The following is a 72,089-nucleotide window of genomic DNA, read 5'->3' as shown; positions in this document are numbered from 1 at the left end:
ATTCAGCTGGCCAGCCTTTGCCTTTGAGGAAGTACCCTAGTGTGGTGGGAAGGTAGGGCACAAGCTGATTTGTAGAGGCATGGTAAAATTATTTCTACCTGAGGTGAATTTGTTTCTGCCATTAAAAAACAATTCTATCCACTAGCTTATATGCAGCAAGCAATGATGAGTTGGCAAACTCTTCACCAATTAAAGGGGAGAAGTGTACAAAGCTATACCCAGGAATTTAGAAAAAGATCTTTAATTCTAGGCATTTCTCTAGGCTCACCTGAAACTTTGCTGAAGTATATAGGTGGTCTACGTAGCTATCTGAGGCACACCATTCTCATGTTTAACCCTACTAGCATAGACGAGGTATTATTTCAGGCTACACATCTGGAGGCTAGAGGCAAGAATGTGAACCCAGAGATTGGGGGATCATCAAAACCCACTACAAGCAAGAACAAGGAAAAGAGGAAGCAAAATGGAAAGAGAGGAAGGCAAACACTATACTGAAAGACAAACCTTCATGCACTCACTGCAAGAAGGATGGACATGATGATGAACATTGCTGGTCTTTACATTCGGAGCTGAAACCAAAGAAGTTCGATGGCAAGAAGAAGAAGACTGATGTTGTGATCCAGAAAGATTTGGAGTCAGACTCAGGTGATGAAACAATAGTCACAGCCACAGGTATAAAAGGTAAAAATTCTGAACGCATCTACTAGTAATTTTGCACAATCTATTGATAATGAAGAAAATGAGAGGAAAAGACATGAGCTTTTTCATATTAGAGTTATTTCTAAGCATCAAAAGATTGATACTTTATTTGCAGTGGTTCACAAGTAAACTTGAAATTTGAAGCAATTGTAAAGAAGTTGGGACTACTAACCACACCTCACAAGAAGCCATATCCATTAGGTTGGGTATGTGATAAAGCAAAGCTACAAGTGACTAGACATTGTAAACTTAGGTTTGCTTTTGGATCAACTTTTGTAGATGAGGTTGAGTTAGATATAGTTCCCCTGGATATATGTGGGATTGTTTTAGGAAGTTCGTACTTGTATGATAGAAAAGCCATTTTCTATAGAACTAAAAATGAGTATCAACTAACAAAGGATGGAATAGAATATATTGTAAGAGCTTATCAGCTCAAAAATAACTACACTCTCATTAACTCAGGGCAGATGAAAAGAATTGTAAATTCATACAAGCAATTTTTACTAATGGTTGTAAAGGAAAGGACCCTTGATAAAACCAATGCATAAGGTTTTGATGCTAAACAGAAAGCTGATTTAGAAAAAGTTGTTTCAGAATATGATATCCTATTTTAAGAACCTAAAGGTCTGCCACTCAAAAGGGAAATTGTACATGATATTCATTTGCAACAAGATGCTCCTTTGACTAACATCAGAATGTACAGGTTATCCTCTTTATAGAATGCAAAGATCAAGAAGCAGGTACAAGAGCTGCTCGACAAAGGGTTCATAAGGCCAAGAACATCAACATGTGGATCTCCAATTGTCTTGGTGAGAAAGAAAGATGGCTCATGGAGGATGTGAATTGATTACAGAGCACTGAATAAAATAACGATCAAGAAGTGTTATCCTCTTCCTGGCATAGATGATCTATTAGATCAACTGAAAGAAGTTGTTTACTTTTCCATGTTAGACTTGCACAGTGGCTACCATCAAGTCAGTGTTGCAGAACAAGATGCATGGAAGAGTTGTTTCAAAATAAAGCAAGGACTGTATGAATGGCTAATTATGCCTTTTGGCTTAACTAATGCTCCTGCCACTTTCATGAGAGTTACAAGTGATGTACTCAGACCTTTTATTGATAATTTTGTAATTGTATATTTAGATGACATTCTTGTTTTCAGTAAAACATGGGAAGAACATCTGAAGCATGTAAAGTAGAATCTAGATGTTTTGAAAAAAAAATTCTCTATGTGAAGTTATCAAAATGTGAATTTGGCAAAAAATCTTTAAATTATTTGGGTCATATTGTAGGGGGTGGTGAATTGAAGATAAATCCCTCTAAGGTTGAAGTCATTGTGAACTGGCCTAAACCCAAATATGCTACAAAAGTTAGGAGCTTCCTACGAGCAGCACAATATTGGAGAAAGTTTATTGCTAACTTTTCCTTGATTGCAACTCCCTTACATGCTTTAACAGGATTGAACAAGGTGTTTTAGTGGGGAGGCAAACAACAGAAAGACTTTGACACCTTGAAAGAAAAGATTAGTACAACACCAGTACTAGCATTGCCAGATCTTCAAAGACCATTTGAGATTGAAACAAATGCCAGTGACTATGCCATGGGAGTAGTGTTGATGCAACATGGTAAACCCATATGTTATCATTTCGAGACATTAAATTCTACAGTAGTTAATTATCCCACATATGATAGAGAATGTATGCATTAGTGCAGAGTGTGAAAAAGTGGAAACATTACCTAATGGGAAAAGAAACAATTATACATACTGATCATCAACCACTCTAATATTTGCACTCACAAACTAAGTTGCAACAATCAAGACACTATAGGTGGATGGGGTTTCTACAATAGTTTCATCTTGTCATCAGATATAAGAAAGGCATATACAATAAGGTTGAAGATATGTTATCCAGACCAATCATAAATGCATCTACTATACTTAAGCATAATTCAGTATTGTATGAAAGCTACATTGAACAATATGCTCAAGATGTAGATTTTAAAGATGTATATGCAACTTTAAGTCATGCCAAACGAGCAAAAGAATTGGATTATCATGTTAAGGACCAACTCTTGTATCATTTGGGAAAGTTATGCATTCCTCAAAGTGAAAGAGTTAACATAATCCAAGAAGCACATACTTCTCTAATATTAGGTCATTTTGGTGTAAGTAAAATAGTTGCACAGCTACAAAGGTTCTGTTATTGGCCAAGAATGCATGAAACAGTTTCTAGATATATTAAAGGGTGTACCATGTGTGTTAAAAGCAAGCCCAACAACAAAAAAATAGGCTTGTACACTCCACTTCTAGTTCCTTCTCATCCTTGGGAAAGTGTTTCCGTGGACTTTGTTGGGGGATTTCCAAAATCTAGAAAAGGTCATGACTATTTATATGTTATTGAGGACCGGGTCAACAAAATGTGTATTTTAATACCTTGTAATAAGCAGATTACAATTGAACAAAAAACAAATTTGTTCTTTCAACATGTATGGGTTCATTTTGGGTTACCCACTTCTATTGTCTTTGATCAAGATTCCTGATTTGTTGGGAAGTTTTGTTCAAGTCTATGGGAGTTAATGGACACCAGATTTAAGAAGAGCACAACATTTCATCCACAAATAGATGGCCAAATAGAGGTGGTCAACAAGACAGTGATCCAGTTGCTCAGAGGCTATTGCAGTAAGCATCCCAAGCTTTGGGATGAAAATTTATGTTATGTGCAACATACTTACAACCGTGCTAAACATTCTTCTATGCAAAGATCTCCTTTTGAGACTTGTTTTCGTTTTACACCAAGGTCTCACTTGGATTTTGTCTTTAGTAAAGAAATAGCAGTTGATGGACACAGTGATGTGGACAAAGCAACCAAGTTCATTAAATAGATCCAAGAAATTCACCAAGAAGTGTAGGAAAATCTGGAAAAGAGCCAAGCCAAGTACAAGGCAAGGCATGATAAGCATTGAATTGAGCATAGCTTCCAAGTTGGTGATCAAGTCTGGCTGTACATCAGCAAAGACAAAATGCAAGGTGAAGGTAAGAAGCTGAAGCCAATAAGGTATGGGCCATTCAAGATACTTGAGAAAATTGGTGAGAATGCTTTTTTCCTCGATTTTCCAGCTTACATGCACATCTATTCAGTAGTTAATGTAGAGAACTTGAGAGTATATGAACCTTCATTGGTTGAAGATCCCAAAGAACAAAGTCAGTTGCCTTCTATTGATGATATGTTGCCTAAATATCTCAATGAGTTGCAAGAAGATACAGTTTTGGATAGGAAGGTGAGAACTACGTGTAGAGGGGACATTGAGTACCTCAGAATCAGACTCAAAGGTTCAAAACCAAGCCGTGCAAGATGGATAGGGATTGGGCAAGTGAGGAAGCTGTATCCTCACTTGATTGATTCTTAAAATTTAACTTTTGGTGGTCCAAAAGCCTTTTCAGTGGGAAGGCATGATCCAAATGGATCCTAGAAAACTCTCTAAGTCTTCAAACATTCAAAACTATCGCAAAAGAAGAACCTGTTAAAAAGTCAGATTACACTATTGGGAGGCAAAAACATGAAGAAATCAGTGAAAAAAGGCTTATTGGAGGCTTAAAACAACTTTGTATCAAAGCCGTTAGATCTGGCCGATCAACGGTCCAGATCCGATCGAAAAATCGCAATCGGTGGTGGCAAAGGGAGGCTATCGGTGGAGACCACATGGTATATGTGACTACAATCAGCAAGGTCAATGAGGACCATCGATCAAGAGCACAGATCGATGACCCAAGTTGAATTGCAATATCGCAATTAGCGATTATAGAGGAGCGAGGCGATATAAGCATAACTTGCGATAGCCGGACCCAATAACATTATAAACGATATTTGATTTAATTTGAGATCCAGAAAACAAGGATTTCCTTTGTATTTGTGATTTTTGTTAAATAAATGAAAACAAAGAATAAAGCACCGATGCAATGAAACCAGACCTGAAATGGTTTCTTAATGCTATCGTATGTTATTTCAAGTCTGATATGAGCGGGATTTTCATATTTTTATGTATTTTCAAATATAAAGGGAAATCACAAAATAGGAATGATTTTGGGAATGCCAAAGGTGGTAAATGGTTTGGGCTGGGCTCTACCTGATCCCATACAATCGATGCCACGTGTCAAGGCTAAGGAGGGAGAAACCACCCTTATTTGGTGGTTAACCCCCATACGAAAGGGCTACCTGGAATGAACCACAGTCGTTGGATCTGGATCTCCCAGATCAATGGTGGAGATGTAATGTCGGTGTACAAGGTGACCCGATAGGAGTATAAGGCATATTTATGGATATTTGAAGTCCAATAAACATTGTTTGGTAGACTTTTCCTGTGTTTGAATGTATTTCTCTGTGTAAACAGAGAACGACGATTTCGAAGGATTTCAAAGGCTCGATGACCCATTCCGTTATAGAACAGGTGGCCACCATCCCTAAAAGCGTTTAACAATGATTGCTAATGCTCAGAGGGGGATTTGAGTAGACAAAGGTCGAGAAGCCAGAGAGCCCGAGAAGGTGAAATGAATAGATAGTGTCGATTGGCTTTAAAGCCACAGATAGAGAGAAAATAGGGACAGGCAGTGCTGAGACAGAGTAAATATAGAGACAGAGAGTGATAGAGAGTGTCTGTGTACTCAGAGAGGCTTGAGGGGCTCAAGAAAAACTATTTTTGTTGTATCTGTTGTGCGTTGAGACTCAAATTGAGCTCATACTTTTGTAAAACTCTATTTTTGAAGACATAATAGAGAGGTCACCATTGAAGGCTGGACTAGGAGACATAACCCAAGAGTTTTGCGTGAACTCCTTATTAAACTTGTGTTTATGTGTGTTGTCTATTATGTTTTTTAACTGCTTCATTATCTATGTATTTTGCAATATTATCGATCCATTGCATAAAGTAACATAGGCAAATCCATGCACATGAGTCTGTAATGCCTTAATAATTGTCTAAGATCTCATTATCAGATCAGTGAAATTATTATAAAGTTAATGTATTGATATTTAACATCAATTGATGCCTATCAAATGTCATTTAATTTAGATCAATAAGCTATTAATAATCTAATATACAATCTTTCAAAAGGATAACTTCCAAATAATTGAAATAGTTAACTTTTATTTTTAAATGAAATTTGCATGGCAAAACATAAGTGAAACATTTCTATTTACTTTTGAATTAAATTCAATAGTTTCCATTTTTTGCGATGCCAATAGTGATATCAATGTAAAGAGTGTGTCAATCACCATAAAGGAGGTCGATTTGATGAAAAGGCCACTAAGTTTGGCATGTTCGTTATAAGAATCAACGCTTTCAGAATATCCTTAAAGGAGGTTGAATTGATATAAAGCCACTGAGTTTGGTAGGTACATTTATAAGAATCAACGATTCCAAAGTGGAGTTTGGGCAGCCAACTTCAATTTTTTGATCAATTAGCCCATCACCATTTGAAACACAGTCACTGATGCTAGCACTGAATGACGTCCACGGTTCTTATCTAAAGTTGGAATTTGGATTTTGTCTCATCATGAATTGATATTTCATAAAATCTAAAAATGTATAGATGAAGTCACTAAAATAACAATTTTAAAACTTTTAATTTCCATTTGTTAACAAGTGTTTTATTAAATCTTTATCCTACCTGCCATAAACATAAGAAGCATGAAAATGACGTAGTACTCTCCAAATAGATTGTTGGTAACGACGAAACAATCATAAAATATTAATTGTTAAGCAAGCAACATTGCCCCATTTTATTTGTAGTGCTTCTATGTGGCTTCTATCAAGCCTTGAAGTTTGGCGCACCTTAACCAAAGCACGTACCAAGGATGACATCACCATCATATGGTTTATGATGAATATATCGCAAAATTGCAATGATAGTGGATGTTGGGCAGGGCATGTCAACACGTGGAGTCATGAAGGGTGCAGATGTGTGAGTAGTCGTGCGAGTCATGCAAATGCAATGTTATGCAAGAAAATTGTGAAGGATGAGTTTGCCTAAGTAGGGGAAAGACCACATGGTTATGTGATGTGTGGTCGTATGAAGGGCTCGTACGAAGTGGGTCAGCTTAGGATGATGGAGTGAAACAATTGACATGTATATGTATGAGAGTTTTTTCCAGGCAAGGAGACTAAAAAAAATGAGCGGACAATTATTTTGAGTAGGTGTATAGTGAGAACAAATGACACTTAGCAGAACTAGGTCATTCACATGAAAGGGCTGACTGAGTTGTGCTAATAGTCGTGCAAGCAATCGAGTAGGTGGGTCGAGCAGGCAGTCATGTCAGCGAGCTAGGTGGATGATGCAAACGGTTCGAGCGAGTTGTCTGAGTAGAGAGGTGGGTCTTGCAAGCAAACAGACGAAATGGTGATGTAGTAGTGTGTCCCGAACCTTGGAATGATTAGAAGTCGTGTGAATTGAAGTAAAGTTGTGCCCAGAGGCATGCGGGCAAGAGGTTCTTGTGGATATTTTCGTACCTCTATGAGAGAGTGTTGGTTATGCATTCATATCAAAATAACACATAAATATAAGAAAACATAGATCAATAATTATATAAGAAGTCATTTTGACGGGTAATTTCTTTTTACATGACATAAATAAATCATTTTGGATGAGTCAAATGACAAAACTTCCTTTGTATATATAGGGGTCTAATGGGTCAAAATATATTTAAGGCCTACAAAGAAATAATAATGTAAGAACACATCAATAACAATAGTGGGCTTCTATGGGGGCACAACAATAACAATATGGGCTAAACTAGTATTATAGGGACTTGACATGCCCCTCTCATTCAAAAAAGTGTTGTGCTCAATGCTTGAGTAGTTCTGGATGCTTCCATATATAATACTCATCCTCCCATGTGGAATCTACAACATATATGTTATTCCACTTAATGAAATATTTTGATATTGATTGATTCTGCAACTCCGATATTCTTGTTTCTGTGATTGCTTCATGCTCCAATATGTTTTTCTCTTCCTCGTCAAGTTTTGGAAATATAGTTTTAATTGGGTGTATTCTTGAAGTGTAGGCAAATCCAATTTGTATGCCATAGTACGAATAATTTGCAACACCTTGTAAGGGACATAGTATTTGGGTGAAAATTTATTATCTTTCTGTTGTAGCTGCTCCAACACCACCCAAAAATTTTGGGCATATCCAAAATGTCGGGTCCCCCTCGATTCACCTCAAACCATTAGGGTTTTGGTGAGGCTCTCGACTGTTTACTTTCTCCACGACCCTTTGTGTCAAACCTTGCTAATGTTCCCACTCACACTTCACACATTGCATCCACGCATCATGATTTATCTCAGTTATAAACCTTATGATTGCATTAGGGTTTGGGTGTGTGTTACTTCAAGGAGCATTGGGAGCCCTGTGACTTCAAAACCTATCCCCCTATAGTGTACATTACCAATTAGTGGACGCAGTTGTGTGTGGATGGGCATGCTTTAATTTGACATTCCTTATGGTTTACCATATTAGGGTTTGGGAGAAATCCTAAATTGTCAAAAGAAAGGCTCCCTCCATGTTTTAACATAATTCATATACCTTTGAGGCCGCACTCTCATCAACATTGTCTTGCAGCATGGAGGAATCATGGCATATTGTATTCCCCTAGGTCTATGATTGGTTTCCCCATCTCAGCTGGTGCGTTAGGGTGGCACTACTACTACCTTTCCCTTACATCCTTGTAACCCTAGGTTGACATGATTAACAATTCAACACTTCGAAGCACTCTCTCTACAAGTACAACAACATATGATATCAGGATTGCATGCAATCATTAGTTCAAGTATATGCCACCCGATTAATATGATTCACAACCCCTTACTTTCATTATTTGTGTGGTGTCGTGTATACACATCAAATGGATTATTTTATTAGCGTACTTATGAGCTTCTCCAATGAAATAATTATTTATTTCATTGTTTTATTATTTGCAAGTTTCCAATTGGAAAAACCATAGTTACATATTCAATGAGGACAAAGTTAAACATATGTTATTTTTTGTTGGGGTGTTGGTATTGATTGCACAAGTGATTACTTTATTATAGGGAAGGTGGTTATGCTTCTCTTTCCAACTTAGGACTGACTGCTTTGACTGACTGGACTTAAAAAATTCTTTATGAGAGTTCAGTGGTACAAGTGGAAAAATAGAATCTACACTAATAAATGGGGAAGTTGGAAATCCATCTGATGAGGATTTTTATATTGAGTGCAATCGAATTGAGAACATGGATTGCAATTTAAGAAATTTGTTTGGGAAAACATAATTCAAGAACCGACATTTGAGAAGATCATTATTGTATATAGGCCAACAACATCACATTGTGAGAAGTTGCAATATGATGATAGGAATATCCACATTAAACACCTTAAGAACATTCCCATGGTAGACATAGAGCTTGTTTCGCCAGAAAAGAAGAATCTGAGCTTGACACCCATGGATTGGGTCAAATTTCTTATTTTGACAATACTTGGTTTGGTTTCCTTTATTTCTTCTCTTGAAATGTCACAAGATGATATTTGGGTTGTATTTGAAATTTTAAGTGGACTAGTTTGCTATTGTGGAAAAAAAATAATTACTTTACTTTCGAGCAAAACATGGTGACCTACCCAATTTTAATCACAAAGTCAATGTATGATAAAAAACTTGACAGTGGCAAAGGAACTCTTCTCCATCGTTGTGATCATGTTATTCAATAAGAAGTGAAAGAAGTGATCATATCTCTTTTTATTTTGATGGAGCAAGGAAAGGCTTTTCATTTCGATGGAGCAAGGAAAGGCTTCAATACATGACCTTGATTACCATTGTGAGGAACTCCTAGAGTCAGAGTTTGGTGAGAAATGTAATTTTAATGTGGTTGATGTAGTAAGCAAGTTGGAGAGATTGGGAATTTTTTTACGGGACTCAATGGGAAGAGTCTACATCCCATCTATAAGGTGTGTAAATAAAATTATGGGTGTAACCACCGAGGATATTGTGGAAAAACACACACCTCTAAGTGATGCATGGGACATCAATGATAAAGTATCCATTCTAAGATGTGTGAAACCACCAATGGAGACACAACATGGAGATTTGTGTTGCAGGTGTATAAAGGGACACACGATCAGAAATCGTTTAAAGAGGAAGGCATTCTCCACCACCAGGCAACTATTTATGCAAAAGGGAATATAATGTGATCACCTTAATAAGATATGAGAGCATGCTAAAAATGATGTTTCAACAGCCATGGGATGAAGTGTTAAAGCGACATCAAACACATGGAAAATGCGTTGAAACAAATGTGATCAACGCCACATAGGTGAATGTCCCTGAGTCCTTAGCTATTTGTAGATCTCTTGGTATTTCACATTGCATGCATTTATCAAGGAAAGAAACATTCTTCCCTGATATTGAGCCTTGTTTGCATCATTTTGCTAGATTTCTTGGAATTTTTCTAGTGGAGAAGTTTAAGTTTTAAGACGCAAGGTCCCTAGCCATGGGAAGCTTTGTGAACCATATTTTGAAATGATTTTCGCGGATGGAATGTGTGCCCGAAGGATTTTGTACCAAGCGCTAGCCACTTGTTCACCCTCTCTCTCTTTCCATGATGGTCACTCTAGAAAGTCATTGCTCCCTTTATCTATGTGTTGGTGCCCTATTCTTGCAGAGTGAATGGTTGAAATTTGCGATTCCTCTACGTGTGAATCTTCCACTTACCAAAAATAATTGGTTCCATTCTTAGTCAAAGTCAATAGACTCATGATTTGGGACCTTCCTCTCGGCATGACCTGTGACCTCCCTCCATGTGACTTAATCACAAGGTCACAAGATCGAAACTGAGAGGGGCAACGACCCATGCCACCATCTTGGAGAACTTGGTGAGCTTCCTTGTTGTGACTTGCCTCACCATATGCCCAACCTATATCTTCTTTAAGAGAGGTCATGATTTAGTTGGCATAGCAGCAAACCCCCACCAACTTCTCAAAGCTTAACAATTCATGCAAAACGAGAATTAGTGATCGATCTAGCATGCCTCCATCCAAACCTCAACGTGACTGTGTAACTTCTATCGAGTCACGTATCATCACAAGTTGCCAGGTCGCAAGTGTGTCCAACCACTAGATTCATGATGTCTATGAAATGTGACCATGCAACTCTTGCTAGTCTCAACCTCCCTTACTGATCACATGGTCGCATTCATTTTCCTCAGATATGCATCCAATGAGTGCAACCTATTCAAATATGAAACTGTGCAACCTCCAACAAGCTACCAGGAGTGCGACTTGTTTGAGAATCGTGACGATGCAATCCACATAGGTCGCAATCCCTCCCAAGTCACAAGATCGCATCATGACACCTCAAAGAAGCACCCATAGTGCACTAGCTCCTCTAAATGGTGATAGTGTGAACTTGTGTGATTATTTTTTTGCTACCAGCTAGTGGGCTCTAATGCAGAAATTGAATCTATATTATGTTCAATTTGACGTAGCCGCAAAGAAAATTATTTTGGAGCTTCAACTATGAAGACCAATTCCAAAAGTTCATAGAGCAAAGGAAAAGTAGAGTCAAGAGAAAAGTGAATATATGACATGACAGATCTGAAACTTGTGAGAATCATTCAAAACTATTGTAGAATCATTAAATCATTACCTAACTATAATAAGTTCTATGTTTTACCTTTTATCACGAAATGGAAAAAAAAAATATTTCACACATGAGTAATGGTCACCAAACTAAAGAGATTGTGTAAGAAGAAGGAGCATAAGGTGTATGTGGAATATGGAGAGCTCAAGGCATAGTTTCTCTAACAATGGTGCACTCTGATGATGGTAGTGTGATGGTGATCGCCTCCTTAAAACAAAAGGAATTTGTAGCATAATGTGCAACGTATCTCGGTTGGCATTATGATACAAGTATGACACAAGTGTTGTCCTTGATGGCAACTCTCTCAGATGAAAGATCCTAGTATAGCAGGTAAACAACAAGAATGAAGAAAGAAAGGTATACACAGGTTCACTATATACCAAGCCGCGTATACACGTAGGTTAACTATATACAAAGGCGTGTATATCATACACATGCACTTTCATAGAAGGCAAGGTGCGTACATGTTGGAAAACTAAGTTTTGGTATGTGGTATTTGGTCCATGGTATTTTGGTATTGGTCCATGGTATTTGGTCCAAGGTATTGACCCCAGGTACTGGGTCTAAGGTATCGGTTCTACGTGGTTTTGGACCATGGTATTGAGAGAGGCCTAAACCTATATAAGGAGAATAAGATCATTAGGCCAAAGTGCAAGTGTGCAAGTAATGAATATATGATGAAGTGTGAGATCTACTATGCTGGTTATGGGTTTGTGATGCTTTGCTTGATCTGAACCAGGGATGCACCTATGCAGTTGATGATGGATCAGGGTCATAAGGCTTGGAATGTATTATCATTATGTGGTTTGATCATGGATAGACTATATCTGAATTATTGACGCATGTTTTATTGTATAAATGTTATGATCTGGGTGTAACTGATGTCTGAAATAGCTGTAAAGTTATGAGTAAATATTTGTAGATCTGTACACGGGTTCCCTTTGGTAAAAGCGCGTATACATGCTGGTTCAGCTCATTAGAGTAGCGTATACAATATGAAGTATGATATTTTAAGTTGCACTTGGATTTTGTTGTTGTTGCAGAGTTCTGGGTTCTGCTCTGTGTTCTAGTGACCGTGTTTTGTTAACAGGGTTTCAGTGTTTCAGTACTGGGTGATTCATAAATTAATGATGCAGGTGTAGTTGATGGGTGTATTGAAATGGTGATTAACTTTTTGCTTCAATGTTGTTGATGGGTCTAGAATGAAAATTGGATGAAACGTGGCCTTCAGATTATGGCATTGTGCTTCAGGAGTATCCAGTATGAAAATTTATGCAACGTGGTCCCTAGAGGAAGAGAGAAGGTCATATCCTTCTGTAGGTCAACGTCTGCATACTGGTAAACATATCAGCTAGTACAAGAGCCAGGGGGTTGGAGCTCCCTTCCATTAGCAGCTGGAAAATGAGTGAAGGTTGGAGCCTTCAGTAGGCCGGTGCCTAGTACTAGTAAACATATTGGCTAGTACAAGAGCCAGGGGGTTGTAGGTCCCTTCCAGTAGTAGCTGGAGAACGAGAGAATGTTGTAGCCTTCTACAGGTGGGTGCCTGCGTACTGGTATGAGTCCGCGCCATTACAAGATTGTAAACATGTTTTTCTTATATTAAAGGAAGAGGAAAGTAGGTGGTTTTTGTCCCGAATTGGGTTTCCACTTACATCATGGTGTTCATGTGTGTTTCTTATGTCCAATGATCTGTTCTGTTTTACTGCACCTGTTTACTATTTATATGGTTAATGAAGTTCTGATGCACTAATTAAAATGGATTAACTGAATCATAAGTTTACTGGATATACGCTAGTTGTATTAAACACAGTTGCGTGTACACACGAATTCCATTAACTAAAGTAGCGTATATGAATTTGATTATGGAAATGAAAAGTTAGTGATTTGCTAATACTGATTCATGCCCCCCCGCTCTCAATATTATTTCCAACAATCTATGTGAACTTGTGTGCTTCATCAGGCCTACATACATTTTCCTTATTGGAAATTAATGTGTTTGGGAAAGGGAAAAGCGAAATAATGTGTAGTCCAATTCATCAATTAGCAAGAAGAGATAAAGCATGTGAAATTTCAACACCAAGGTCCAATTACGAGAATAAAATTTTGATTGGAAACACACTAAAGGTCTTAACAAAATTGAGTGTGGTCTTCATAAGTAGAAACAATGATGCAGTTGGGAGAATGAAAGAAATAAGAATTTTTCACCAATCAATTTGAACAACTCATGATAGAATAATTCATGTGGGCATGATTGTCGAACTACACGTTTAACATTGGTTAAAGAAGGAATAGGTCAGAGGAATTTGGCTCATGACAATCTCCCTATAAACAATCATACAATGTGGTCATGCATACATCCCATGGTACTAGCCTGGATAAGGGATTGTGCCAAACATTTTGGAAAATGTGGCGTCTTCCAATATTTTAAAATACTGTAATACTGGTTGTGAAATCATCTTTGAATTATGGCTTGACATCATCTGATCTAGACTACGTGTCGAAACAACATTGTGTCATAAAAGAGACTATGCAGGGGTCCAAATTGGTGTTTCATTCTTAGTCATTATTTTAGAGTGGAGCTGGAGTGAGGCTAGGGTTTTGCATTTGGCAATGGTATGAGGATCCCATGTTCCATTATTATGTTTTGACTAATTGCAAGATATGTAATTGAAGTTGCAACAATATTAATAATATGTTCTTCATCTTTGACACCGATTCCCATGCTTACTCATGGTGGTTATATTGGTTGTCTGGTATTTTCACTGTATTTGTATGTGTGCTTTCATATACGCAATATGTTATGGACTGATTTGTAGTCGTTTCATGTATGTTTTGCTTTCGAATCCATGCTTACTTATTTCTTTCCATGTCAGTGATCTATTGTGAACTATTTTGTAATTAACTTTGGGCATGCTCCTATTTATTGTATGTCTGATTGGGTTTTAGCTCACTCATACCTCTTCTTATTACTGTTGAGACTTGTTTATACCTCTTTTTGCAGTTGGTCAATCTTGGGTTGATTTTTTTCACTGTTTGGGCATTTTGTTCTTCTCCCCACTCCAAACATCTTCTCGTTTGATAATAAAGACTGAAAACATTCATGGTGGCAGTCGGGCCCACATATCGGATGGGGCTCCTATCCCAAATTGTGTGAGGTCTAATTGGGACTTCACTCTTGGTAGACCCCCTAGTAGTTGGAGATACATTTTGGCCCTTCAACACCTTCTTAGCTTGCTTGAGGACCAATTTTTTGTATGATTGTAGCCCTAAAAGAATACCCAATTGCCCATGTCAAAACTTCTTTCACTATGATGTTGATATGCCTATTGCCTCGTTTGATTTGGTGATTGGAGAACTTGTTGTTGATGCTTGATGTGATGTTGTACTGCTTGAACATTAGAATTCTCTCTTAAAGACAATGTTGTGGATGGTGGATGATATCTATAAAACGACATAAATGGGATCGTTTTTGCTGCGGTATGGATGGGAGTATTATACCACCATTCTATCAGAGGTAACCACTTGAACTATTGTGTTTTATTATCAGATACAAAGCATGTTGGGTTGTGTTATATTCTTTTGATGACTAGCCCACATAGTTAACCAGGGGGTTAGAGGGGGGCGGAGCGCACCCCCCCCCCCCCCCCCCCCCCCCCCCCTCCCTTCGTTGTGCCAATTGTGTAGCGAGGGGGGGTCACAGGGGGTTTGAGGGGTACCCCTAACCCCAATTTATGGGGTCTGGGGCAGCACCCTGGAAAATTTTGGTTTTGGACCCTATGTTAGGTTGGGCAGACCCACCTATGGTTTTGTGCATGATTTTTGCACATGTTTTTGGACGTGATGGTTTTTAGTCCATGGTTTTGGATGCGATGGTTTTCGGTCCATGGTATTGGATGCTTTGGCATGTATAAATATGTATTGTAACATTGAAAGGAATATAATTAACAATCAAGTTGGTAGTCCTAGTTTTGGGATCTAGGGGAAATCTCTGTTTATATGTGTTTTATGTGTTATTCTCTCACATTGCTTATTTTCTATGTTTTAGAATTCGTATGCAGGTAATTTCTATAGGGGGTTAAAAACTACATTTGGTATCAGAACTGTTCTAGCTTCAAGGGGACACCTTTTTTGTTGAGGGGTTTTGCTCGAGCCTATGGTAGACCCTGTTTAGTGGGAGATCTGTGAGATCGATTCTAGTGGTGAAAGAAGATGGTGAGCAGTGGAAAGATAGAGATCAAGAAATTTAATGGTCAGAGTTTTGAGTTGTGGAAACTCAAGATGGAGGATCTGTTGGTGGATAAAGATCAGCGGATCGTGGTAGATCTGAGTACTAAACCAACGAGAGTGTTAAATGAAGAACAAAAGAAGTTGGATCGAAAGGAAAAGAGCACAATACGATTGTGTGTCTTAGATTCAATATTGTTGAATGTATCATGGGAAGCTACGGTGAAGGCTTTGTGGGACAAGTTAGGGACTTTGTACCAATCTAAGTCTCTGGTGAATAAACTATTCCTGCGAAAAAAGCAGTATAATCTGAGGATGAAAGATGGGGACATGGTGACAGAGCATTTGAATGCATTTGATACTATGGTAAGTCAGTTAGCATCTATTGATATTAAAATTTCAGATGTTGTGTTCTCTACCAAATTCATGGGATAGTCTAGTTATTGCAATAGGTAGCAATGCAACTGCCTTGCATTTTGATGAAATAGTCTCATCCTTGCTGACGGAGGAGATGAGACGGAAAAATATGGAGAGCCAAAATGGTGATGCCTTGTCTATACGAGGGCGGTCCCAGAACAAAAACAGAAATAAATCATCGATTGGGAGATCTAAATCTAGAGGGAGATCTAAATCTCCAGGAAAACCTGTAAAGGTGGTGTGCTGGAAATGTGAAAAGGAAGGGCACTACAAAAGGGACTGTAAATCTAAAGCTCCTGACAAAGGAAAGGGATCTGATCATGCTCCTTCTGTAGAGGCGAAAACCACCTCAGATGAAGGTGGCGATGTGTACTTGGCTTCTTCAAGTACACATGTAGATCATGAGGCATGGTTGATTGACTCAGGTGCAACCTTTCACTTCACTCCCCACAGAGAGTGGTTCTGCGAGTATGAGAAATACGATGGTGGTGATGTCTTCTTAGGGGATGATAGGAAGGCTAAAAATCGTTGGTCGCGGAAAGGTAAAGTTGAAGTTGCAAGGTGGAAGGGTTAGAACACTTTCGGGTGTTCTACATATTCCTGAATTGGCTAGAAATTTGATTTCTGTAAGCAAGTTGGATCATGCAGGTGTAAAAGCAGTATTTGAGAAGGATACCTACAAGATGGTTTGGGGAGCACTGGTATTGATGTGGGGAGTTCGGATTGGAACTCTGTACAAGCTACAAGGTAGCACTGTTGTTTATGGGTGCAACAGTTCTATGGCTCCTGAAAGTGGAGTAGAAAATCTAGTGGTCTCTGGAGAGAAGACCATGTTATGGCATCAAAGGCTTGGAAATATTAGAAAGAAGGGGCTTCGAATACTTCATGGTAAAGGTATGGTGGAAGGTATGAGTAATAGCTCTCTGGATTTTGATTTTTGTGAAAATTATGTATATGGGAAGCATAATCGAGTGAGTTTCCCCTTGGGTGGTAAGAGGGCGAAACATATATTAGAGCATGTGCACAATGATGTGTTTAGACCTGTGAAGGTTCCATCACTAGGTAAGTCTATGTACTATGTATCATTTATAGATGACTTCTCAAGGAATAAATGGATATATTTCCTTAAGAAGAAATATGAAGTCTTTGACAGGTTTAAAGAATTTAAGGCTTGGTGGAAAACCAAACAGAGAAGAAGATAAAGGTGCCAAGGACTGATAACGGAGGAGAGTTTTGTAATAAAGAATTTGAAGAATTCTGTAAGAAGTGTGGTATAGCACGGCAGAAGACTACTCCATATACACCTCAGAAAAATGGAGTAGTAGAAAGAATGAACAAGATGTTGATGGAAAGGGAAAGAAGCATGCTCAGTGGTGCCGGGTTAGGACAGGAATTCTGGGCAGAAGCGGTGGATACTGCATGTTACCTGGTCAACATGTTACCTTCATCAGTGTTGGAGGATAAGACTCCACAAGAGGTATGGACTGGTAAGAAACCCTCTCTTTCACATCTAAGGGTATTTAGATGTGATGCATATGTACATGTTCCAAAGGAGAAAAAAACCAAGTTGGATAGTAAATCTGAAAAGCGCATCTTTATTGGGTATAAGGATGATTTAAAGGGTTATAAGCTTTGGAACCCAATAACAAGGAAGGTTGTGTACAACCAAGATGTGGTGTTCAGAGAGGTGAAAGATGTTATTAAACATGAAGTCCAACCAAAGGAACCTGAGAAGATAGAGTTTGAGCTAAAGGAGGAAGAAGTAGACTCTACAGCAGAGGAGGAATCAAAAGATGAAGAGCCACAAACTCCAGCTGTGAGAAGATCAGTTCGAGAAATAAGGCAGCCAGAAAGGTATAGTCCATCTGCTTCTATTCAAACATTGCTTTGTCTATTACTGATGATGATCCCAGAATTGTGAAGGAAGCAGTGGATTCAGAGGATGGAAAACTATGGAAAGAGGCCATGGTTGATGAAATGGCATCTTTGCACAGAAATGAGGCTTGGGATCTGGTGGAGTTATCGGCTAGAAGGAAACAAATTGGTAGAAAATTGTTGTTCAAAAAGAAGACAAATGTAGAAGGAAAAGTGGAGAAATACAAAGCTCGATTGGTAGCAAAAGGTTATTCCCAAGTGCCGGGAATTGATTTTGGTGATATTTTTTCTCCTGTTGCCCAGGTAACTTCTATTAGATTACTTCTATCTGTTGTTGCTGCTTTTGATTTTGAGGTAGAACAGATGGATGTGAAGACAACATTTCTTCACGGGGATTTGGAAGAGGAGATCTACATGAAGCAAACTGAAGGCTTTATAGTGAAGGGTAAGAAAGAACTAGTATGCAAGTTAAAGAAGTCTCTGTATGGGTTAAAACAGTCACCAAGGATGTGGTATCAGAAATTTGATACATTTATACGGGGACATGGCTTCACAAGAATCAAAGCAGATCACTATGTATATTTTAAATTAATTGGTGACCGTGTTATTTATCTAGTCTTGTATGTGGATGATATGTTGCTAGTTGGAAATGACAAAGAAATTATCCAGGATTTGAGGACCAAATTGTCCTCCAAATTTGACATGAAAGATCTTGGTGCTGCAAACTATATTTTGGACATGAAAATTAAAAGAGATCGGAAAAAGAGGAAGTTTTGGTTAAACTAGAGGAAGTATGTCAAGAAAATACTACAGAGGTTTAATATGCAGGATAGTAAACTGGTGAAGGTTCCTATTCCTGTAGGTGTGAGGTTATTTGCTGAACAGTGTCCCAAGACATAAGAAGACGAAGAGGACATGTCCTGTGCTCCATATGCAAATGTAGTCGGTAGCCTGATGTATGCAATGGTTTGTACTAGATCAGACATTGCACATGCAGTGGGAGTATTGAGCAGGTTTATATCAAAACCAGGGAAGGAGCATTGGACAACAGTGAAGTGGGTTTTCAGGTATTTGTGTGGCACTAGTGATTATGGTTTGTGCTACCAAGGAAGACGAAGATTGGACAGAATGTTGGATATTCATGGCTTCGTTGATGCAGACTAGGTTGGAGATCTGGATCAGAGAAGATCTACAAGTAGGTATGTGTTTAACCAATTTGGAGGTGCAGTCAGTTGGATGAGTAAGAAACAATTTGTAGTGGCACTATCAATTACAGAGGCATAATACATGGTAGCCACTCATGCAAGAAAGGAAGCAGTTTGGTTGCAAAGATTATGTTCAAGTATGGGGTTAGTACAGGGAGCTATAGGGATAGACTGTGACAACCAAAGTGCAATTTTCTTGGCAAAGAACCCCACATATCATTCAAAGACAAAGCACATTGATGTTCAATATCACTTTGTGAGGGATATTTATAGAAGACAAAAAGGTGTTGCTGGTAAAGGTGGACACTTTGAAGAATACTGCAGATGCATTGATAAAATCTGTGAGCTCTGAGAAGTTATCTTGGTGTAGAGAGACAATGGGCGTTTCAGGGTTGGAAAAATGACTAAGCTCTCTTGTGGCCCCGTGTGGAAAGAAAACAACAAGTGGGAGAATGTTGGGTTGTGTTATATTCTTTCCACGACTAGCCCACGTAGTTAACCAGGGGGTTAGAAGGGGGGGGGGCGGAGACACCCCCCTTCGTTGCGTCAATTATGTAGTGAGGGGGGGTCACAGGGGGTTCGAGGGGTACCCGTAACCCCACTTTATGGGGTCCAGGGCAGCGCCCCAGAAAATTTTGGTTTTGGACCCTATGTTAGGTTGGGCAGACCCACCGATGGTTTTGTGCATGATTTTCACACATGTTTTTGGACGCGATAGTTTTCGGTCCATGGTATTGGATGTTTTGGCATGTATAAATATGTATTGTAACATTGAAAGGAATATAATAAGAAAAAAAGATGGTAATCTCGGTTTTGGGATCCAGGGGATTTAAATGTTATGTGTTTTATGTGTTATTCTTTTGCATTGTTTATTTTCTATGTTTTAGAATTCGTATGCAGGTAATTTCTGTATGGGGTTACAACCTACAAAGCAACAACGATATATTTCAAAACATTTGTTCACTATCTCAGCTTTCCCATCAGATTGAGGATGATAAGATGAGTTATAAGCTAATTGAGTACCAAGACAAGAAAATAATTTTATCCAAAAATTTCCAGTGAAAATAAGATCTCTATTAGTTACAATAATGTTTGGGTTTCCATGTAGGCTTTGAATCGTTTCCATATATGCATTAATAATCGTAATTGCTTTGAAATAATGATATAATGCAAAAAAGTGTGCATACATAGTAAGTCTATCAACTACCACCATAATGGCACTCTTTCCCTTAGACTTATGTAGATCTGTGATAAAATCCATCGATACCTCCTCCCAACACTGACTTGGAATGACTAATGGTTGTAAAAGACGTGGGGTCTTATTTGTCTCAACTTTATTTTGTTGGCAAACAAACATTGTTCCACAAACTTTTGAATATTCGATTTAAGGCCATCCCAAAAAAATTCCTTGTTGACCTTGTGGTAAGTTTTTAAAAATATTGGGTGCCCTACTATAGGAGGTGTGCAATTTCAAAAAAACCTTTTATTTGAGTTGGGAGTTATTACATAAATATAATTGATCTTTGTACCATAGTGAATCATTTTTTCAGATAAATATATTAGATGAAATTAGATATTGTTACACCTTTCGAATTAGTGTCCAAAATTATTTGACTTTCTTCCATTCCTCCATTGTTTCAATTATCCAGTTAGGTTAGATAATAGAAATGGTAGAGAGAAATGACTCCACATGCTCATCCCTTCTTGAGAGTGCATATGCAATAACATTTTTCTTCTCTATTTTATAGATGATATAAAAGAAATAACCCAACATCTTTGTGACTCATTTTTATTGCTCTTCTAAATACAATCTTTGTTCCAAGAAATATTTAAGACTGTCATGATTTGTTTTTATGTTGAAATGTCTTCCCATTATGTAAGGGTGTCATTGCTTAAGGGCATGTGGTATTGTCAATATTCCCTTCTCATAAATGGGTTTTCTTAAATACCTTCCCTTGATTAGATGACTTTCAAAATAAATTGGTCTTCCTTCTTTCATTAAAACAATACCAAGCCATTTCATGAGGAATCACATTTCAAAATAAAGATTTTTGTGAATTCTGGTGTAACTAAGACAAGAGCTCAACACATTATCTCTTTAAGATGTTAAAATTACTTTATTTATTCTAGAGTCCAAAAAAATGCATATTCCTTTAGTAATGTTGTTAGAGGTGCTATTACTTTCCCATAATTTTTAACAAACGTCCTATAATAGTCTATCAACCCAAGAAAGCCTCAAAGGTGCTTTAAGGTTGTCATGATTTTCCATTCCTTTATGGCTTTACTTTTGTTAGGGTATACCTTAACACCCTCATGAGATACAATATGACCCAAATATTCCACTTCTTTTACACCAAAGAAGCATTTGAATGTTTTTTCATACAATTGTTTCTTCTTCAATAGTTTGAGAACATTGTCAACATGTTGAACATGATTTTTCCAATATTTGTTGTAGATTAGTATATCATCAAAAAATACTAAAGCAAATTTTCAAAGGAAGCATTTGAAAGTTAAATAAATCAAACCTTAAAATGTGGAAGGTGCATTAGTAAGCCCAAAAGGCTGACCAAAAATTCATAATGAACTTCATAAGTTCTAAATTCCATTATCAAAACATCTTCTATCTTCATTCTAATTTGATGGTATCTTTAATGAATATCCATCTTGGTGAGGTAAATTTCTCAGTGTAGTTCATCCAATAATTCATCAAATATAGGAATAGGAAATTTACCTTTAATAGAAAGCTTGTTGATCTCTCTATAGTCTGACACATACACCATGATCCATCCTTCTTATGCACCAATAATACTAAAGAAGATTTTTTTTTTTGGCTAGGTTGAATTATAGTTGCCTCTAGCATTACTACAACCATACATTAAATTTCACTATTTTGGGCATAGGGGTATTTGTAAGGTCTTATGTTTGTAGGAAAGCTCCGTAGAATCAAGTGAATAACTTATCATGATCGCAAATAGGTGGGAGGAATTTTGGAGTCTCAAATACCTTGGAATGATTGTCAAGGATTATTTGGAGATTTTGAGAAATAGATCGCTTGGATGTTGGAACATATAGTTAACATAATTGTGAAACTACCCCATATTTTTCATTCTTCAAAAGTTTTTTCATGCAATTCTAGTTGATTATCTTCCCAAGTTTCCCTATGATACCCTTTAATTCAATTTCATTTCCTTCCCCAAAAAAAAAGTAAAGTTCTTGAAAATTAAAAGTTATCATCCCCAAACATTATAACCATTGGACTCTTAATACAATGTCAACACCACCAATACTAGAAAATTTCCATCAATGCCACACAAATTGATTGGGTTCTAAATATAAATATGAAGTACATACCTTTTTTGTGTGTTTCACATTGTGTAGATCAAGGAATTGCTCCATCTATAATATTCATGCTATCAGATCTTTGCTATCAAAATTTGGAATATTGATATTTGGAATATGGTTGGTCTTCAACCCAAATTTAGAGTCTCTAAAATAATGATTTGAATTCCTTTTTTTTCATCATGATTTTTAGGTAATACCTTATCGCCATTAGGAAGCATTTCTTATAGAAACTTTGGTAAACCTTCCTTCAAACATTGAATTTCTGATTTTAAACCATCCATCAAACCTTCCATGGATGCTTTTAAAATGTCAAAGTCACCTTCTATTTTTGATTCTAAACCATCCATATTAACATTCATCTCTCCTAATTCATTTTTGGTTTCTCTTTGTGATAGTGAAAATTGTTGCAGTTGGTCTTGTAATTTTTGATATTTCTTGTTGCATTTCTTCTTCTTCATGCTCCACATTAGATCTTTCTAAGGGCTTAATGGGTGCAATTTGTTTTTGTTTAAGAGGCATTTTAGAATCAATTAATGATACCTATGCCTTATTATCCCCTTTGAGTCACTACAAACATTTTTCAAACAAATGTTAATGAAATTTAGAAATACACACCTTTTAAGAGCTCAATTTAGAGTTTGTTGATTAGACTACCCTTAGAACTATTATATCTATGTTATTTCAATATCCCAAGGTACATAATTGAGTCTTGTGGTATCTATTTGTGTCATCTTTCAAAATGCACATGTTAGACACATATTGGATTCTTTAAGATGAATTTATGCCAAATCTCTTATAATGACCTGATTATGGAGTAATTCAATAGAGGAAACTTGTATAGTATGCCACATGTGAATATCATAATTTTTTACCTTGAAATTCATATAAAAAAATAAATTTCATTCAATTTTCAGTGACTTTACAAAATTCAACTCCATTGTTTTAAGAGAAAGCTATGACAATTCCCCCCTGGACACATGTTTGATACTAAATTCTAGAGCATGAAGAATATCTGCATTCCTTAGACCATATCTTAGAAAATATAGCGAACCAAGGTCTGAAATTCCAAACGAATGCTCATCAAGGTTTCTCCTTCAAGTGGTATCAATTCCATGTTTTGAAGTTTTGTTGAAAAATGTTATAACAAAAAATTCCACGATGACCCATTTGAAGGAGCAAAACTCTAGGATAAACAGATCTCATTCCAAATATTATGTATCTAGATGAAAATAATATAGAAACATAAGAAAAGAGATATAAATGATTATATAATAAGCCACTTCGAGGGGGAAACCTCCCTTTACATCACATAAATGAATAATTCTTGGGTGATTCAAATTACAAAATTTCTTAGTGTATATAGAGTCTAAATTGTTAAAATATAATTACTGCCTACATAAAAATAATAATGTAAGGGCACAAAAATAACAATAGTGGGATTTTATGGGGCACACAAATAACAATATGGGGATAAAATAGTATTTAAGGACTTAACAAGGTTAGGACTTGTCATATCATAGAGAGAGATCATATCAAGGGCATGTAGCATCATAATTTGGGAAAATTGGACAAAACTTTGAACTTTGGTTTGGTGGGTAAATTTTTTTGTATCTTAACCAAATTTGGGATTTACACTGCATTAAAACCTCAGTTTCGGTAGTGAGTAGTAGTTCCATATGGAGGTGTTTATTTAGTTAATGATTGTAATAGAGGGGATTGAGGCTTGTAATTAGAAGGGCCTTGAAACAACATGTGATTGAGACATTACACAAGTTAAGGCTATGAAAAAACTTCTACATGAATGCAAGTTGAGTTTTTGTAATTGGAAAAGTGAAAGAAATTATAATTTGTATATTGTATTGTTCTTATATGAGGACATTTTGTGGGTGCTAAGCTAGGTGTTTGCCACACTAACATGTTTTAAATGTCTTGATCATGATTTTTCATGTTTATACTTATATTTCCCATTATTAAAGAAGAAAATTGATTAATTTAATATTTCTCTAACATAATTAAGAAAAGAAGTAGAGGCATAGTCCGGGTGAAATAACATTATGCTACACCCAGTTTTGAAACATGATGACACTGCATGCTTTAGGGATCATGGTGTGCACAACTCTCCTTGTAATCGTGTGGGACGCTTGGGGTCATGACGGTTGGTATCATAGTTGAAGAGTCACATAAGTGAGGATAGGTTAAATCTCTTCACCACAATGTCTTTGAAGAGATAGTTGACATGATAGTATGACACCACCAAGAAGTAGTCGTAGATCTCTTCACTAATGAATTTGGTATCTGAGATGAACTAGAAGCAATGTTGTGCTCTTCACCAACTTAAAGTTGTATAAAAGAAAGATACCACCAAGCAGTAGTAGTGAATATATTCACCATTGGAGCTGGTATCAAATTCAAAGAAAAATTAGTGGTTTATGCCTCACCACACAAAGGAGAGACGAGAGGAGAAATATAAGGAAGATTCATGTAACTATGGAAGAGCAAAGTTGGGTATGTAGACTCAACTATTTTGGTGATGAGACAAAATGGGTGTTATGGTGAGTTACCATAGATCCCAACATGCTATAGTTGTTTCTAATTAAGAGGCTTTGTTGCACTAGGATGAGTGTAGCATGGATATTATATGATAGACAAGAACATGAACTGCTCTTAAAATTTGGATGATATGACAGTTAGGGTGATGGTTGTGAGAGTTAGTGTGTAACAAACCCTTTTCATAACAACCCATGTATCTAAACAAGACTACATGAACTATAAGTGTATGTAAATCCATGTGAAAATGTGTTGATGACTAGTCTGAATGGAGAGACATACAGATCCAAATATTGAGGGGGAAGACCTATGATAGGTCGTTGCATGCCTATTGAGGGTTTCTTGCTTTCTTGATGTTTTTCCTATGGCATGTCGATATCAGGTCATACCAACCTTATTTAACTATCATAACTGTCACTTGACCATGAATTGACATGCGTTGATACCTAATGAATTTGTGGAGTGGGTAGCCTAGGTGCAGGAAGGTGCCATACTACCCAGTTCCTCATGGAATGTGGTAGGGAAAGAGAGAGAGAAAGATAAAGGAGGTTGTGAGCCAAAAGTATGGAGGTGTGAATAAGATTTTATTCCAAGGAGGAGGGATTCTTCTAGAGGTCGATTGGGAGGAGTAGTTTAAGTGAAAAAGAGACAGAACAATTGGCATAGAAGCTTGCTGCATAGAGAGCATAAAAAGTGCCAAAAATCATAGAAGAACAGAGCTTTGGGGAAGGACACTAGAGAGGAATTCAATGTAAATTTGTTGGTGAGACGGTAACATGTGTAAATATGTGCGTGACTAAACCCCGTGCTCTGTGAATTGGGAAGGTATTCCCTATATTACATGAAGGACACATAAATATGTGTTTAAGCCTAGAGGAATAGTGGGAACTTAATGGAGTTATTGGATCACTATGGTGATTTCCATGAGGCTAATAAACCACTTGGTGCTTGTGGCTTGGATTATAGATCACTAAGACAGGGAAATAAGAGCAGGTGGCATTTTAAGGATGGAAATTCATCTTAAAGTTTAGAAGCCTTAGCAAATATTACTAGTCACTAATATACAAACTATAAAATGTTTGCTGATATTTTTATAAAAATATTCAAATTTATAATGATTTTATATATTCTTTATAAATTATTAGTTAATTTTAAGGTAAAATAATTTTATACTATAAAATTTGGGTGAATAAGTTTTAGAAAAAACCGAAATTTGTGAATCTTTCTTTTTGAAATAATATGGAAAATTAGCCCACCTGCAAATATTAGACCATAAAATTTTCCCTACATATGAGGCACTATGGTGATTATCGTGATGTTGATAAGCTACCTAGATAGTGGGCCCTTGTAGTGCTTTCCATGGATAGGTAATTGATAAACCACCAAAAGCAGTGGATCTCACTTCTTGGAACTGAGATATCAACCACTTGATCTTAGGTAGAGCCTTGTGCTTTATCCTAGAGAAAAAGTGGGTCATTTTGGTGTTTACTGTTAGAAAGTAGTTGATAAACCACCTGGCTGATGGACCCTTATCCAATAATTATGTGATTAAACATTGTGTGTGAAATTCCCTAAATATGCATCCCCTGAGAATTTGGATCTTGTTCTAGGGTGGTCGACTACAAAAAAGATTGTAGTATGGCTAGCCTATATTTGGGCAGAGAGTGAAGTCCCTCATTCAATTTCAAACATCTTTGAATACACATATAAGTGTAAATTTCTTAGGAATACTATCTTATTGGAAGTGATGAATTTCTTCTATGTATCAATGATATTGTATCTCGTGTGTTATGAACCTGAATGATTATTTGACCTGCAAATCTCAATGATATGTACATGATTATAAAGTAGCTTAGTTTATTCCTAAACAATGATTTTTATCATGACATCCATTAATAGTGTGTAGCTATGTGTTTATGGTTATTTCAATGTACTATGATAACATCTAAACATAGTTGAAAATACTCCCATTTTTGTTATTTTTCTTAAATTTAGAAGTTAATACCTCAATCTTGGTCAACATCTCCTAGGAGTATACTTGCTTTAATACTGTAACCTGTGAGGAATATGCAAAGAGTTCATCCTTCGATTTACACACTTTACCTTAGGATTTTTATTTCCAGTAATCAATGATACAACATTGGCACTAATGGGAAATGAAGATATCATGAGCATGCTACCGATTTGATGTTAAGTGGGAATACATGGAACCAAAACTTAGTGAAACCATGCTATTTGAGAAAACACTGATCATCAACCACTAGTTGTAGTGATCAAGTTTATGGAATATGCAGGGGGTGATACACTCAGCCAAGAATTGTTGATTATGGGTAAGAAGCATAAGGGTTGAGGGTGGGGTCTAGATGGAACTGGGGGTGTTGGGAACATTGTGTGCAACCACTACTTGTTGAACACCACTAAAATACTTTCACACTATGACATATGTCAGTGCATTGACAGAAGTTGTTCGGCCATAGTTGTGTTTTAACTATGGAACCTTACCAGCGGTCACCACCCAGTACTAGCTTCATTGTAAATGATTCTGAACACAACGAATATTGATAATTGTAGTGATATGACATGCAACTGATGGCATGAATCACATAGATGTCCTATCAAAACTAAATGGAGGCCACATGGGCATTATGTGCTTAGGATGTTGACATGGCCTCTTGTGATAGGAATAACTTTAATTGAGTGTAACTTTTGATTTGGGAATTAGATTTCGGTAAAATTGGTACCATCAAAAGTTCTCAACGTGTTGAACACAGTGATGATATCAAGAGTTAATTCTATAGACTTGCAAGAGAAAGGGTTTTGCTAACCCCGCCTTCATAACATACCCTAGGAATTGAATTAATGATAGGTAACACCTCGTATAGGATGAAACAATACAAGGGAGTGGGAGGGAGGTGGTTATAGAATGGTATCAAAGTAAAGGTTCAATATTGTACCTTTGGGGATATACTTAGAATCTTTGATACATAGTGGTACCATAACAAAGGCTTAATACTGAACCTTTGGGTATAAAGTTAGAAGCTCTAATATAGAGTGGTATTAGAGCATTGGTTCAAACATTGGGCATGGAGGGATAGAAACAAACCATATGAAACCTTGGCTCGACACTTGAACTAGATGAGCCTTGAAAGATAACATTAGAAGCTTCATTAATCATTACATAGTGAATCATAATGGAGAAAGGGATTTATCATTGAACTTGAATATGCTTACACATACATACAAGGTAGAATGTTTGATCTTATGGTTAAATTTCTACATATAAACATGTTTTGTAATGATGAACTTAAAATTTCTATCATTGTTGGTTTGATAGGTTGATGATATGTTGCTTCAATTTCTAACCTGCGTACTAACATGAGACTCGAAATTTCAATTAGTTTCAAATCGAATTACATAATGTAGATATGCTAAGATGATGAGTGAATTTAGTTGATTTGTGTTCTATTAGCTAACAATCATGGGTATGTAATAGCATAGAGAGAGAGAGAAGGGGAGAGATAAGAAGACAAAAAATACAACTAGGATAAAGAAATTGGCAAGGTGATAATAGAGTACGACATGCCCAATCCTATCATCATAAAGAAGAGGACTCCATGGGAAAGGGATCATAGAAAAATTCCCGTGATTGGATAGAGACCCTGAGGAGTTTGAGAGTTGAATTAAGAAGTTGAAAAGTAGACAATGAGAATATTTTTGGAGTGCAAGAAAGAAAAGTAGAGGTGAATGTAGTGATCTTACACAACCCGTTGGATCTACAAAGGCAGAAGAAACATGATCTTGATGCTAGTTTTCTAGCTTGGCACAAATCCAAGAAAATTCTCTTTGAAATATATAAGGACAATGAGCCAACAAAGCAGAAGGTAGTATGTTGAAGAAGAGGTATAGAAAATCCAATGAAAATACAATGAGGGGGAAACCTCACTCGGTAAACTAGAAAGAGAATCAAACAATTGTAGCCAAATTTTTAGTGTAGCAACCAAGAAACACCATTATCAAAAAAGGAAAAAAAAGAACTCAATTTTGGAAGAGTTCAAGAAAGCCAAACCTCCTACCTTTAACGGAGAAAATAAAATAGCTGAAAAACAAGTTTTGGATGTTAAGGATGAAGAATTATTTCCAAATCCATATCTTCTCTAATAATATGAAGTCATATATACTTTATTCATATAATTATATTTTTTTCCAATATCATTTCTACAACCATTTTAGAATCTTCAAAGCTATAAATGTGAGCGGATCTTTTCTATTATAATATTTCAGTATTGTTCTTGTTTTAATTTTTCCGTATAATAATTAACTAACATTATCTCTATTTTTATTTTTTGTGTAAAGGTAAAAAATTAAAAAGCGTTGTAAATAAAAAAAAAATTTGGTAAGTATTTTGGTTCGGTTTAAATATATGATTTGCTTAGTACCAAATGTACGTTTTATTAAAGAATATTTTAAAATTTATGTTAAGGATTTAGGAAATGTCACTAATAATTTCCTCAATGAAGAGTAAAAAGATTTGAGAATTTATAAATTGAATATTGGTAACGTGCTATTTGGAACATGTTTAGTCAACTCGTTTGCTAATTTTATAGTTATTAGTCACTGCCTGGGACTCTTAGTGATCGATTGTGCATTGACGATGTATTAATCTCCTGTTTGACCAAAAATATTGCTATGCATCACAACTTTAACCAAAGTTTTCATATTAGAAAATAATATAAAATTTATTATGTAATTTTTTATTGGACAACAAAGTTGAGGGTCTTATTGCGGGCTTCGCAGCTTTCAAGACATTATGTTCGGGGTAAAAATAAGATATCCAAAGTTTTTAGAGATGAAAAGTTTTTGTTATCCAAAGTTTCCTCATATTGCCGAGTTGAACATTTTATCAAAAGCACAACTTAGTTTGTCCTAAGTTTTTGGTACCTGTTCTCCGTGTCCTGCATGCAGTGTCTTGCATCCTGCAAGTGCCATCTGTTTGCATATGAATAGGCGTCCACGGTGGTCTACAAATGCCTTGTCCGGAGTCTGGAGTAAGTTCAGAGCAGAGAGTGTCGAGCAGCTAATTCTCCGGAGTAAGCTCAGAGTAGAGAGTGTGGAGCAGCTAGTTTGAGGAGCATATGAGCAAAGAGCGTTGAGTGGAGCTTCACCTTTACAACTTGTAAGTTCCATTTTACAATGACTTAATATTACTTTCCACGATTACAACAGTTCCACCATTACAGTAGTTGTTTTTGTTCATGCCATTTCTTTGGTTTGGCTTCGGCTCACAATACTACCCTTCCATTACAGATGGACAACCTCTTTGCCTATGAACAGAAGCTCAAATTCTTACAGCTTCGGTCCTATGCTCTGCAACTCTTTCAACATTTACTGCTTTCTTTCGACCTTCATGTTTCTGCTGCCCTCTGATCGGTGTCATGGTGCGCACAAGCTTCTTTTTCGGCCGGGCTTTTGATTGGTGAGGTATTTTTGACGTACTATCCTTGAATTGTTAACCCTATCTGTTTTCACTGTGACGTCAATATGATGTTTAGGGTTTATGTTACAGGAATGGAAACTTGTGGCCGCTCCCATTCCAAAATGTGTACATGCGTCTCGCTTGGCTCTTCCTTTCTTTACATTGCTCAGGTTCTGCACACAGTGAAAGGTACATTCAAATTTCAACAATTTAATGATCTAGAATAAAAATAGAGCAAAAAAATATATTTATAGTTTTTATTTCCTGTATACCTGCAAAAGATTGACACGGGATAAACTACTTTGTTATCGAAGAAGTGTTACAGAGTACGCTGAGAAATGTTTCTTGTTTTACCTCGGATGCAGGTCAGCTGGGAAAGAGCAGATCATGAGCTTTGAGAAACTGTTGTGGTAGCCAATACCCATATTTTGTGCAAATTCTCTTTTAAGTCTAGCATAATCCCACCATTTTCTTAGCCTTGTCGTTTGTTGCCAGGCGTAGTAGAACCACACCTCATTGCCAAACACCTGTGTTTCCAATGACAGGAGTCTTTGCCGCTACTCGATCCAAGTAGGTGTGGATGGGCCCCTCTCGTGCTATAGGTGCTGACCAAGAGTTCCGTTGGGCATGTACTCGTAGACGAGTATGGGCTCTCCATTCTCAAGATAGTAGCCCATCAAACACACCAAGTTTGGATGTTCCACAGATGACAGAAGCTTTATTTCATTCATCATTTGTTCGATTCCATGGGTGTTGATATGTCTGATCATTTTTACGGCCACGGGACAGTCACCTTTGAGTTTCCCGGCATAGACTGTTCCAAACGCGCCATTTCCCAATCTTTCTTCTTCGTAGAAGCCCTTTGTGGCCTTCTCCAGCTCCTTGTATGTGAAAATTGGGATTCTGAAGGATCCACCGTTGGCCGAGAGGAGTTTCTTTCGGCTTCTCCTCCTTTCGTTTGCTAGAACCTTCTTCTTGAAGAAACAGTATAGCAGGACTATCACCACCACCAATGTCGCCCTGCAATTAACCATAGCTCCGTGGAACGGTAAAAAAAATGAGACTTGCATGCAAGAGGCTAACAAATATAATTAAGATCGAAGCTCTGTAATGGATATTTTCCTTACCTTCGAGGTAATCAAGCTCAAAATCGAGAGACTCCAAGTAGTCACGTAGTCACGTGGCATCCTCCATGTCTTGCATGGTTGTTTTGGGGAACTGAATAGTAAGGCGTGTGGCCTTCATGTGGGGTCCACATTACTTTTGTCACTTACAATCTCTACATGGCTTACAAGTGCCTCACCGTGAATCCAAGGGTGATTACCCAGGCTTATGGAACAAAATTCAAGCCAAGAAGGCAACATTAACATAAAACACTGCATTCCCTTAAATTAGTTGTGGTGCAGCTATAATGGTTAGTAAATGTAAACAACAATAAAATGTTACTATAAAAATGGTTAAATGGTAAATCAAGAAAGGGCTTATTATTACTACTTGGTAAAATATCTATGACCTTTAGAGCGGATCAAAAGACGAGAAAGCCTTATTATAAATTGAGTCGTAATGCCATGAAGTATTGTATTTTTATGTGGTTGTTCTTTCTTTATGGTGTGCAATCCCAAATGATACCAAGATCCTTGTCAACAGTGACGTTGATCTTCAAGTAGGCACTGTTGATTCAAGCCCACCAGGAACAGAACAAGCATAGACATGCAAAAGATTGACACGGGATAAACTACTTACTCTATTAACGAATCGAGTTATTCTCTTCTTCAGATAGCTGGGATCTCCCAATGAATCTCTTTGCCTCTAAAGCACGCCGCTCTCCACTTCAATCTGAAATGAGACCCCTCGTGCATGCCTGAAACACGAAACTTACTCACCCACCAACAACCCTAGTTTCACATCACCACCTAGCGGGATCAAGGGTTCGATGGAGAAAGCCAGGTTCTAGCTAGGTGTGGTCTGCTTCCTGGTCTATTGGTTGTCATCTTTCATCTGCTAGTTGTCTGCCCAACACCCAAGCAATCGTGGTTAAGCTTATACTCCTAATTTTGCATGGCCAAAATGCAGTCAGAGGAAATATCTATGGCTAAAATACAACCTGAGCACCTCTAGAAATAAGGAAAAAAACCAAATCAATATGCAAATGGTTTCGCAGTTGATTCTGTCATGCGAATTAAAGCCAAATGCCACGTACAAATGCGAGGTCTGGAAATATGCAAATGGTTTGACAGTTTGATTCAATCATGGGAATTAGAGTCAATTACCACTTTCAAATGCGAGCTCTTGAGGATGCCACCCGGTTTCTGGTCAGAACAACTTGTAAAAATTACATGGAAAATAGAAAATAGTGAATAGTGGTGCCAACACGTCAAAAATTTCGTGCAAATGCCATTTACATTTGCCTTTTTTATTATATTATCCTGATGGCTACAAGAGCATCCAGAACAGAGAATCAAGATGCCATTGATGCGATAATTGTTGGGATGCTTGCGGATCCTAAGGAGGCAAGTATTTTTTTTATGTCATCATATTAAATTTTAGTTGATAAGCAGGCCTATGCTTATTTTACTGATTTGTATCTTTTGTTGTGGGTTTTAATATCGATGGATGTAAAAGGCGCCAGTAGGCATTCAAGAGGTCCATTTTATTCCTTTTAATCCAACTGACAAGAGGACAACTCTCACTTATATTGACAATGAAGGGAAAATGCATCGAGTTAGTAAAGGTGCTCCAGAGCAGGTATTGTTCTTTAGATGTTTGACCTTCTTCATTAGGCTTGGTAATGGGCTGTATTGTTTAGAAAGTGCTTCAAAACTTATTTGTACACATTCTATTAAAACTGAAATGACCAAATACTTTCTGCTAGATTCTTAACCTCGCACATAATAAGCCAGAAATTGAGCGGCGAGTTCATACAGTTATTGACAAGTTTGCTGAACGAGGACTTCGCTCTCTTGCAGTTGCATATCAGGTTAATAATATGGCTTCTTTTGCTTTATCCGTGGGCTGAATCTTCCCAGTAAGTTCTTCTTGTTGATTATGTATATCTTTATAGCTATCTCAAAATGTTTGCAGGAAGTTCCAGAGGGCAGGAAGGAGAGTCCAGGAGGGCCCTGGCGTTTTATTGGATTGATGCCTCTTTTTGATCCCCCCCGCCATGACAGTGCTGAAACAATCAGAAGGGCTCTTAATCTTGGTGTAAATGTCAAAATGATCACAGGTATGGTGAGGTTATGGTGTCATCAGTTTCACTACTATTTTTGTAATGTAGCGAGCCGACATTTAACTATTTACTTGCAAATGTTCATCAGGAGATCAATTAGCTATTGCCAAGGAGACAGGTCGCCGACTGGGCATGGGTACAAACATGTATCCATCATCCTCTTTACTAGGTGAGGACAAAGATGAATCAATTGCAGCTTTGCCAGTTGATGAACTGATAGAGAAGGCTGATGGTTTTGCTGGTGTTTTCCCTGGTGAGCAACAATTATCTTCTACTTCTGTGTTTTTTCTTGGGAGTCCCACTCAATTCTTTATATTTCCAACTCCCTTCTCTCTTGGTTATGGAACTTTATGCTTCATGGTTTATATTATAACTATTATTTTGTAGGTGGAAATGTTTATCTCAGATACTTTTATTTTTTCATTTCCTTAATTAGTGTTTGATTCCATATCCTTCCTGATTTTGACTGGTCATTGCAGAGCATAAGTACGAGATTGTTAAACGATTGCAGGCTAGAAAGCACATATGTGGAATGACTGGCGATAGTGTTAATGATGTGCCTGCACTAAAGAAGGCAGACATAGGAATTGCTGTTGATGATGCAACTGATGCAGCAAGAAGTGCTTTTGACATAGTCCAGTCAAGAAACTGGCCCCATAGCTATTTTGTTACTATGTAATATTTGCATCCACTGTGAAATGATTTATGACTGAGAGTACCTGCCTGCCTTGAGCGACTTATATGAATTACTGGTTTTAAGGTTTAAAGATTGAGAATGTTTATTTGTGGTTGAGCATTATTTGAAAGGGCTGAATTCGATCACTTTGTATCTCCAAACCTTGTTCTTAGCCCTCCAGGCCATTGATCCAATAACAACTTCCAACTTGTAGAATCCAACTTCCAGCTTGTAGAATGTAGCCCAACTCGACGTTTCAAATTTAAGTTTCTAAGGCAAGAGCTGTCTTTCCAATTTCCACTTTCTCCTTGGTGTTTGAAGACGTTTGAAGTTATGGTCACCGCGTATTCCTAGGAGTTCGCCCTCGACTCTCTTGCGGCTGCGTCCATCGTTGCCTCTGACGCCATGCGCTTCAAGATCCCTCTTCCAAGAATCCGTTCAAACCTTTGTTTTTCCGAGGATGGTATATTTCTGGTCTTTCCTTTTATTAAACGGAATGCGTCAAATATGTCTCATTATAATATGAATTACATTAAAATTGACAAGGTTCATAATTCCCCTTTACAAAAACATTTCTATCAAATGTAATCCGATATATATGTAATGCTTAAATTTTTAAAATAACAATAATAAAATAAAATCAATGTTTTTAACCTATTAAATTTCTAAGTCGATATGGAATTAAATTTCTAAGTCCCCACACACATATGGAGATGTTTTTATGTAAGTGAATGCTTAAACATAAATCTTAGTACTCCAGCAAGTCAAGAACACACATAAGCATTGGTTATACATTGAAAAGTATTCGCTTTGTTGTTTCAACTACAATCAACCCTTTCACCATTCATTTGTTACCTTGGCTTATGTCGTAGACCTAATGCAAATGGTTGGAGGGCATGAGATATGAGGTATTACAATCATGTTTGATTTTATTGTTATTTAAGCATCGTTGAAAAAGTTATTGTAGTGCAGAATTTAACAAGGGTTGCAAGCACCCAGAAGTCCTTGCCGGTGCATAATACTGTTCTTACATGTTTTAAGCAAATAAATGCTAAATTTGATCTGAATATGAAGAGCAGGAGAACCACAAATTACTTACTAAGTTTGATGGATAGGGGCATATGGAATGCACTTATTGATATGAATCACGGTATATGGTGCACACATTAAAACGAATTGTAGAGGCCAATGGATTTCGAAGTGCACCTCATTGGGAGCGAAGGCAGTGAAGCGACACCATGAGATCTAGAAAAATCACATACATGTCGGCTCCATGGGCCACGTTTAGATTCTCTATTCGAATCGGAGCCCATGATGGGTGTTTTATTCTTGGTAATCCACTAGAATTTCCAGTTAAAAACTTTGGCAATCTTTGATAGTCAAGACTCTTTAAGATATCCAAATTTAGCATTCATTAAATCTAAGAGCCGTGCAGTTTATGCATTGTGATTTAGTAATATTATATGTCAATCCAATTGCATTACGTGCAGACATTTCAATAAACCAAATCGTAAACCAATTAAATGTTTTATATTATGCAGTTGTTGTTATCCGTTGTGGGAAATATATCTCTGAACAAGCCATTGTAACATTTGTTGGTGACTTCTGTTGGTGTTGTCGTTTGTATCTTCTACTGGTGAGAAAATATCATTCATAATTGAAGAGAAATACATTTTCACATTTCAATTTCGTTAATTTTAAACGGAAACTAATTTATTTTAGTATAGTATTTAATATAACATGTTTATGGAAGAAAGATTAGTTGATAAACTTGATGCATTATAATATTAAAAAAACGACAAATGTAAACAACATTTAGACAGAAGCCGTGACATATGTTGCCAACTTTATTCTTTATTTTCTATTTTCCATGTAATTAAAAATGACAAACGTAAACTACATTTCAACCGAAGTCGTGACATATGTGGCCACCTCTATTCTTTATTTTACGTTTTCCAAGTAATTTTTACAAGGTTTTCTGACCAGATATCCTAGTGGCATCCTCAAGTGGGGATTAGAGCTTGCCTTTGTACACAGAAGTCGAATTCAATTCCCAGGACGGAATTGAATGACCATTTGCAAATTGATTTGGCTTTATTCTGGAAATGAGGTGCTCAGGCTGTGTTTATGCCATGGAAATGAAGTGCTCAAGTTGTGCTTCAACCATGGAGATTTCATCAGACTCCATGTTGGCCATGAAAAATTAAGAGTATACTATTAATTAGCCACAATTTCTTGCGGGTTGATGGTACTATGTGATGGCCTCCACTCGTATGCGCAGCAAAAAACCCAGCAAATTTATGAATTACCGTTATCAGATCGCCTATCAAATTTTGGGCCATTTCCGAGAACAAATTACGGTCATCGCTGGCCTTAGTGGCACCATAGAGTCGTGTGTTACTAGGGCTCGTGGCTTGGGCATAGGCATGGTTAAATGAAAGGATTACACTTTAGGATATGGGGAGTTCCGGTTGTTAGCTACATTGGCTCGGACAATAGCAGATGTGCTTGTATCAATCAATGCTTGGGCTCTGCGCATAAGGAAAGGAAACATAAGCATTCTCGTAAATAAACGTTCTACCCATTCTCCTGGCGGACAAGAACTCCCAAGTTGGGAGCCTCTGACTCATCTCATTCTTTTCCGAAGCAGCATTGACAAGTATTTTTTTGGTTTCCTGATTTTGCCAGCTATTATTTCAACTTCCCTTTACTGCAACTAAACCAGTTTGAACGTTGTTGGACAGGTCCATGAGGTAAGTACATAACTGCTGGACGAGACCAAGAGGTAAGTACAAAACACCAAACCCTACCTTGCAAATCTATTTGGAAGACTCAATAATAGTCAGCGTAATCGATCAATTTGATCTAATTAGGCTACTCACATTCGGACCTGGTAGCCTCCTTGCGCATTGTCAGAATATCGATGGTAGCCTCCTTGCGCATCGTCAGAATATCAATGTTCTTCCCTAAGGCGCTATGAGTGACCAGAAGAATATGGGTGAGCCGAAGGCGCTACAAGCGATATGTCGTTTATGGCGTTATAGCTACTTTAGTGGATTACCAGGTAACAAAGCTACCAAGCACCTTTTCTTTTTGTAATGGGAGCATAATGCGAGCAAAAAGACAATAGAGCAATATAGTCCAAATTTGATGCAAAAGTGTGATGCAAGTTTTCCATAGTGCAGTCTGGAGAAAATTGTGATGTAGGCTTGCAATACTCGCTAACCACCATTTCTTAGATGCAGCTTGCAATACTCGCTAACTACCATTTCTTAGATGCAGCTTGCAATACTCGCTAACAAACAGTGCTTCTTAGTATGATATACTAGTCACCAAGGAAGTCTGGTGGACTACGGTGACAATGTGCATGCACACCAAGTGGCAGGCTTCTTGGTCAAAAATCATGAAATGACTGATGCTTACTAATGTTTTTAAGGTTAGGAGTTTCATTTGAGTAGCGTAGTACCCAGGAAATTCATATCCTAATTTTCAGTGATAGTAGCACCACTCTGGGCCATAACAACAAGTGGCAAGAGTTTCCAATGGGGAAAGGGAGAATAGAGGATCTTTGAGGACCTAAAAAGGAATATTACTCAAGCACGAGTTCTGAGTGGGTATGCTATGGGAGTGGTCTTGATCCAAGTAGGAAGGCTTGTATGCTACCATTCTAAAGTATTTCATAAGGCAATGCTTAGCTACATTGCCTGTGATAAGGATCTCTATTCTCTAGTTCAAGCTATGAAGAAGCGGAATTACTATCTAATGGGAAAAGAGATAATAATCCACACAAATCACCAACCACTAGAGTACCTAAGGCCTAGAGTAATCTATAGTAAATCAAGCATTACAAGTGGATGGGGCTCGTACAAAAGTTTAATGTAGGGATAAATTACAAAAAGTGAAGTAAAAAAAAGTTGGTCGACATGCTTTCAGGGCCACCTACATCAAATATCATAGTTTTGGAACTATTATGCACATGGAGCCATTCACCCATGATCTATATAGAGATGCATATTCAGAAAATGATGAAATGACATGTTTCATCAATTGTAAGTCTTTATTCATGTTGATGATGGTTTTAACATCATTCACTACTATCTCTAGAGTGGGTTATTCTATCGGTTGGATAAGTTATCTATTCCTATAGGTAAGTTAATGCAGTTGATCGGAAAGGCCTACACCACTAAGTTTGCAGGGAATATCAGTGTAGGAAAAACAATGACCACGTTGCAAAAAAAGATGGACACTAACTTTATTATTTCGATCCCAACCAGCATATGTTTGCGTCAGGTTTTTGCTAACATATAGGCGTTGTGTAAACTTTTTGGACTTGTAGGTTGGAATCTAGTAATCTATAAAATGGTGATTGATTTTTTTTCATGTTTTGTTTTTTTTAAAACATATTTTTGACTTATATGGGGTATTTGAAAATTTTGGTACATTTTAATTGCGGATAGTTTATAACTTAAAGATTTGATTTCAATAAATCTAATAAGATTCTGAATTAATTTAAGACAAAAATAAAGTGGATAGTTTATAATTCAAAGGTTTGATTTCAATAAATCTAATAAGATTCTGAATCAATTTAAGACAAAAATAAATACAAAGAAAATATAAAATAATACCATTTACTAATTAAACAAAGTTGACATATATTTTATAAATAATTTTTAAGTATTATGAAATTAGATTAATGATTTACACCTAACAACACTAAAGACTTTACAGTAACCAGGTTAATACGTTATTTAAAGAAGGCTAAAAGCATGGATATGGAAGAGGACATAGAGGGTAAGAAGAAAACTTGGATGAAGTAAAACAAAAAGTGGTTGAGTAAGTGGGATATCAAGGTGCATGAATGACCTACCACCAACTAAAAAAAATTGTGATGGAAAATTTTAGGACTGCTATATGGACTCATCGCAATGGATATAAAAAAGCATAGCATACTACATCAAAAAGTTGTTGAGGACAGGACATCACCTTAGATGTGACACTGGTAGATGTGAGACTTGTAGGTTTTACATTAGGTAGGTGGAAGATTCCTAAGAAAATTTTGCAAAAGTGAACTTGCATTTTCTGCGATAAAGATTGACAACATTCACCATCTATTTGTTGAAATGTATTTGTCAAAAATAAACCTTCAGTCACATCTCATAACAGAAAATCTGACATCGAAAAAAATATGAAAATAAGTTAAAATTGTTATTCTCTTAGTCTTAAGTTGTTAAGCCTCATCTACCTCATTAAAATCTTTCATGTGTCAATCTTTGAAACCATCTATCTAAAAAATAAAACATTTAATTTTAAACAATAAATTTTAAAAATGACATAATTATACTCACACACAAGTCTCCCATTTTTTCCAGGTTGGTTCTAAAACTTGTATTGAGTAGTGGGTGGTAGTTATGTATTTACCCATGCAGGGTGATTGTTAGTAAGGAGGAAATCCACGTCTGTCCAGCAGGTTTCGTCAATGCACTGATTCTGCACATCTGACTTGTTTATGGAAGCCGTGCACGCAGACGATGTGACCACAACGCGCTTTACAGTTTTGGCTTTTGAGCATGCTACAGTCAACCACGTACGTGCTTGCATATACAAAGCGAATATCCTTAATATACAAAGAATCAACTTTAGACTAATTTGAGATTTCCTATTAAACAAAGTCTATACTAATTGCCATCCATACATATATATATATATATATATATCCGCTTTGAAGGACCTACCCTGTACTCCGTCAACAGGATGGATTGTTTTCTTCCTCCATTTCAACCTTCTCAAGTTGCAGCAGTGCCATTGTAGTTGGCGCCGGCAATTCAGATATAATTATTAGATATTTTGGAAATTTTGGTTGAGTGAATTATTTTGTTAATTTTTTTTGTTATTTACATTAAGTTTTTAATTGTATATCTGAATTTAGTATTTTGAATAATCGTAGTATTCAGAGTAGAAAAAATAATTCAAATTTGTGATTTTATTATATTTTTACTAAATTTTGAACAATTTTAATTAGAAAATTACCAAAAAAAAACTCTTACTATAACATATAGGCTATCCTTTTAGTGAACTAGTGTCTATTGTTTATTTCAGCTTGCTTTTGTGTAAGCTAGGCTGTAGGGATAGCTGCAGAGAAGCATTCTGATTATGGCGAGATTTCATATTTTCAATTTATAATTTTAACAAATTTTATTTAATTTCGAATAAATTTGATAAATTAATGATATTAAATTTTCTCAAGTTTAATTGTCACTAAAACCAATATGCCATAATTTATTGACTATATGTCTTTGAAGTTTTTTTTTCGGCAACTCTACACCATTTTTTGAAGCTTGATAAATTAATGATATTAAATTTTCTCAAGTTTAATTGTCACTAGAACCAATATGCCATAATTTATTCACTATATGTCTTTGAAGCCTTTTTTTCGGCAACTCTCCACAACTTTTTGAAGCCTTTTTTGGGCAACTGTTCGCAATTCTAGTACTTAAAAGTTTCGTTAAAAAAAAATTAGTATTCTAAATTTACATATATAAAGTAGAAAGCTACTTTTAAATCGCAAAATTCAAAAATTCACTCGAAAATTTTTCACTGAATTCCTACCAAAAACTTCACCACTTCACCAGATATAATGTTTAAATAAACGTCGTACAATATACACCAATGTTGTGGCTGACTTATAGAAGTTTCGTCGTGGCCCTCATTATTACAGTTGGCGTGCTATGTATACGTACGTGCTTGCCAATCTATCCGTTTTCTGTTTAAACTTCACAGGAGAACATACTAGCGCGAAATTCAATGGGTATGCACATGGTGGTTATCTTTCAGGTATGTCAGTCCCAACCTTTTTCCCTTAATCTCATAGGATATGTTGGTTTCTGTAAGCATCTCTCAATAATATTTCCATACAGTACCAAAACATAAAATATGGATTTTTGTATATACACATGCATATCATCATGTATATATATTTATGTATATACACCAACTTTGTAACTTGATGAAAAAAAAATTTTATTGAACAGTTTGGAAGCTTAACGAATAATATTTTCATACAGGAGCAAAACATAAAATACGGAATTATGTATATACAAATGCATATCATCATGCATATATATTTATCTATATACGCACCAACTTTGTAACTTGATGAAAATTATTTTTTATTGAACCATTTGGAAGCTTAACGAATAATATTCCCATCTAGTAGCACAACATAAAATATAGATTTATGTATATACACATGCATATCATCATGTATATATATTTATGTATATACACCAACTTTGTAACTCGATGAAAATTAATTTTATTGAACAGTTTGGAAGCTTGGTATTTATATCTTCTAATACTTCTTGCTGGGTATTTGAAACATCCAAAAATTGCAGTAGATGCAATCTCTATATGGTATGTACTCCATTTTCAATGAATATTTTGATGCAATGTTTGTATATTTTTATGTTGTGTATATACTAATAGTGAGCTTTAAATATATTTTGCAGCATGAATTTAATGGGATGGGATTTTGTGATAGCTATTGGATTTAACATTGCAACAAGGTTTAGTATTTTCTCAAGATGGATATATCAACATCTTTTATATTTGAAAAGTTGCAAATTTACAAATGTGTATATATTCACCTTGCACAAACATATAACACCTTGTTAGGCATCTATCATTTGTTATTGTTGTTCACAGTGTGAGAGTCTCAAATGAACTTGGAGCCGGGCTTCCAAGAGCTGCAAAATTTGCAGTGATAGTTGTGGTTGGTACAACCTTCTTAGTGGGTGCTATTTTGATGGCTATAATCTTTATTACAAAGAATGAATTTGCAGTGGCCTTCACTGATAGTAAAGTAGTTATGAGAGCTGTAGCTCATCTTGCACCTCTACTAGCATTAACAATGCTTTTAAATAGCGTGCAAACTGTGTTGTCAAGTTTGTACCAACTACTCTTAAAATAGATTCTTCAGGTCTTTGATCTAATTCTAAATCAAAAGTTAATAATACTTTAGTTTTCAAGTGTCGCTGTGGGCGCAGGTTGGCAAGCTCTTGTGGCATATATAAATTACCTGGACAGATGGATGCAAATGGTCGCTACTCTGCAGCATGTAGGCCAGTCAAGAAACTCGCCCCATAGCTATTTTGTTACTATTTAATATTTGCATCCATTATGAAATGATTTACGGCTGAGAGTACCTGCCTGCCTTGAGCGACTTATATGAATTACTAGTTTTAAGGTTTAAAGATCGATTTATATGAATTATTGGTTTTAAGATTTAAATATATTTTTCAGTCTAGGCAATTAATTTTTCAGTCAAGATTGAACAGAATGTTTATTTGTGGTTGAGCATTATTGAAGGGGCTGAATTCGATCACTTTGTATCTCCAAACCCTGTTCCTAAATGATTATGATTATGTGCATTTGTGTTTAGCATCTTCATTCAAATAAAGCTTCTTTAAGTTCATAATGGTTTCATTTATGTTGTTTGAAAATGGCAGGAGCCCCCCGACCTCCAACATAGGCGAAAAAAGCATACATATAGCCCTTTCAATCTTGCTTGGTATCACGGGCATTGAATGCCCAAGCCTTAGGAAGCAAAGTGAAGTAATAAAAGGATTGAATGAAAGTCCATTTATTCCTTGACCTCTGCCTCCCATCCTCTCCAGATTTGGGACAATTTCCGCCAGGCCAACTTTTCCAAGTTCTGCAATTCAGTCCAGCTCCTACTTGATGCAATCCATTTACTGTTAGCTAACTTGCAATGTACCTGCAGACCCCGACAGTGACTACCGCCACGGCAATGGCTCCTTGTTATTCTAAATGATTAGTCTTATGTTTTTTTTTCCAGTAAATAAACTATCGAGGATATAATTCTTTTGAATTGCGTAGTGACGTGAATTTCCATTAAGATTAAAATAACAAAAAATTGAAAGTTATAACATTTTTAATTTTCATTATAAATTAAATGTTTTTAAAAATTACTTAAATGATTCATTAATGATTCTAAATTTTTTCAAGGTCATAGACCATATAATAAAAGTGTTAATGAGTAATATTTACTGGAGTTTGAGATAGTTGATTTCTGTAACCTATTTCCCAAATATTATATTAATTGATTTGTTATAACATGTAAAAAGGGATATATATATATATATAAGAGAACGAACACAGAAAATAACTATAATATTATTTCTACCATTTGAAAGAAATTAAGAAAATAAATAATCATTGAATTTTGTTTACGAGAGTAAACCATCAGGTTCATTCATCGATGAATTTATGATATTTAAAGTCAACTAAATCAATCATATTTATTCATTAGTTATTTAAAATAATTTATTTAAAATAAAATGATTAATATTTTTATAAAATATTTTATTTTAAAAAATAGAGACTAATCAATTGATAATTTTTTATTTTTATTTCTTCAACATTTTCATAGAAAATAAGTATAATATTATTATTACATTTTAAAAAATTAAGAATATAAAAGATTCATCTTAATTCTAGACCTATTAAGAGGGACCTCATCTTAATTCTAGATCTACCAAGAGAGACTAAATTTCATGATATGCAAACATCATTTAGAATGAAAATAGATTTCAACCATCTCCGCACTTGGTAGATCTAGAATTAAAATGAATCTAAGTTGGTATTATATATATATGACATTGAAATATTTTATTTATAATTTAAGTCCTCCACATTAAAATGCTAAAACATGTTCCCTTTTTGGTATGCATATATTGATTATTTTAATATTGTTATTTTCTAAAATATTTGATATCCAATCCATATTAAGTATGGAAAGAATTACAAATATCCCTAATACATTGAATTAGAAAACAACTCTTAACACATCATGCAATATCAATAATAGTGAATAAATTACATTTCTTCCTAATTGTAAAAAGTATTTCTTTTTTTAATTATTATTATCTACATATTAAATAACTAAGAAATTACATTTGTTCCTCATACTAAAAGGTTTTTTTGTAAAGTTATAAAATTAAAGTGCAAATTACAATATTTTAATTATGGTTGACAATATCTTTTGTTATTACTGTTTTTAATTTGTCAATTTAAATTGTTATTTTATTATTTTTAAAATTAAAGTGCAAATTGAAGTATTTTAATTATCGCTGATATTAATATCTTTTGTTGTTATGTCAATTTAAGTTGTTATTTTATTAATTTTACGTGATATCTCTCCCACAGTGAGCTATAGAGCATGTTTCCATGCAATAATTATTGATGAATTTTGAAGAAAATAAACCATGAAAAATTAATAAATGGCTGAATTTACAATATTGAATATAATTTAAAACTCATTAAAACCAATATTATTTATTTATTATAATAAAATAAAATGGAAAAAAAACAAATGATTATCTAATAATTTTTTTGTAATATCTCTATAAATTGCATTTACATTGGCATTCACAATAGAAAATGTTATTTTTACCATGTTTAACTAAATGGTTGAAAACAAGAATCATTATGATTTAGTTGGAAACTAATTTGAATCAAATAAAGAAAATGATAACTTATAAAGATAAAGAAAAAACAACTTTCATCTTCATCCACCCCAGTTCTCATCATGTGAAGGCTGTAGGCATTAGTCAACACAACTTTGGCCGGGAATGTTATGCTCCAACCAAAGGTATTTCTTAACATGACGTATGGACATGGGACTTTATGGTTATTGCACACAAAAGATAAGTAGCCATCATTTTATTTGGAAAGAAATTCCATATGTGTTTTGTGAAATGCATGAGAACTTTACATATTAAAAATAAAAAACCATGTGGTTTTATTAAAAAAATATATTGCAGAGATGTTTTTTCTTTTGAAAAGAGAATGCACGAAATATTGCACACAAAAAGATTTAAGAAGTCATACTACTTTTCATAAAGAATGCATCTGAAATTTTCATGGTACAGATAAAAAAATCATATTACTTTACTGAAAGAAAAATTACATCGACACAAAAGGATTTAAGAAGTCATACTACTTTTCATAAAGAATGCATGTGAAATTTGCATAGTAAAGATAAATAAATCATACTACTTTACTGAAAGAAAAATTACACGATTAAAGATAAGTTAGGGAAGTTGTTTTCTTTCCAAGAAAGCAGACATGAAACTTACACACAAAAAGATTTAAGAAATCATGATTTAAGAAGTCATATTACTTCTCATAAAGAATGCATGTGAAATTTTCATGGTAAAGATAAATAAATCATATAACTTTAGGGAAAGAAAAATCTCAAGGAAAAAGATAAATTAGGGATGCTATTCTCTTGGAAAGAAAAATACATGAAAATTACACACAAAAAGATTAAATAAATCATGATATTTTTCATTGGAAAAATGTATGTAAACTTTTCTTATAAAAAGAGAAAGAAAGTGTAACACTCAAGGCAATCATAATTTTTTTTTTTTTTTTTTAGTATTATTAGATTAATGCATTTCGTTGTAAATTTATCATATATATTATTACATTAATGCAATTCGCTGTATATTTATCATATTCCATATAAATTCAATAATCCATTTAATGTATTACGCATAGCATTCAAAGGTTAAAGATTTAAGCTGGAAAGGTTAATTAAGTTCTGAGCTACGAATGTTCGAAGAATCTTTAAGAGCCTTTGTATGTATTTGCCCCACATGGCGCTAGCACTACTACCGTAGAATTATACTGCTGAGAAGGTAGGCTGTGGGTGGCTACTGAGAAGGTAGGTTGTGGGTGGTGCGACCACCGTAGGATTTTGGGTGGATTGATCCAATGACTCTTGTGCTTTCCGCTAAACCTATGCACTACCTCCATCTCCCTATTCTACAGATTTCTCATTTAGGCATGATGTTTATTGTATAATGCGCATTTCTCATTTAGGCATGATGTTTATTGTATAATGCGACTCTGATCTATTTACCTTTGATGCAGACATGTTATCCAACTACTATGGAAAGATCCAACTACTATGGAAAGAGGATGAACCTCCCACAGAGGTAAGGGTTTTAAGAGTTTCTAATTGGGGATTCCTTTGTTTCTCCCTACCTACGTAGAGGTACATGTAATAAATTCTGAATGGTTCTTCCAGGTATTCAATTCTCTCTTACCTAATGTGGCTTCTTCACAGGTAAGAAAAGGACTTGTAGTATCCGGTTTTACTTATGCTTTAATAATGTCTACGAATTTCAAATGGTTTTTAACCTCTGGCTTGCCATTGCAGGTAAAACCCTCTGTCATGCGTATTTCATGAAGTGCAGATTTAGGAGGCTTCTTAAATAAAAACTCGTCTTCTGTCCTTAGGTTGGTTCTGCCATGAAACCCTCCAGCGCTTGCAAATTGAGGAATTTCCTTCGGTGTTGTTTGATGTCGAAAGTAATTTATTGTTTTGGTAGCTTAGTTGTTTGGGTTGGTTGCCAGCTTTATACCGAAGCTCGACCAGTCCTTTAGTTCTTAGACTGTAATACTACTGCATAATTAGTTTCAGTTTCCATAAGAGGGTTGCATCGACACTCTATTTGGCTATTTTCTTTTCTGGTTATTAAGGTTTTTTAACTCAACTGCACGATATCCACACTATGTTATTGTAATTATAATTCGAACTGTTTTGTAAATTTTAATGTTTTGTTTGGTATTACTGTCCTCTGTTTACTTGAAGATTATTATTCTTAATTTGTTAATTTAGAGTCCACTGCTGCATGGTCGGTTGACTCTCGGTCCTTTCTTTTGGACTCGACTTAGAGCCAAGATGGACCCTGTCTATTCTATCATGGTTTCATATGTTTTTGGAAGCTTGATTAATGACTAAAAGAAAGAAGAGTTTGACCGCTCAAGATTGTATGTCACACTTTGTATTTGAATGAATTTGAATGATGTTCAATTTTTAACGATATGGGTTCAATCTCTGTAAGCTCCATGCGTTAGTTTAATACGATTTATGGTTCCACTATCATATAGCTTTTGTCTCTTGTAATTCTTAAACCATTTTGTTGCTATATTCTCAGAGTTGCTCGTAAAAGAACTATCTTACGGGGGTTTTTGAAATCATTCATCCTGTCATCGCTTGGAACTGTTTCGTGCTATGTTTCTTACTGAACTTATGAGTAATCAGATCAATGCTAGTAATGAAATTAATAACATATATTTTGGGTCATTTGTTTAATAAGATCATATCATTGCTTTGCCTTAATCATGAAAACTTAATCATAATAAATGACAGAATCTACTTAGTACATATCTATTCTTCAAACAAAAGAATATACTTAGCGATTTAGTCATAATGATAATCATCTATTCCTGGTTAAAAGTAATACTTTTCTAGGAATGAATAATAAGCACAGAGTTTGTCACTTATATTTTTATGCTTGTTTAGAACCCTATAGATACTTTCTATTTTCTGGAAGGTCTCAACACCCAACCACAAACCTGGAAATTACGTCTAGGGTCCTCCTCTAGGCACTTCCTGCTCCTGATAGTTACTAGGTGAATATAGTCTGGTATCTTGGGCTTTAGGACTATAGTCTAACCTCAAGTTGCATAACAATTCAACTATTAGCCATAGTTTTCTTTCCCACTGGTTACTTGTGCCCAGCTCAAGGAAAAATTTGAGTAGCCTCTCCTACCTTTATGCATCCCCCTCTTTCCTATTCTTTTCCCTTTTGGGGAGGAAAGATGGGAAACTGTCTCTAACTGTCTAAGGAGTTATGTAACTGTTTCATTCAGTTCTTTTAACAAACTGTTTAAATTCCTTAATAAAAAAATAACAAAATGTTCTGGCTTTCCAACCTTAATCCTTTAACAAACTGTGTTAAGAAAAGTAAAAGTTTTTGAAGTAATACGTAAAACTTGGTAAGAAAAATAAATGTTTGTGCAACATAGGGTGTTACAAATTCCCCCCTTATGAGGAACACTGTCTCTAGTGTTCTTTTAAAAAAATAATGTCAGATAGGCTTTCTGCATAGTCTCCTCTTCTTCCCAAGTAGCCTCTTCTAGGCCAAAGTGCTTCCATTGCACTTTAACCTGGGTGATGGCTTGCTTCCGCAAGGTGGTTTCTCTTTGATCGAGAATATGAAAAGGTTCTGCCAAAAAATCTCTAGCTCGTTTGACCTGCACAATTTACAATTTGATGTCAGAATTGTACCAAAACAACAATTCAATTTTACCTATTCAATTGTTTTATTACCTATATATTTTCCCTGTTAATTATATGCTGAGGATTCTACACATATTTTTTTAGCAAGGAGATGTGGAAGAAATTGTGGACTCGGATGTGGTTGAGGAGTGCTAATTTGTATGCCACTAGTCCAATTCGTTCCAATATTTTGAACGGTCCACAGTATCGAAGTGCTAGCTTGGCGCAACCCTTCCATTGCAAAGTAATTTTCCGGGGTTTATCTTTCAAATACACATGATCCCCCAACTAGAATTCTTTCCGAGTCCTTTTCTTATCTGCATAAACCTTTTTGCTATCCTGAGCAACTTTTAAGTTTTGACAGACCTTTTTAATTGTGGCCTCCATTTCAGCTAACATATCAAGACCTAATGCTAACTTATTAACTGGACTATTCCAATCTGTGGGTACCCGACACTTTCTTCCATACAACACCTCAAAAGGGCTCATGCCCAATGATTCGTGATGTCCATTATTATTGGCGAACTCTACCAGGTGGAGGTAGTCCTCCCACTTGTGTAGTTGTTGCATTACGAACATCCTCAACATGTCTTCCAGGACTTGATTCACTTGCTTTGTTTGGCCATCCGTCTGTGGATGGTAGGCAATACTGAATTGAATCTGAGTACCTAACCCAGTAAAGAGGGTTTTCCAAAATGTGGATGTAAATTTTACATCTCTGTCAGAAATTACTACCCTGGGTATTCCATGTAACCGAAAAATTTCCCTCATGAATATATTTGCGATTTCTACAGTCTTGTAGGTGGATTTCACATGTATAAAATGGCTGATTTTGCTTAAATTTTCCAATACCACCATAATTGAGTCATGTTATTTCTTAGTGTGAGGTAATCCTATGATGAAGTCTAGAGTGATCGTCTTGCATTTCCAGTCGGGAATGGGTAACAACTGTAATAGATCGGCGAGGTGCTAAAGCTCTGCCTTCACTAGTTGACACCATAAACACTTTGATAAGTATTCCATAACATCCCTCCTTAATCCTGGCTAGAAATAATTTTTCCTAATGGCCGACAATAGTTTCTGGTATCCTAGGTGAGCAGCATAAGGCTTCCTATGAAATTCATCCACTAACAATTGTTTGACAAAATTTTGGTTGGGGACATATATCTTGTTTTTTAATGTCAACAATTTGTCAGGGTTTATAACATAATTACACTGTTTCCCTCTCTCTCGAATTTCCAATGCTTGATGCTAAAGGAATGCATATTCTAGGTCTTTGAGGGATGCATCTCTGATGATCTCAGGAGTTAGATTGTATTTGACTGAATTGTATTTCGTAGACATAATGCATTTTCCTTCTCAATGCGTTGGCCACTCGATTCTCTTTTCCCTTAAGGTGCTTCATTTCGAAGTCAAATTTGCTCAGGAATGCGGTCCACCTGGCCTGCTGAGCATTTAAACTAGACTAGTTAAAGAAATTTGTAAGGATGCTATGATCATTTAATAACATAAATTTGTTTCCTAGGAGGTAGTGTCGCCACATTTTGAGCCCGTGTACTACTACGTTAACTCTAGATCATATGTAGAGTTTCACTTCTCATAGTCCTCCAGTTTGCACTATTCATAGGCACCTTCCCTTCTTATGTTAATACATCACTGACACCCTCCTTACTTGCATCTTTGCATACCACAAATTATTTTTCTGGATCTGCTACCTTTAGCACCAGTGTAGTAGTAACTAATTTCTTTAACTACTCAAAAATTTGCTGACATTCTGTTGTCTAGTGGAAGGCATGCCCCTTTTTCTGTAGCGAGGTCATAGGAAAAGCTATTTTTGAAAAGCCTTTAATGAATTGGCAGTAATAACTCGCCAAGCCCAAAAATGATCTAATGTCAGCAACATTTTTCAAAGTTTCCCATTTCATAATAGTTTTGATCTTTTCTGGATCTACTTCTATTCCCTCAGCTGATATAACATGGCCTAGGTACTGAATTTGACTTTTGTAAAAATCCCACTTGCTATATTTAGTGTACAATTGATTCTCTTGCAAAATATGCAATACTATTCTCAGGTGCTTCTCATGCTCCTCTTGGTTTTTGGAATAAATTAGTATATCATCAATAAAATTAGTACAAATTTATCTATAAATGGTTGAAAAATGTTGTGCATCATGCTCATGAAAGTGGATGGAGCTTTGGTAAGGTCGAAAGGTAGTACCATGAACTCGTAATGGCCATAACGATTTTGGAATGTGGTTTTGCAAATGTATTCATCCTTTATTCTGATTTGGTGGTAGCCGGACCTTAAGTCAAGTTTTGAGAATACGCTAGCCCCCTGCACTTGATCAGATAAATCGTCAATAAGGGGTAAAGGGTGATTATTTTTTACGGTTGATTTATTTAGCTGACAATAATAAATGCATAGTCTTAAGGTTCCGACCTTCTTTCGCACAAACAACACAGGGGCTCCCCAAGGAGATACACTAGGGCAAATGTACCCTTTATCCAAAAGTTACTAAAGCTGCATATTGAGTTTTGTTAACTTAGGGATGCTCATGTGGTAAGGAGCTTTCAAAATAGGAGCTGCTCCAAGTATTAATTCAATGGTAAAATCAATATCACGCCTAGATGGCAATCTAGGGATGGATTTAGGGAACACATCCATGAAATCCTGAATTACAGGAATGTTCTCCAATGAAGCCATCTTGTTTTGGTCATTAGTGTTTCCTACTTGGACAACATAAATCTAACATCCCTTTCCAATGCATCTTCCTAGTTGGTTAGCTGTAATAGGATGTAATTTAATCTTTTTGTTGATCCCTTGAATTTCCTTTCTCTACCTCGACTCTGTGAGGTAGCTTATAGATTTCTCTTTACAATCCACTAGGGACCAACGCCCTTCCAACCACTCTATCCCTATTAGTACATCATATGAACCTAAGGGGAGTATATTTAGATAAACATGGATGGGCTGCCCTAAAACTATTATAGGGCAATTTTCTGTTTTCGTAGATACCCTTCTCTTAGTTTCGGTGGCTAGTTGAACTAACCAAGATTTATTAAATATACTGATTTGTAGCTGACATTTCTCTACCACTTTAGGACTAATGTATCTTAAGCTAACACTTGGATCAAATAAAATGGAAAAAGGTTGATCAACAATAATACCTTCGCACTTGATCATGGTGGGTTGGTATTCTGCTTCATGATCGTCCAAAGAAACATTAATTATGGGCATACTCCTTGCTATATATCCAACTGTGGAGGCTTCTTGCATATTTGAAAGCTGTTCCGTTCAAGCTTTGTGTGGGAAATTCTTGTAGTAATGAGATTCCCCACAACCCCAACATTACAGAGGTTGTTTTTACGGTTGATCAATAGCAAGTTTACTAATTCCCTCTGTCTATCTATTTTTGTTGTAAGCTGGGACATTGGATGGGTTCCTTGCAAATTTTCTGAAATTTCTTTGCTAATTACTCCTTCCATTTATGACTTTCGGTTGTCTATTTGGGGGTAAATTCCTCATTCTCCTGCCTAAGGCTCCTTTGGGCCCTTCACTTTTCTGTTTCATTTGCTGATAACAGATACAGGCTTTTCACACTGCATCATCCATTGTTCTAGGATAATCAAATTCTAACTTCTCCTTCATAAAGTTGGGTAGACTGCTAATAAACCGCTGAATTTTGGCTTTTTCCTCCTGCATGTATGGGACATATTGTAACAGGGAAGTAAATCATTTCACATATTTGTCCATGGTCAAGGTTCCCAACCTTAACTCATGGAACTCCTTTTCTTTTTCATCATAGTAACGTTCAATTAAATATTTGTCCTTAAAATGTTTCTCAAATTCTTTCGACGTCACTTGTTCTTCGTCAATTTTTCTCATAGTTTTAATTTCTTTCCACTAGAGGGTGGCCTTTCCCCTTAATTGGTAAACTACCAACCGTGATTTAAGTTTATTAGTATATTCATAAATATGAAAATATTTACCCATGTTGATGAGCCATGTTTCAACTGCCTCTTCAGATTCTCCTTCGAAAAGTGACGGTTTTATTTTTTTGAACTTGCCTTGTAATTCCATTTTCTGTCTTTTGGTCTTTCTTTGGTCAGAAACATTATTCGAACACCCCTCTTCACCCTCCTTATGGCCCTATGATGACTCTGCATTTTCTTCACCATGATGGGCTATTGGGGTCTTCTCCCTATCCTCCATACTGGGGTCTGGTCCTCGTTGATTCTATCGGTTGGAAAATGTTTTGAAGATATTTTCCTGTTCCTGCCTTAGTCATTCATTGTCCATCCTCAAGTTCATCATTTCTGCATGTAGTTGCTGTATAATTTCAAACAAGGCAGCGTTGGCTAGTCGAGTTCATTCTCCCAGCTGTATCCATATATTCGGGTTGGCCTCTACATAAGACACTTCCAGCTGGTTTGGTAATCTGGGGCTCCTCTGCATTTCTATTCTTTGGTGTTGACCTCTGTCTTTGTGTTCACATTCACCATACTTAGTTGTTTGTTGCATAGATATATGTATATTGTAACTTAATTAAATGTGTATTTATATATCCCAGAAGTCTGAGTGTGCGAGCCTAGGCTCTGATATAATTTTTAACACTCAACACTATCATAGTAAAAAAAATTCCTTTTTTTTGTATTATTACATTAATGAATTTCGTTATAAATTTATCATATATATTATAACATTAATGCAATTCGTTGTATATTTATCATATTCCATATAAATACAATAATCCATTTAATGGATTACACATAGCATTCAAAGATTAAAGATTTAAGTTGGAAAGGATAATTAAGTTATGAGCTACGGCTGTCTGGAAAATCTTTAAGAGTCTTTGTATGGATTTTCCCAACATGGCACTAACACTACTACCATGGCATTATACTACCAAGAAGGTAGGCTGTGGGTGGCACTAACACCGTCGGCTCTACTGAAATGTTGACACTTTGTCCTGCTACCAAAAAGGCCAAGGTATTAATTGTTGAATGCTCTCCATCATAGTATGACGGGTGGATGGATCCAACAGCGCCTGTGCTTCCCACTAAACCTATGCACTACCTCCATCTCCCTGTCCTACGCATTTCTCATTTGGGCGTGATGTTTACTGTGTAATGCGGCTCTGATCTATTTACCTTTGATGCAGACATGTTCCCCAACTTCTACTTTGTTTCCTCTAGCCGAGTCACAATGGAAAGAGGATGACCCTCTCACAAAGGTAAGGGTTTTTAGAGTTTCGAATTGGGGATTACTTTGTTTCTCCCTACCTGTCTAGAGGCACAGATACTAACTTATGAATGGTTCGTCAAGTTATTAGATTCTCTCTTACCCAGTGTGGCTCCTTCTCAGGTAAGAAAAGGACTTGTAGTATCCGATTTTACTTACGGTTTAATAATTTTTACGAATTTCAAATGGTTTAACGTCTGGCTTGCCATTGCAAGTAAAACCCTCTGTCATGTGTATTTCACAAGGTGTGGATTCGAGAGGCTTTGTAATAGTAAAACTCGTCTTCTGACCTCAAGTTGGTTCTGCCATGAAACCCTCTAGCGCTTGCAAATTGAGGAATTTCCTTTGGTCTTGTTTAATGTCGAAAGTAATTTATTGTTTTGGTAGCTTAGCTGTTCGGGTTGGTTGTTGGCTTGATGCCGAAGCTCGACCAGTCCTTCAGTTCTTAGAATGTAATACTACCAGATAATTAGTTTCAGTTTCCATAAGAGTGTTACATCAACACTTTGTTTGGCTATTTTCGTTTTTGGTTATTAAGGGTTTAACCCGGCTGGACGATATCCACACTGTGTTATTGTAACTATAATTAAAACAGTTTTGTAAATTTTAATTTTTTTTTGGTATTGCTATTCTCAGTTTACTTGAAGATTATTATTCTCAATTTGTTAATTTAGAGACCACTGTTGCGTGGCCAGTTGGCTCTCTGTCCTTTCTTCTAGACTCGACTAGGAGTCGAGACGGACCCTGTATATTTTTACATGGTTTCATATGTTTCCAAAAGTTTGATTAATGATTAATAGAAAGAAGAGTATGACCACTCCATACTGTATGTCACACTTTGTATTTGAATGAATGTCAATGATGTTCAATTTTTAGCGATATGGGTTCAATCTCTGTATGGTCCATACATTAGTTTAATACGATTTATGGTTCTATTATCAGATAGATTTTCTCTCTTGTAATTCTTAAACTATTTATGTTGCTATATTCTAAGAGTTGTTGGTAAAAGAACTATCTTACAAGGGTATTTGAAATCACTCTTCCTGTCATCGCTTGGAACTGTTTTGTGGTATGTATCTTACTGAACTTATGAGTAAGCAGATCAAAGCTAGTAATTAAATTAACAATATATATTTCTGGTCATTTGTTTAATAAGATCGTATCATTACTTTGCCTTAATCATGAAAACTTAATCATAATAAATGATAGAATCTACTTACTACATATCTATTCTTCAAACAACAGAATATACTTAGTGATTTAGTCATAATGATAATGATCCATTCCTAGTTAAAGGTAATGCTTTTATAGGAATGAATAATAAGCATAGAGTTTGTCACTTATCTATTTATGCCTGTTTAGAACTGTATAGATACTTTCTGTTTTCTGGAAGGTCTCACCACCCAGCCACAGACCTGGAAATTACATCCAGAGTCCCCCTACAAGCACTTCCTGCTCCTAACAGTTACTAAGCGTATACAGTTTGGCATCTTGGGCTTCAGGACTTAGTCTAGCCTCAAGTCAAATACTAGTTCAACTGTTAGCCATAGTTTTCTTTCCGACTAGTTACTTGTGCCCATCTCAAAGAAAGATCTGAGTAGCCTCCCTTGCCTTTCTGTGTCCCCCTCTTTCCTATTATTTTCCCTTTTGGGGAGGAAAGATGGGCAACTGTTTCTAACATTCTAACGAGTTATGTATCTGTTTCATTAAGTTCTTTTAACAAACTATTTAAATTCCTTAATAAAAAAAAATAACAAAATGTTCTTGCTTCCCAGCCTTAATCCTTTAATGAACTGCGTTATGAAAAATAAAAGTTTTTTATGTAATACATAAAATTTGGTAAAAAAATAAAAATGTTTGTGCAACATAGGGTGTTACAGAAAGTAAGTAATTTCATTAAAGAAAATATTTCCACGAAATTATGAGGAAAATTAGATTATTAATTTCCTTGGAGATATTAGCATGATTCTTGTAGACTCTTAATAAGAATATGTGCCAATAATAATATCCATTACATTGGAATTATTGAAATAAATTTATGAATATGTGCACAGTAATAATATCAATTATATTGGAATTGTTGAAATAAATTTCTATGTTAATTTTTGAAAAGAAAATATTAATTACATGCATCTTTGTATTAGATTTCGAAGTGAAATGTCTTTGCATACATTATAAAATTCTTGGAAAAGAGTAACGTTAATTAGATTATTTTTCTTGGAATGGTTTTCATGAATCTGTATGCATATATTACCCATGTTTTTTATTTAAAGACTACAAGGCTTTGAGTGCATAAAGACTCACATAGGATTTTTGTGCATGAATTGATGGAAAATAAAAATTGTTTTCTTAAAATATGCATATGAACCTTGTTCATACAAGAACAAGAATGCATGCTTGTTTCTTGAAAAGATTATATGCATTGAAGTAAGGGTCATTGTGTTAGACAAAAAACACATGTTGCATGCACAAAAGGGTAGTCATTGTGATATAGATTTTTTTATTTTTTTTTTGTGTGTAGATAAAGAAAGTTATCATGTTAATTTTCTTGAAAGAAAAATCTCTTGAAAATATTTCCCGACTATATAAATTCTGTTAATTTCTTGATTTAGGTGCATAAAAGGTTAAGCTAACCTCGTTATTGTTAGTTGGCTAGATAAATTGTGTTAATTTCTTGATTTAGGTTCATAAAAGGTTAAGATAACCTTGTTATTGTTGCTTCTTGATTTAGGTGCATAAAAGGTTAAGGAAACCTAGTTATTGTTGGCTGGCTAGATAAATTGTGTTAATTTCTTGATTTAGGTGCATAAAAGATTAAGATAACCTTGTTATTATTACTTCTTGATTTAGGTGCATAAAAGGTTAAGCTAACCTCATTATTGTTGGCTAGCTAGATAAATTGTGTTAATTTCTTGATTTAGGTGCATAAAAGGTTAAGTTAACCTTGTTATTTTTGCCTTGCTAGATAAATTGTGTTAATTTCTTGATTTAAGTGTGTAAAAGGTTAAGTTAACCTTGTTATTGTTGCTTGGATTTTATGCATAAAAGATGGTTATCTATGGTAATTTCTTGAAAATAGAAGCATGAGAAACTTGCATGTAGAAAGAGAGAAAAATGAGGTTATATTAACTTCCATTTGAAAAAGAAGTATGTATTTATTTACATGAAAATAGTAATTAATAATGGTAGAATTCTATATAAGGAAATATGTTGTGCGTACATTAAAGAAGAGAAATTATGATAAACTCTTGCATGCGAAGTACTGAGCTATATTTCTTTAGAAAAAAGTATATGCGATTACTTTTATGCCATCATAACTATTATGTTAGTTTCTTTTGGAATATGATCATGTATATGCATGCAATATTTGCATTAGATTTCATTGGAAAGAATATACATTTGTATGTAGGAAATCATAGCATGTTTTGTTAGTCTACATTGGAAAATATTCCTTGGGAAAGAAGATGAATTACATGCACAAAAAACATAGTAATGCGTTGGTTTCCTTGGAAGATATATATGGGTAATGTTAGTATAATCTTTGGGAAAGAAGACATGTACTTGTATATTTTATTGCATTAGTTTTATGGAAAAGAAAACATGTTTTTGCATGCCCTATTATGCTATATTTCCTCAAAAAAGAAGCATGTGTTTGTATGCTCTATTGTGTTGAGAATTATTTTGGCATAATTCTTTTGGAAAGTATATCCATTTGTATGCATAGGAATAACATTCATTGCGTTAGTTTTCTTTATGTATTTGCATGCACCAAAAGTAATCGCTGAAGGGGTAGTTCTTTTGATAAAGTTTATGCAATTCATATGCACTATGATCATAACTGATGTGTTAGTTTCCTTTAAAGAATTGTCTAGAAAGTTGTAGTGATTTGCCTTACAAAAATGTGTGCTTATGCGAGAGGAATATTAGTTAATGTAGTATTTGTTTATATTAATGAATTGATGATTATACGCTTATGAAAATATCCATAGGCAATGGTGAACCTGCACCATTGCCAATATGGTGTTAAGGGAGGATACCTTAATTTATTGCTACGACCATTGATCCGGGCACTCCACCTATCAAATGTTTAATCCAACGGTTGGGCTTTACACCGAGTTAGGTTTTGGAAAGTAACTCTTCATGGGGAATAACTCGATTTCTTTCCTTATTATTGTTTTGAAAGGGTTAATGAAGGAGCTCTATTGTCAGTGGTTAATTGGATGTTCTTGCCCACTTTGGCTCACAATTTGCCACAAGCTTAGGCTTATTATGAATTTCAATGGTTAGCGTAATCGCTTGAACCAACTGCTATATGGTTTCGTCAGGTAAATGTTTTCCAATTTTATTTTTTAAACAAAGGTCTTTTCATTCAAATTCACTGCATGAGATTTTTATTTCCTCCATGGTATTGTTTTTACTCAGTTTGTTTTCACAAAGTTGCGAGGAAGGAAAATTATGTTGTGATATTTATTTCTTGTTCCTCTGGTTGATGCCACTACCACTAAAGGGTTTGGACTGCTAAGTTTTCTAATACAATACCTTCATCTGCAAATTTGTTTTGCATTCTTTCCCAGGTATATAATTTTTTCCCACTATGCCCAAGTTTCCTTTGCACCCAGGTCCCTACCGGTTATAATCTACCATCTAGAGTTTTCTTGAAATCATGTCACAGAAACTGAGCCTTTCTACATATTATCTTCTTCCCAAACTAGGGTTTTTGTAATTTACCTTACATTACCCGTGCTTCAATTTGGGGTTTTTATCAATCTATTTTTTTTTCCTTTTTACGACTTGTGTTACAGGTTCCTTGGAGAGAAGGTAAAGCTGATATGTAGTCTCGATAGTGAACCTTTCTTTGTTTCTAAGTCTTTCGGTTCATTTCTAGGTGCCATCAATTTTCTTACTACTCTTTGAACATAATGATGCAAGTTACTTATGTATTGTTGGATCGAAGCTTTGTATTTGCATAGTATGAGTATTGTTTATTTACAGCCCTTGGGCTTAATTCGAGATACTACATTGTAGGGTTATACTTTCACTATATAAAGAAGAAGATTTCAAATCAGGTTTATAGTTTCTCGAGCTTCTATGCTAGTTTTAATTTATTTAGTTATTACTAATAAGGGGAGAGACCTGGTTCAAGGCATTATCCTATAGAGGCAACTTGAAGGAAAATCAACTGTATTATACCTCTATATTTTATTTATTGACAATTGAAATAGTTCTACTGTGAATTTGACACTTTGCTTGAACTATTGTCATTATATATTTTACATTTATGTTCTTCTCTATAAATGTTTTCACTTAATGTTCCTTGAATCTATTTGGTGTAAACCTTAAAGTATTTGTCTGTGTATATCTTCTTCATTTACATAGTTCCCTTTTTGCATAACATGTAATGTAATCGTGTTTTATATATATATATATATATATATATATATATATAGATAGATACACGTTTCAGTTTGTTCCAGGTTACAAGATTGGTAAACCTAACTACATAAAACCACATCAGTTATTCTTGTTTTCGGATAAGGGTCATTTTTTATTATCTATTCCCATGACCCTGGTGACTTAGCTAAGAAGTTAGGTTAGACAATTTAACTTGATAGTTTGGTTCAACCGTTATGGGTCCCATGCATTTTTCCTATAATTTTTATTATATTATATTATATTATATTAATTTATTAATTTATTTATTTTTTAATTTTTAATTTTTAATTTTTAATTTTTTAATTTTTAATTTTTTAATTTTTAATTTTTTTTCCGTTTTAATGAAAACTGGTAAGAGTTACCAACTCCTTGAATTAGCATATCTTGTGGAGGTTTCACTCTTCTCTGTCTCTTTTTTATGGTTAGCTATACTAGGGTTTAATATACAAAATAGTGGCAATTACATAACAATGTCAAGCAATTTTTGTTTTCCTTTTATTATTCAACAACAAAGGAAACCATTACTCTAGTATCACAAACTATTTCTTTTTATTTTATTTTTTTATAGGAAGTAAATAAATAAGTGTTTTTCTTTTGAAATAAAACACAATTGAACTTATCTCAATTCCAGAGATCTATCTACAAATCGAACTTGGTCCTCCCAATCATAAGCCTAACAATCTATTGCCTACACCCAAGCTACTGCTCCTTCAGTCAGAGTAGAATATAAGTTAGTATTTTTATTTTCCTTGAGTAGTCACTGCTCTCCTTAGGGTCTCACCAGTATTTTTCTCCCACTCCCAGTGGTAACAAGCCATTTACTATATTTCTCTCCCACAATAACTCACCTTCAAGAGTTTTAGGATAAATGTTTTTATCTCCAACTGTTTCTTAGTCCTACTCTCTCAATCAAATTCTTCTTTCTCCACCTTAATGGCATTTTTCTCCCGCCTTTATTTTGGAGTCTCTCCCTCCTCGGACAATTTCTTGTTCTTTTGTTAACCCTTTCCTTGGGCCTAACTACCTTTAACTACCTTTTTAAGTACTTCTGACGGATGGAGATTTTAACTCACCAAGTGGGTCTCATTAAAAACAAAAGAAAACATAAATTTTCATTATCAATGAAATTTGTAATAGTTAGTGGATATCTCGAGTGAAAAACAAGAAATGTAACATATAGATAGGTAAATTCTCACATCCATGAAAGAGGATATTTATTATAATAGACGAACAAAATTCATTAGTAATATAATTTAGAAGTTGTTGGTTTTAGATTACATACTGGCATCTTTAAGGTTGACAAATGACCCTATTTTTGTGAGTTGGCTAGGTTAAATCTGGAGTAAATAACATTTCACTATGTGTGTACTTATTCACTTTAATTTAGAGATTCCTTATTTCTGTTAACGGTAAAAGCATCAATCGAGAACTATGATGTTTCCAGATAGTCTAGAAAAGAGAAGAAGAAAAAAAGCAACAAAACATCTATCTTGAATATTCGATCTCGTATTAAAAAGACTATTTGCATATGAATATTCGATCTCGTATTAAAAAGACTATTTGCATAGGAATTATTAAAATATATGGAAGGAAATAATTTATAGTTTCTATTATTCCATAGCAAATAAACTATCCAGGATGACTCTCTAGTTACTTAGTTGATCATGACTAGCCAAATCTATTGAACATGCCTAGCCAGACATAGAGGCTTATTTTAAAGAAAAAGAAAAAGAAATGCATGCAAAATAGTTGTCATAAAACAAATTACGCTAGCACTAAAGCCAAATACACCAAACTTTTACATTTCATTTAGAGGGTGTTTAACCATTTTTTAGCACAAGGTTATCTGTGCATTTATATATTTTAGTGAGTACAAGGCAATCTGCGATCATGTGAGTTATATTAGGTTTTAGTTAAGGACAAATAAAATTATTTCTAAACTGAGATAATCGAACCTGGAGAAATGGAACTTCGACAGAACCAAAGTCTTAAAAAAAAACTAATTCAAATATAATTCTATTTTCCATGAAAGTATCATCATAAAGAAATTAATTTATAAGTATTCCTCTTGGTTTCATGTCAGGTAGGAGAAAAATAATCAAAGATGAATTTATTTGAATAATGACAGAAAAAACTACCATTTGAAGCCATGGTGACTAGAACAAGAATCATAGGGAAAATCGTCACCGGAAGGATAAGGGTACAAAGATCGTCAAAAGGGGAAAACTCCTCAGATATGTTTAAGGCATAACCTTAACGATAGTTTCTAAGAAATTGGAATAAGACTCCTTGCATTCATTTGTTCGACGGAACTACGAATTCAGTTAAAGTATTTAGATAAAAATAAATAAATTAAACTAATGTCGCTTATACCCTCAACAGTGCCATACTATATTTGAAGTCAGAAAAAATACATGTAATTATATCAACTACAAGAAAATGCAACGCACAGTTACAATTATATACTGGAAATTGGGAAACTAAGTATTAAAGTGAGGAGAAATTGTTCCAGATATAGATTTTGTATTAACCATAAACAAAATATAGAATGTGCTAAGAGGAATCGAAGATAAGAATTCCATTTAGATTTACAAAATCCACAGACAACAATAATAAACTATGGGAGGCGAGTACATTCCATAATTATAGGGGATAACTTTGATTCCTTCTCTGAATTTATACAACCCTAAACAAATAATACATTCAACAATAATATCAAACCCAATTCCTACTTCGATGGCTAGATGAGCCAACAGTGTAATTGAGTTTAACAGTGAACAAATTCAAATTGAAAATATTCTTCCTACATTTGCATGACCTCTTCAAGAAGTAGGAGTATGCAGAACTGACCTGAGCAAACCGTAGGAAGTTAGTAGGTCAAAGGAAACTTTGGTATTTGTTGAATCTTGTATAAAATAGCATATGCATAAAAATGTCAATATTACCTGCCCTAGCATAATTGGTAGTTATAACTTTTACATGGGAAAAAAGGGAACATAAATTATATAGAAAACAAAATGAACCTATAGAAAATGTACAAATTACCTATTGAAGGCATATTGTTGATTAACAACTCTGTCTCCCCTTGAAAATAACTTCCACAAACAATCTGGGGTTTTGGCGGTTGTGTTGTAGTTTTGGGTGTAACCAAAATTCACACAAAAACGATTTAGAATAATAATTCTCAGGGATACCTTTACATGCACTGGGCCTAGTCTAGGTTCCACAAACATTTCCCAAACTACAAAGTGAACCTAGACCAAAAAAGTCAAAAATGTGAATCAAAGCAAAAAACTAGATTAATATTTCCAACACATTACAAAATATTTGTTCCAGGAAAGGGACAGAATACAGGGTTTTACCTATAAGGATACAAAAGGGAGACTTGGTCAAAAAACCCCAAATGGAACTCCAACTGGCCATATCAACATGAATGGGTATGACTTCAGTCATTTGGAAACAAAGAAGAAAGATAAACATAATTCCCTAAGACAAGAAAATCCATATAAGAAGGTAAGAAAATGTACGGGTGTCGAAGACATATTCTTACCAGTGATACCCAGGGTTGCAAATGTGCTGAATGTTGGTTCAGGTGCACAGCAAAATTAACTAAACACAGAATTAACACAGCAGAACAATCAAGCACATAGGAGACAATTTTTAACGTGGTTCACCCAACCAATCTGGGCTACGTCCACCAAACATAGGCATCAGGAATTTATTAATCAAATTGGAGATTACATCAAGAAATCCTCACACTCTCTTAGCAAACATCCGAATGGTTGCCTGTTATATAGCCTAGAGAATCTAACAGCCTCATTAATTCCCTCACATCAAATATAGGAGGCATTAACTCTCTCCCAACAACCTGGAGTTAATCTAGGACCTGAATTCCTATTGTTGTCACCAGCTGAGATTTTTTCCTATTTCATTACAAACAGAAAATCTCAACAATCTCCACCTTGACAACAATTCGCCTGTTGCCCTGTTATTATTATTTTATCTTTTTTGCAAACCAAGAGAAGCCAAACACCAGCGTAGCTTCTCCAACAAAACTGGTTTCGTGAACATGTCTGCACAGTTCTCCTTTATATGCACCTTTTCAAGAGAAACTCCCCTTTCAGTGATAACCTGTCTTACAAAATGATATTTGATTGGAATATGCTTTGATTTACTATGATAGGCCAGATTCTTAGCCAAATGTATTGCACTTTGACTGTCACAAAGTAACCTGATGTTGTCCTGTAACCTACCAAACTCACCAAGCAAACCTTTCAACCAAACCGCCTCTTTGCAAGCATGCAAAGCAGCAATGTATTCTGCTTCAGTAGTGGACAAAGCAACAATATTCTGTAACTTTGACATCCAGCTGATAGCTCCACCTGCAAGAGTAAAGACATACCCTGAAGTTGACCTTCTCTTATCCAAATCACCTGCAAAATCGGAATCAACATATCTGCAAACAAATTCACTACTCTTATTGTAAGAAATACAATAACTACTTGTGCCTCTCAAGTACCGAAGCACCCATTTCACTGTTGACCAGTGCTCTTTACCCGGATTTGCCATGTACTTTCTGACAACCCCAACTGCATGAGAAATATCTGGTCGCGTACACACCATCGCATACATCAAACATCCTACTACATTGGCATACGGAATTCGAGACATATAATCCTTTTCTTCATCTGTATTAGGACATAAACTTGAAGAAAGCTTAAAATGGGAAGCTAAAGGGACTGAAACAAGCTTCACATTATTCATACCAAACCTCAAAAGTATTTTCTCAACATACTTTTGTTGTGATAGCCACAGCTTACCATTACTCCTGTCTCTGAAAATCTCCATGCCCAAAATCTGTCTTGCCGCTCCTAGATCTTTCATATCAAACGTCCTTGCCATCTGAGTCTTCAACCTGTTGATTTCTTCAATGCTTTTGCTTGCTAAAAGCATATCATCAACATATAACACTAAGATAATGAACATGCCATTATTCAACTGTTTAAAATAAACACAATGATCACATTCACTTCTTACATATTTCTGACTCAACATGAAAGAATCAAACTTCTTATACCACTGCCGAGGCGACTGCTTCAGACCATATAATGACTTCTTGAGCCTGCAGACAAATTTCTCATTGCGATGCTGAACAAACCCTTCCGGTTGTTCCATATATATTTCCTCATCTAAATCACCATGTAGAAATGCAGTCTTAACATCTAACTGCTGCAACTCCAAATCAAACAAAGCCACTAATGCTAACACAATTCTAATTGAAACAATTTTAACCACTGGTGAAAATATCTCATGAAAGTCTATGCCAGCTTTCTGAGAAAACCCTTTTGCAACCAGTCTCGCTTTGTACCTGTCTTCCGTATCATTCACACCCCGTTTCAGCTTGTACACCCACTTACATCCCACAGTCTTCCTGCCTTTGAGAAGTTCAACCAGATCCCACGTGCCATTCTTACCTAAGGCCATCATTTCTTCCTTCATGGCTGCTTTCCATTTGTCACTATTTGAACCTTCTACAGCTTCCTGATAACACAAAGGTTCATCATCATTAGCGATCAAAGCAACTGAAGTAACATGATCATCATACCTTCTCGGAGGGCGTTTGATCCTTGTAGACCTCCTTAAGAATGTTTCTGGTGCTTCCACAATTGTCTGTCTATCAACTGTATGAATTTCTTCATGATCGCCATCTGAGACCTGTTCATGTCCTCCATCTGAACCCTGTTCATAATCTGATTCTGAAACCTGTTCATGACTAGATTCTGAACTATGGTCGTTATGACTATCATTAGAAATGCTGTCAAACTGAATATGCTGGAAATTAGATACATCATCCTGTTTCAATCTTCTATCTACATCTAACTGTACAAGAGAGGATTCATTAAACTTTAGATCTCTGTTGATGATGATTTTGCGGGTAGTAGGATCCCACAATCTAAATCCCTTTGTTCCATCACCATACCCAACAAAGATATACCTTTTCGATTTCGGATCTAATTTAGTTCGCTGATGTTTAGGCACTAGACCATATGCATCACAACCAAATACTCTGAGTTTAGAATAGTCACAAGGGTGTCCTGTCCATACCTCTTGTGGAACCTTGCAGCCTATCGTCGTTGATGGAGATCGATTTATCACATAACAAGCTGTTGCCACTGCTTCCGTCCACAACTCCTTTTGCAACCCGGCGTTACTCAGCATACACCTTGCTCTCTCTAGAAGAGTCCTGTTCATGCGTTCAGCAACTCCATTCTGCTGAGGAGTATAAACCGTGGTCTTATGTCTTTCGATCCCTGCATCCTTGCAATAGCTGTCAAACTCCTTGGAGGAAAACTCACCACCATTGTCAGTTCTTAAACATTTTATAGTTCTACCAGTGCTGTTTTCTACCAATGCTCTAAACTGCTTGAAAACTGTAAAAACATCAGACTTCCGTTTCAACATGTAGACCCACACTTTTCTAGAAAAGTCATCAATGAATGATACAAAATAAGACGAACCACCATATGACGCTGTAGGGGCTGGACCCCAGACATCTGAATGGATATAATCAAGTATGTCTTTACTAGTATGTTTGCCTGTTTTAAACTTTTGTTTACTTTGTTTACCAAACAGACAATGTTTACAGAAATCCAATTTTCCAGATCTTAGATTAGGAAGTAACTTTCGGTCAGCTAAAATTTTCAATCCTCTTTCACTCATATGCCCCAATCTTTGATGCCATAAGTGAATGGAACTGCTGTCATGTTCAGACACAGACACATGATCTGACCCAGTTCTACCTTCTAACTGAAATAGATTTCCTACTTTCTTAGCTTTCATCACTAGTAAGATACCTTTATAGATTTTCATAACTCCACCTTGAATTACAGTTTTATATCCATTTGAATCAAGTGCTCCTAATGAAATCAAATTTTTCCTTAAATCTGGTACATGCCTCACATCAGTTAATATTTTTGTTGTCCCATCAAACATTTGCAGTTGTATGCTCCCAATTCCCACAATATTACATGTTACATCATTACCCATGTACACAACACCATCATCAATTGATCTATATGTTTTAAACCAATCTTTATGTATACACATGTGGTTAGATGCCCCGGAATCTAACAACCAATGTTGATCATGTTTTGAAATATTGACTGACAATACCTCATCACTCATACCTGAACCTGATACTGAACCTGTATCCGTGGTGTTGGCTTCCTTCTTTTCTGTCGAAGAGCCTTCTTTAGCAGCCTGCTTTCACTTCCAGCAATCCTTTTTCAGATGTCCAGCCTTGCCACAATGCCAACACTTCACCTTGGGCTTCTTTCCTTTGGACTTCGAACGAGAGTCGCTATGCTTTCCCCCGGAGTGTCTCTCTCGTGAGAGACCTTTGGCCATCATTACCTCTGATGTAGAGGTGTCTGCATTCGACCTCTTCCTTGTCTCCTCAGCCAACAAGGCTCCAACAACATCGTCAAACTCAAGGATATCTGATGTACTAAAGCTTATGGAAGTAACAAAGTGATCCCAGGATTCGGGCAATGAACATAAGAGAGTTATTACCTTATCCTCTGAATCAAATTTCACATCTAGACTGTCTAATTGCACCAATAAGGTATTAAAAACATTCAGGTGATCAGCAATTGAGGTACCTTCTTTCATTCGCAAACCGTAAAGCTGCCGTTTCAGGAGAATCCGATTTGTCAAAGATTTCGTCATATAGAGCTTTTCAAGCTTCGTCCACAGGCCTGCGGCGGTTTTCTCTGACACAATGTTGAACAGAACATCGTCCGCCAGACATAACCGAATTGCGCTCAGAGCTCTATCGTCCATCTCATCCCAATCATCCTCCGTCATGGAAGGAGGCCTTTTGTTTTTCCCCAACAGTGCTTTCGCCACACCTTGTTGAACCAGCAGATCGTGCATCTTCACCTTCCAGATCTCAAAATTATTCTTGCCATTAAATTTCTCAATTTCAAACTGGGCACTTTGTGTTTTGGCCATCCTGTATCATAAAAAAAACACAATAATCTCCAAAACTAACGTTTAAATACCAGCAATTAAAAAACCAAACTGCCTATGCCTCAAAAAATATCTTCCGTTTGCACTTCACACAAAAAAATTTATGCCTATGCCTTTGTTTTGACACAACAAAAAAACTGCCTGCCTTATTACAGTAGACCTCCGCCAAAAACAGAAAAATATTTGTTTTATTAACTTTTGTTTCAAGTATTTTGATGGATGTCCTGGAAATGTCGTGGGAGTACTATATTGAACAAACCTGGTTCCCAAAATATATACCCCAATATATTTTAACACCCCACCATTTAACATGCGTTCACCCACTTTAAATTAATCCACCATTTACACTTTCCATTATGTTAACATGGTATATATCACATGCGTTTCAACCTTTTTTCTTTTAAAACATATATATGTAAAACTACGCCGTGTTTCAATGGATATTCACGCTGTTTTTCAAATCCATACCCACGCTGTTGATCACATATATCCGTGTTGTTTTGAAACAACATATATCCATGCTTTTCCAATACATATACACGCTGTTTTAAAAAAAAACATACATCCGCACCGTTTTAACTATGAATCAACGCTTGTTTGAAATATATATACCCACGCATGGTTATATATCCACGCTGTTTGAACACATAGCCACGCAGATTGCTATCCACACCGATTGTAAATATATATATCCACGCCGTTTTACAAAACCATATACACGCAGCAATCTATATTTCACAAGTAAGTTACCTGATTTGGTTTACAAATCCACCACGCACCAGCACGGCTTTAATGTAGCCAGCGCTCCGGTCAACACAAGTCCGCGCTCCCAACAGCAAAGGTCTGCTCCCTTGCTACGCTCTCCACGCACCAGCAGCAAAAACAAAAAACAGTGCGCACCAGCGATTGCTTCACGCCCGCACCAGCACAGGGTATACTCAGCAGTCACGCACGCAGCGCCTCCAGTCAGCTCCTCCAGGCAGCACCTCCAACATGCTCTGATACCAATTGTTGGTTCAGGTGCACAGCAAAATTAACTAAACACAGAATTAACACAGCAGAACAATCAAGCACATAGGAGACAATTTTTAACGTGGTTCACCCAACCAATCTGGGCTACGTCCACCGAACATAGGCATCAGGAATTTATTAATCAAATTGGAGATTACATGAAGAAATCCTCACACTCTCTTAGCAAACATCCGAATGGTTGCCTGTTATATAGCCTAGAGAATCTAACAGCCTCATTAATTCCCTCACATCAAATATAGGAGGCATTAACTCTCTCCCAACAACCTGGAGTTAATCTAGGACCTGAATTCCTATTGTTGTCACCAGCTGAGTTTTTTTCCTATTTCATTACAAACAGAAAATCTCAACACTGAAGAGGTGGCCACGACGAACTTGAGAGAAAAACCAACTACTACTTGTATCCTCGTTCTCATGGCGGTGTGATTAAGGTTTCACTGAGGAAGTAAAGAAAATGCCAAATGCAATAACCTAAAGCCTCCACGCTAGAGTATGTGGTATGGTTCATGTCAACCCAACAACTGTGTGAATTCCCTTATATTTGTTGAGAAATTTTTAGAGGATAGGCAAACACAAAAATGGAAAAAGGGAAGCTAGACAAGAAGGTTAGGGTATGAGAAATCACACGAAGAGTTGTTGGATGATCACAACCCATCTTGGCCATCCACAGAAACCTAGATATGAACGTCCATGTGAAGTGCATATGGTGATCGATGCGTTGGCTTGACTAGATTGGCCATTCAAACTTCTAGGAAACCAAACTTCTATCCCGTTTAATTTTCATGCAAAGTACTTCTCAACCCAACAATTATGTGAATTCCCCTCTATTCGCTAAAAAATGTTTAGAGGATAGGTAAACACACAAATGGAAAAAGGGAAGCAAGACAGGAAGGTTAGAGTTTCAGAAATCACATGGAGAGTTGTTGGATCATCACAACCCATCTTGGCCATCCACAAAAAACTAGGTATGAACCTCCACGTAAAGTGCACATGGTGTTCGATGTGCTGGCTTGAGGAGATTGGTCATTCAAACTTCCAGGAAACGAACATTCTATCCCATTTAAATTTTCATGCAGAGTATGCGATATAGTTCATCTCAACCCAACAACTATGTGAATTTCCCTATATTTGCTGAGTAAAAGGGAAGTCAAACAAGAATGTTAGGTTTTGATAAATCACATGGAGAGTTGTTGGATCATCACAACCCATCTTGGCCCAAAAAAAACCTAGGACTGAACCTCCATGTGAAGTGAACATGGTGTTACATGTGCTAGCTTGAGGAGATTTGCCATTAAAAATTCTTGGCAACCAACCTTCCATCCTGTTTAAATTTTTGTGCAGTGGAACATTTATTTTATGCACCACAATAATCAATAACTTAGGGATGTTATGTAAGTATTACGCATACAAGCATTAATTAACTCGACCTTATATTATGCAGAGGATGAATGATCCATGTAAATCTTGGAAGCGCTCAACAATTTTTGTAATAACCCAACAACTATAATACCCAAAGGTTCGGTAACTAAATAAAAGAAATGGATAATAAATAGACCGAAAAATCATATCATTACCATTTAGTATTAGGGTTGTAGAATAAGGCATAACATGATTCAACTCTTATATTAATTAACCTCTATGTTACTATAGTGAACACCTATATTATGGGTAAGGTATAAGGTCTAGGTGAAACCCTAGATAAGGTAGTTCGGAAGGGAAGAATTATATCATAAATTATGATGTTATAATTCTTCTCTCACACACACACACACACACACACACATATATATATATATATTAATATATTATTTTGGAGGAAAAAGCTATGATTTCAAAATTAATTAGTAGAAGAAAATATTTATCATTACAAATGTATATTAAAATGATTTGTTTTTATAGGTTTGTGACATGTGAGTTCATGACATAACCATTCACAGGGGTGTTGTAGAGTATTACATAAAACAATTAGTATGTCTAATCAAGATTTCTACGAGTGGTATACTGCTTTATCATCCTAGCATTATTGTAATACCACATAAGCACTAAGCGTCGATCTTACTCGTCGATATAACATCGTGATTAGCCTTACCTTTTGTTAACTTTGCCTCATTCATTCGCATAGAATTTAATACCTTCAACTAATGCTAGCATTAATTTACCACTTTCAAAATGTGAAGGAAACAAATGAATACAACATATGGTTATTGCCTCCTCGCCTCAACAAGAGGCCAAAAAAGACTATGAAAGAGATAGAATATCGAAAATACATTGTGATCCTAAAAAAATTGGTTATTCGTGATAGTAACCAGTTGAAACTAATGTTGATGCCACCATTTTTATTACTATAGTCCTAGCCGTGCCTTCAGAAAGGATAATAACAATTAATAAATCATAAACTATTTTATATACAAACTAAAGACATGATGAATATTAAATTAAAATATCCCTTAATTTGGTTTTGTGTGTATATGTATTTTATATGTGCATTTAAAGTGTATATTTAAATTTTCTTTTATCCATATTCTCCACACTTCTCTTCACCATATATTTGTTAAACCTCCTCCTTATTTCTATTCTAATTGTAACATCCAACATCATCGAGGAATCATAATTCAAAAATGGAGAAAACACTGAAATAACTTAATACTAGCACAAATATATTAATAAATGTGGTTGATATGTGCTTATAGGTGTATATAAACCACATGCACAACAATATTAGTAAATGTAGTTGATATAGGAAAATATATTATTTAAAAAAATAAAAAATAAAAAGCAATAAGGATATATTCTAAAGCAATATAAATATATTAAACCTTAATATATACCTTGTTTATAATATTAAATTATCTTAAACTTTAATATTTATGTAAAGCTCAACATTATTTTAAAATTAATTATAGTATCAAATTTATTTTGGCCTATATAATTAATGGTTAGATTTTGATAGTGAATCTAATAATTTTAACAATCATGAATAATTTATTAATTATAACATTATTTTAGCCTATCATGGTCTTGAGTCCATATGATATCTTTTCATTGTGGTTAAATTTATTCTTTTCTCAAAACTATAGTCAATACAAAGGGAGATGCCCACCACTAAATGGATAAAATATTCCCATTTAGTGGGTTGATTCATGTAGTACATATGGAAGATGTCCTCCATGACTTGGTTCACTCTTTCTATTTGACCATCTGTTTGAGGGTGATAGGCATTACTAAAGCTTAAATGAGTACCTAGACCCGTAAATAATGATTTCTAGAAATTGGAGGTGGATTTTGGGTCTCTGTCTGATATGACTACCTAAGGAATACTATGTAGCTTAAAAATTTCCCACATAAACACATCTACAACTTGAGTAGCTTTAAAGGTAGTTTGTATCCATACAAAGTGTGTAGCCTTTGTTAACTTATCTATTAAGACCACTATGGCATCATGTTGTTTTCGAGTTCGAGTTAATCCAGTAATAAAATCCAAGGTGATTATCTCCCACTTCCATTTGGGCATTGGGTAAAGGATTTAATAGTCCAACAGGGTGCTAGTGCTCCTGTTTTACTAGTTGTCACTCATGACATCTGGTCAAATACTCTGCAACTTATTTTTTCACTAAAGGCCAAAAGAAATACATTTTCAATGTTGAAATCATCTTTTGATAGTTAGGGTGCCCTACGTAAGGATTCCAATGATACTCTTTCATAATGACTTGTTTGACATTCTCATGGTTAAGTATATACAATCCTAATAAATCCATCCACCTAGCTTGCCTGGCATATAAATCTAGTTGACTGAAAAAATACCTGAGGCTTACATGATCTGTAACTAACGTAAATTTCCTTCTGATCAA

At 35.6% G+C, this 72,089-nt stretch overlaps 1 protein-coding gene across 1 annotated transcript; it reads left to right on the top strand.

The window, feature by feature from the left end:
• Positions 1 to 32,878: 32,878 nt before the first annotated feature.
• Positions 32,879 to 46,628, top strand: LOC149201781 (plasma membrane ATPase 2-like). Its single transcript, XM_089401364.1, has 10 exons — positions 32,879 to 32,959; positions 33,072 to 33,194; positions 33,322 to 33,426; positions 33,531 to 33,675; positions 33,767 to 33,931; positions 34,158 to 34,298; positions 41,132 to 41,185; positions 46,310 to 46,374; positions 46,467 to 46,505; positions 46,599 to 46,628. The coding sequence occupies exons 1-10, from the start codon at positions 32,879 to 32,881 to the stop codon at positions 46,626 to 46,628; spliced, it is 948 nt and encodes a 315-aa protein (XP_089257490.1).
• Positions 46,629 to 72,089: the final 25,461 nt, after the last annotated feature.

The sequence above is a fragment of the Pinus tabuliformis genome, chromosome 2_1, assembly GCF_031772625.1.
Source record: "Pinus tabuliformis cultivar Carrire ecotype Pingquan chromosome 2_1, CPIR1, whole genome shotgun sequence".
NCBI lineage: Eukaryota > Viridiplantae > Streptophyta > Pinopsida > Pinales > Pinaceae > Pinus > Pinus tabuliformis.
Note: the sequence above shows the minus strand (reverse complement) of the source record. Positions and strands in the feature narration are given on the sequence as shown.

Excerpts from the sequence above, each read along its gene's own strand:
- LOC149201781 (XM_089401364.1), top strand. The coding sequence starts at position 32,879 with ATGGCTACAAGAGCATCCAGAACAGAGAATCAAGATGCCATTGATGCG. Across the intron at positions 34,299-41,131 it reads TGCAACTGATGCAGCAAGAA|GAGAACATACTAGCGCGAAA; the intron begins GTGCTTTTGACA and ends TAAACTTCACAG. Across the intron at positions 46,375-46,466 it reads AGGATGAACCTCCCACAGAG|GTATTCAATTCTCTCTTACC; the intron begins GTAAGGGTTTTA and ends TGGTTCTTCCAG.